Below are 72,089 nucleotides of genomic sequence, written 5' to 3'. Positions count from 1 at the left end.
GCCACTCTTCTTTTTCTTCTCTACTCACCTGCTGGTGGGCTTCTTTGAGCCGTGTAATTAAGTCAAATTCTGATACTGCACTAATAGTGTGGTCAGTTGTCAGAGGTTTTACTGCAGCTCGCTTAGCAGCTTTGTCGGCTCGGTCATTACCCCTAGCTATCTCGGTGTCGAGTCTTACATGTGCAGGTACTTTTATTACTGCTACTTGTTTGGTTGAGGCAGCTGATTCTAGGATTTGTCTAATCATTTGTCCATGTTTTACTGGTTGACCTGAAGCTGTCATATAACCTCTAGCTCTCCATATACATCCAAAATCATGTACAATACCATATGCATATCAGTAAAAATATTAGCGGTTTTTTCTTTTGCTAACTGTAATGCTCGTATTAGAGCTAATAGTTCAGCTTCCTGGGCTGAACAGCTGGCCTGCATTGGCTCAGCTTCAATAACATCATGATCTGATACAATGGCATAACCTGTGTGAAAGTTACCAGTTTCATCTGCATACCTGCTACCATCTATATACATATGTAGGTCTGGATTGTCAAGAGGGGTGTCCTGTACATTAGGTAGCCCTTGTGTTTCTTGTTCTATACACTGTAAGCAATCATGTATTATATTGTCTTGTTCGTGGTATTGTAAAAAATTTTCATCTTTGTCTTCCTGACCTCCTTCCACTCCCCCCTTTGTCTCTAGTGGTAACAGAGTGGCTAAATTTAGAGACAATATGCGGCGAAAAGTGAGGTTTGGTGGCATTAGTAAGGAGCATTGTAATCTAAGATGTCTAGCCATTGAAATGTGTTTTGGCAATACCTGATTCAGTATGCCATGTACATCATGTGTAGTTTGTACTATTAAGGGCATGGTCTAGTACTATTTCTGAGGCTTTTTCTACCAAAAGAGAGACAGCTGCTACTACTCTGACACATGATGGTGCAGCTTTGGTAACATTATCTAATTGAGCAGAATAGTATGCGACAGGTCTTTGTTTATTTTCATGTTTCTGTGTTAGTACTCCTGTAGCATGATTAGACATTTCCGCAGCCATTAATTGGAATGGTTTGGCGTAGTCTGGGATTCCCAAGGCCGGGGCTGACATGAGACCTTTCTTGAGGTCTTGAAAGGCTATGAGTGCTGATTCAGTTAACTGGAAAGGTTCGATTTTTAAACAATCATATAGAGGTTGCATAAGCTGACTAGCATGTATAACCCATTGTCTGCAGTGTGATACTATTCCCAAAAATGCTCTTAATGTTTTGTAGTTCTTGGGAGGAACAAGATCTCTAATGATTTTTAGTCTGTCGGCGGTGAGGTGCCGAATACCTTGTGAAATGCAGTGTCCTAGAAATACTACCGTAGTCATACAAAGTTGTACTTTTTTCTTGTTAACTTTACAGCCCATGTCTGCTAGAAATATTAACAACCTTATTGTGTTGCTGTTTGCGGACTCTTGAGCAGGGGCACATAACAATAGGTCATCAACATATTGGAGAATTACAACCTCATCCGTAGGTTTGAAATTTTGAAGAACTGATCTCATAGCTTCTGAGTACAAGGTAGGTGAATGTATCATACCCTGTGGTAATCTTGTCCATGCTAATTGTCTATTCTTAAATGTAAATGCAAACAGTTTGTAACAGTCTGGGTGTAATGGTACTGAAAAAAATGCATTTGATAAGTCTATGACAGAAAATACTCTTGCTGTTGCTGGGATCTGTGATAGCAACGTGTGTGGATTTGGCACAACAGGAGTAATAGGTTCCAAAATTTTATTTATCTCTCTTAGATCATGTACCATCCGGTACCTAGCAGCTGACCCCTCAGTAGATTTCTTTTTTACGGGGTACAACGGTGTATTGGCTGGTGACTTTACTTCTATCAGTACTCCAGTTTTTAGATAATCTTTTATCTGTTCTCCTATGGCGTGTTCTTGTTGGGCACTAATAGGATACTGTCTCAATTGGGGTAGTGTCACACCTGGAACAGGAGTGACTTTTACAGGAGCTATTGGCATTAGTCCTACATCGGTGTCATGTTGTGCCCATAATTTTTCTGGTACCTCAGAAAGATCTAAAATAATTTGGGTAGGGGCAGGATCTTTCTCATCCTCTAAGGCTTGGACTTTTACAATGTTTTCTAGAGACTCTTGGTCATCAGGCACCAAAATTTGGACTCTACCATCCTTTGTCTCTTATCACTCCTGCTTTTCTAACCCGAATGTCCTCCCATAGTTTCCTGTTAAACCTGTCATGCCTTGCTACCTGAAAAGTTTTGCAAACTTTCCCTAATTTCTTAGTTGCTTCTACACCACACCTTTCTTTCACGATTGTATAGACATCTTGTTCATCATTTGTGGTCTTAGTCTGTTTGTTGCCCATTTTTCCTGACTATTCTTACCTTAGGAGGCTTTTTGGGTTAGATAAAATATATTCTATATTTTACCTTTCCTCGTTACCTATTCTGTCCTAAGGAGCCAGTATCTTGTTGCCCATTTTTCCTGACTATTCCTACCTTAGGAGGCTTTTTGGGTTAGATAAAATATATTCTATATTCTACCTTTCCTCGTTACCTATTCTGTCCTAAGGAGCCAGTATCTGAAACGGTTTCTCTGGACCGTTTTGTCTGAAGTGTAGAGTAATTCTAACACACATATATATGGCAACAAGGGCAAGACCAACAATACATAAAATGAACCATACAGTCTCCATTATATATCGTGTCCCTGGAGTATTATCATTACTTCCATGGGCTCATTCTGTCAATCTCTTATCCGTCAAAAAGGAGGACAAAGGTTCGGGAGTTAAGCGTGAGCGAAGGTTTCCCCGAAAGGACACAACCTTATGACTCAGTTAGGCAATCTCCGTAATACTTATGTCATCTACCTTAGTGCGGCTTATGAGGCTATTCCCGACATCCACATCTCTTTCATACCATCCGTTTCATAACCTTCTCTGACCTCTCCTTCGGCAGATCCTACAGTATATACATGAATGACCCGAGCTATAGGTATCCTTCTCTACTAGTTCCTCAATCCCAACACAAGATATGCATGAAATTTACGGACTATCGCAGAGCAGATGTAAGAGAACTAACAGTGTCTCTTACCTGGCCAGGTTTGTCATCTGCTGTTCCGATGTCCCAATCTCAGCGGTTACTCGTGCCGGTCGATGAACTTGAAGGAATACGCAGACCTCGGGTCCCTGTTTCGGGCGCCAGGAAATGTTAGGATCATTCAGCCATGGAGGGTCCTTGTTGGAGTCGGGGTATCCCCGTAACAAGAAATACACAGACACGTTGTGTATAATCAAGTACTGGGAAGCCCCTGAGCGCGCCTGCCTCTATTGGAGCTGTCCCTTTTATTTATACTAATAATCTTAGTTTGTTGTCATACATGCGCAGTAAAATGCCTTTGTTCTACAAGCAGCGAAATAATGATTCATTACAGTGGAATGTTAATAAGAAAGTTTCATAAAAAGTGTTAATTCATAGCAGTAGAAGGTTACTGAGACAGCTAAAAACAGGTTACAATCTAGTTTCCGGGCGTCAGTCCAAATGTCCAGATAAGGAAAGAATTACTTCATCTGTGTCTTACATCGTAATCTTGCGTGAAGCATCACTCCCATCATCCTCTCAATAGCAATCAATAATGTTCATCTAATTATTATCAAAATATTAAAATAAATTATGTTTGGAATAATAAAACAATAATAGATAGTAATTCATTATTAATCAAGTTCTTCATGTGATAGAACATTTTTATGTCATAGGTGTAATTACCTTTTCCAACCCATAGGTGTCAGTGTGTTTTGAAACAAGTGTTTATTAGTGATGAGCGAGCACTAAAAGGCTCGGGTGCTCGAAGCTCGGGTTGAGCAAATTGGAATACTCGGGTGCTCGACCCGAGCAACGAGCCCAATGTAAGTCTATGGGAAACTCGAGCATTTTTCTGGCGGTCCCCCCGGCGGTCTGCAGAAGGTCAAAAATTGCCCAAATCGATGGGAACAGTGCTCAATTAAACGTCAGGCTGGCAGAATATATAGGCAGACAGGCAGGCAAGGTATATAGGAGGGTGCGTGAAAAACATAGCAGGGCAATTGGAACACACTAGTGCCCTCCGATTTTCATGCACCTGTCTCTTTAAAAAAGCCGGCTGGCAATTCATCAGCGGCATACACCGGTACCTGACAATTTAGAACAGAAAGAAAAGAGCATCACACATAGATTAGATAGATAGAAACATGACAGTCACATATATAATAAGTACAGTGATAGTGTTGGTTACTGTACTTGTCATTTAGTGTTAAAATAAAGGATTTATTAAAAAAAAATAATAGTGTTTTTGTCTCTTTAAAAAAGCCGGCCGGCAATTCATCACCAGCAGCATACACCGGTACCAGACAATTTAGAACAGAAAGAATAGAGCATCACACATAGATTAGATAGATAGAAACATGTCAGTCACATATATAATAAGTACAGTGATAGTGTTGATTACTGTACTTGTCATTTAGTGTTAAAAGAAAGGATTTATTTAAAAAAATTGGCGTGGGGTTCCCCGTAATTTTAGTCTCTAGCGGAGGTTAAGCAGACGGCTAGGGCAGATGTTTGAAGCCTGGGAAGGGGGTAATACCCACAGAGCTTCCCAGGCTACTAATATCAGCCTCCAGCTGAATACCTAGCCTTTGCTAGCTATTAAAATGGGGGACCCCAAGTCATTTTTTTTGGGGTCCCCCATTTTAATAGCTAGTAAAGGCTAGGTATTCAGCTGGGGGCTGAATACCTAGCTAGTAAAGGCTTAAAATGGGGGACCCCCCCAAAAAATGACGTGGGGTCCCCCCTATTTTAATAGCTAGCAAAGGCTAGGCAGACAGCTGGGGGCTGATATTAAAAGCCCAGGAAGGGTGCCATGAATATTGGCCCCCTCCCACGCTAGAAACACCAGCCGTCAGCCACCCCATAGGATGCGCCAATTCTGGCACTTAGCCTCGCTCTTCCCACTGCCCTGTAGCGGTGGCAGTGGGGTAATAGGGCTGGGGTTGATGTCAGCTTATAATGCCAGCTGACATCAAGCCCAGGTTAGTAATGGAGAGGCGTTTATAAGACACCCCCATTACTAACCCCATAGTCAAAGTTAAAAAAAAACACAAACACCCAGAATAGAGTCCTTTAATTGAAATAAACGCACAATTCTTTAATGTTCTAAATTAAACCATACTTACCATCACGCCCATTCCAGCTAAAGCCAACGATCTCCTGCAATAAAAATAAAATAGTGAACCAACCTCATCCTTACCTTTCCATGGTTCCCAGGCCGGCTCCAGCTCTGCTACATTCACATGACAGGCTGGATCGCAGCCGAAAGCTGCCATCCAGCTTGCCATGCCGCAGACACTGAGAAGCGCAGGTATGCTTGCGCTCCTCAGTGTCTGGCTGTGACGGCATCCAGATGAGCCGAGTTAATGTCCAATGAACTCAGCTCACCTCATGCACGTCACTGACAGCGTGGGAAAATTCTCCTGCGCATGCGGTGAGCGTGAGAGAATTCTCCTGCGCTCACCGCAAGCGTGGGAAAATTCTCCTGCGCTTGCGGTGAGCGCAGGAGAAACATGTCAGTCACATATATAATAAGTACAGTGATAGTGTTGATTACTGTACTTGTCATTTAGTGTTAAAAGAAAGGATTTATTTAAAAAAATTGGCGTGGGGTTCCCCGTAATTTTAGTCTCTAGCGGAGGTTAAGCAGACGGCTAGGGCAGATGTTTGAAGCCTGGGAAGGGGGTAATACCCACAGAGCTTCCCAGGCTACTAATATCAGCCTCCAGCTGAATACCTAGCCTTTGCTAGCTATTAAAATGGGGGACCCCACATCATTTTTTTGGGGGTCCCCCATTTTAATAGCTAGTAAAGGCTAGGTATTCAGCTGGGGGCTGAATACCTAGCTAGTAAAGGCTTAAAATGGGGGACCCCCCCAAAAAATGACGTGGGGTCCCCCCTATTTTAATAGCTAGCAAAGGCTAGGCAGACAGCTGGGGGCTGATATTAAAAGCCCAGGAAGGGTGCCATGAATATTGGCCCCCTCCCACGCTAGAAACACCAGCCGTCAGCCACCCCATAGGATGCGCCAATTCTGGCACTTAGCCTCGCTCTTCCCACTGCCTGTAGCGGTGGCAGTGGGGTAATAGGGCTGGGGTTGATGTCAGCTTATAATGCCAGCTGACATCAAGCCAGGTTAGTAATGGAGAGGCGTTTATAAGACACCCCCATTACTAACCCCATAGTCAAAGTTAAAAAAAAACACAAACACCCAGAATAGAGTCCTTTAATTGAAATAAACGCACAATTCTTTAATGTTCTAAATTAAACCATACTTACCTTCACGCCCATTCCAGCTAAAGCCAACGATCTCCTGCAATAAAAATAAAATAGTAAACCAACCTCATCCTTACCTTTCCATGGTTCCCAGGCCGGCTCCAGCTCTGCTACATTCACATGACAGGCTGGATCGCAGCCGAAAGCTGCCATCCAGCTTGCCATGCCGCAGACACTGAGAAGCGCAGGTATGCTTGCGCTCCTCAGTGTCTGGCTGTGACGGCATCCAGATGAGCCGAGTTAATGTCCAATGAACTCAGCTCACCTCATGCACGTCACTGACAGCGTGGGAAAATTCTCCTGCGCATGCGGTGAGCGTGAGAGAATTCTCCTGCGCTCACCGCAAGCGTGGGAAAATTCTCCTGCGCTTGCGCTGAGCGCAGGAGAATTCTCTCACGCTCACCGCATGCGCAGGAGAATTTTCCCACGCTGTCAGTGACGTGCATGAGGTGAGCTGAGTTCATTGGACATGAACTCAGCTCATCTGGATGCCGTCACAGCCATACACTGATGAGCGCAAGCATGCCTGCGCTTCTCAGAGTCTGCGGCATGGCAAGCGGGATGGCAGCTTTCGGCAGCGATCCAGCCTGTCATGTGAATGTAGCAGAGCTGAAGCCGTCCTGGGAACCATGGAAAGGCAAGGATGAGGTTGCTTTATTATTTTACTTTTATTGCAGAAGACATAGGCTTCAGCTGGAATGGGCGTGATGGTAAGTATGGTTTAATTTAAAACATTAAAGAATTGTGCGTTTATTTAAATTAAAGGACTTTATTCTGGGTGTTGTGTTTTTTTTAAATACTTTACTAGAAATTCATGGCGGTCATGTCTAATATTGGCGTGACCCCATGAATTTCGGGCTTAGGGCCAGCTGATAATACCAAGCTGACCCTAACCCCTTTATTACCCAGTGAGCCACCGCACCAGGGCCCTAGATGAGTTGGGTACAGCACCAGAAGATGGCGCTTCTATGAACGCGCCATTTTCTGGGGTGGCTGCGGACTGCAATTTACAGCGGGGGGGGGGGGCAGAAAGCTTGGGCCTCCATGCGCTGCGGATTCCAGCCCCCAGCTGCCTAGTTGTACCTGGCTGGACACAAAAATAGGGCGAAGCCCCATGTATTTTTTTTTTTTATTATTTCATGAAATTCATGAAATAATAAAGAAAAAAAAGGGCTTCCCTATATTGTTGTGTCCGGCCAGGTACAAATTGGCAGCTGGTGGTTGGGGGCAGCCCGCTCCTGCCTGCTGTACCTGGCTGGACACAAAAATAGGGCGAAGCCCCACGTCAATTTTTTTTTTATTATTTCATGAAATTCAGCTTTCGGCTGCGATCCAGCCTGTCATGTGAATGTAGCAGAGCTGGAGCCGTCCTGGGAACCATGGAAATGTAAGGATGAGGTTGGTTTATTATTTTACTTTTATTGCAGAAGACATTGGCTTCAGCTGGAATGGGCGTGATGGTAAGTATGGTTTAATTTAGAACATTAAAGAATTGTGCGTTTATTTCAATTAAAGGACTTTATTCTGGGTGTTTGTGTTTTTTTTTAACTTTGACTATGGGGTTAGTAATGGGGGTGTCTTATAGACGCCTCTCCATTACTAACCTGGGCTTGATCTCAGCTGGCATTATAAGCTGACATCAACGCCCGCCCTATTACCCCACTGCCACCGCTACAGGGCAGTGGGAAGAGCGAGGATAAGTGCCAGAATTGGCGCATCCATAGGGCGGCTGACGGCTGGTGTTTCTAGCCTGGGAGGGGGCCAATATTCATGCCACCCTTCCTGGGCTATTAATATCAGCCCCCAGCTGTCTGCCTAGCCTTTGCTAGCTATTAAAATAGGGGGGACCCCTCGTCACTTTTTTGGGGGGGTCCCCCATTTTAATAGCTGGTAAAGGCTAGGTATTCAGCTGGGGGCTGATATTAGTGGCCTGGGAAGCTCCGTGGGTATTACCCCCTTCCCAGGTTTCAGACATCTGCCCCAGCCGTCTGCTTAACCTCCGCTAGAGACTAAAATTACAGGGAACCCTATGCCAATTTTTTTTTTAATAAATCCTTTATTTTAACACTAAATGACAAGTACAGTAACCAACACTGTCACTGTACTTATTATATATGTGACTGACATGTTTCTATCTATCTAATCTATGTGTGATGCTCTATTTCTGTTCTAAATTGTCGGGTACCGATGTATGCCGCTGAAGAATTGCCGGCCGGCTTTTTTAAAGAGACGGGTGCATGAAAACACTATTATTTTTTTTTTAAATAAATCCTTTATTTTAACACTAAATAACAAGTACAGTAACCAACAGTGTCACTGTACTTATTATATATGTGACTGACATGTTTCTATCTATCTAATCTATGTGTGATGCTCTATTCTTTCTGTTCTAAATTGTCGGTACCGGTGTATGCCGCTGCTGAATTGCCGGCTTTTCATGTTTCTCTGTGAGCACTGTTCCCATCGATTTGGGCAATCACTGTAATGCCACAACCACCATGGCTGTGGCATTACAGTGAGTGGCAGACAATCCCTGCATGATTGGTGCTCTAAATAGCGCCAAACATGCAGGACGGGGACCCGAGCTCCCGCTCGAGCATCTCGAAAGTACTCGGCGAGCTCCGAGCATCTCGAGTACTGAGATGCTCGGGTGAGTACCGAGCAGTGGCGAGCAAGCTCGCTAATCACTAGTGTTTACCAATAATACCAAAGAAAGTATACTCATGAACCAAAATGAATAAATATATGAATGAATGAATGCAAGAATGACTTGTGTTTACTCAAAAAATTGAAATATTTTTTTTCTTATATTGGAACCATATCATTATATTTAATGAAGCAATATTCTTGTACTAGACATTACTTTATTAAATATGAATGTGTTTTCTCAATTGAGATATTGAACTGAAATAATAAAATAAAAAAATTAGAATTAAAAATGAAAAATGAAAAAATAAGAAGAAAGTAAGAATAAAATTGAAAAAAGAAAAATTAAATTAAGACTAAAAATAATAATAATAATAATAATAATAATAAAAATAAGGCCTTTATATGTTAATGACAAATGCAGAGTAATTGTATTCTCCATAAAAATACCCTTATATTTCCATTATCTGGATGATTTCATATTTGTCATAACCTTGTATTACCAAAAATGATTAAATTATGTAACTTTGCATGTAATACCCTTCTTAATCATACCATTGTAGCTTATTAATATTTCTTCTTCATTAAAATGTGTGAAAAATAAGTATTGATCAAAAGTGATTATGTAATCAGGATCAAAAGCACATTTTCCCCCTTAATGGCAAAAAATATTATTTTAGAAAATAATTTATATATCAGAACCAAATTAAAAATAATTATTCTTCTATAAATATTTTGCATAAATGTCATAGCATATATTTGTCTGAAGAGGTGTGTACCTATTTATGTAACCATTAAAAATAATAATATCCTTGAATACTATAAAATTATCATTGTGAAAAATTATTCTAAATGTAAATTTGCTTTATAAACCATTTTAATGTGTGGTTACCCTTATCCACTATTAGCTAAATCAAGAAGTAATAATTACTAAAGAAATATAGAAATATATATATTATATAGATAATACTTAATTATGTATCATCATTTTCTCAGACTTAAATGTAATTTTGTACCTTCACATAAAGAAACAAACATACATGAGGCCTCTGTCACACAAATCTCACTTAGCAGCTGCACATATATTCAGCAAATTTCACTCTGTTACAGATTCGTTCAGCTCAAACATTCCACTATATATACAGTACAGACCAAAAGTTTGGACACACCTTCTCATTTAAAGATTTTTCTGTATTTTCATAACTATGAAAATTGTACATTCACACTGAAGGCATCAAAACTATGAATTAACACATGTGGAATTATATACTTAACAAAAAAGTGTGAAACAACTGAAAATATGTCTTATATTCTAGGTTCTTCAAAGTAGCCACCTTTTGCTTTGATGACTGCTTTGCACACTCTTGGCATTCTCTTGATGAGCTTCAAGAGGTAGTCACCGGAAATGGTTTTCACTTCACAGGTGTGCCCTGTCAGGTTTAATAAGTGGGATTTCTTGCCTTATAAATGGGGTTGGGACCATCAGTTGTGTTGTGCAGAAGTCAGGTGGATACACAGCTGATAGTCCTACTGAATAGACTGTTAGAATTTGTATTATGGCAAGAAAAAAGCAGCTAAGTAAAGAAAAACGAGTGGCCATCATTACTTTAAGAAATGAAGGTCAGTCAGTGCGAAAAATTGGGAAAACTTTGAAAGTGTTCCCAAGTGCAGTTGCAAAAACCATCAAGCGCTACAAAGAAACTGGCTCACATGAGGACCGCCCCAGGAAAGGAAGACCAAGAGTCACCTCTGCTTCTTGTTACGGATCCGGGTGGTGGAACCTCTGTGCTGCGGAGCAAGGAGGGACCAGAGGGGCGTAACTAGGTATCAACTCGGACTGACCAGGGTAGCACGGCGGCTCAATCGACTCTGTGAACCAGGGAAGGACCGAGCAGAAGGACCAGGTGCTACTCTGGGCCTGTCTTTGTATGAGAGCAGGGGACTCCCACGGGTAACTGGCAGGAGCCTCCGGGTAGGCACGGCAGGTAACTGATAAGAGCCTCCAGGTAGGCTGACTGATAGGCACGGCAGGTAACTGGTACGTTCTCCGGGTAGGCAGGCAAGCCAGGCCCATAGACACACTGGCGGGTTTGGATCGTAGGCAGACCGTCGGGCTGGCGGAGACAGGTAGTCAGGCTGGCGGACAGGACTGGTAGTCAGGCTGACGGACTGGGCTGGTAGTCAGGCTGGCGGACAGGACTGGCGGACAGGGCTGGTAGTTAGACTGGCGGACTGGACTGGTAGTCAGGCTGGCAGACTGAGCTGGTAGTCAGGCTGGCGGACTGGACTGGTAGTCAGGCTGGCGGACTGGACTGGTAGTCAGACTAGCAGCGGGACCTGAGGGCTGAAGCAGAGTTTAGGACACAAAGCTACAACCTTGCACGGGCACCTCCATTTTGGAGGGGGTGCCTTCTATATGAGAGGTTCTCCGGCCATTGGCTGAGGACTCCTTAGGACGGCGCGCGCGGCCCCTTTAAGAGGGGGGGAGAGCGCGCCCTAAGCACAGTGCCCGGGAAGCTGCGCGCGCCGGCAGCAGCAGCAGGAAAGCCGGAAGACGCCGGGCCGGGAGCGTGGCGGTAAGAGGGACGGCGTCTCTGCCTGTCAGGGAGCAGAGACGCCGATACTACAGTACCCCCCCTTTACGCCCCCTCTTTTTTAGGCCAGAAAGAAATTTTTTAAGGAGAAGAAAGGCGTGGATGTTCTCCCTGGGTTCCCAAGTTCTCTCCTCTGGGCCAAACCCCTTCCAATCCACCAGAAAAAAGGTTTTTCCTCTTACCCTCTTGGTGGCCAGAATGTTCTCTACCTCATAGACGTCCTCAGCGGAGACCGGAGCTGGGGGGGTACCTGGATTGTCAGAAAAAGAATTAAGCACAACTGGTTTGAGGAGAGATACGTGGAAGGAGTTGGGAATCCGTAAGGTGGCCCGGAGTTTTAACTTGTAGGCTACTGGGTTGATTTGCTTGAGGACATCAAAAGGACCGATGAACCGTGGACCCAACTTATAGGAGGGTATTTTGAGACGAACATGTTTGGAGGAGAGCCAAACCTTGTCTCCCAGATGGAATTGAGGTGGGTCCTGGCGTCTCTTATCAGCATGTTTCTTCATCCGCTCGGAGGAATAAAGAAGTGCGGACCTAGTGTCCTCCCAAATGGTGGAAAATTCGCTGACCAGAGACTCCGGGGCAGGGTTGTCCACTGAAGCGGAGACGGGAAACGGAATCCGGGGATGTTGACCGTAGACTACAAAGAACGGGGACTTGGAAGAAGATTCGCTCTCATGGTTGTTATAGGAGAATTCGGCCCATGGTAGGAGCTCTACCCAATCGGTATGGTGAGCGTTGACGAAGTGCCGGAGGAAGCTGGTAAGGGTCTGGTTGATACGTTCCACTTGGCCATTTGACTGCGGATGGTAAGCAGAGGAAAAATCCAGGGTGACATCCAGCAGCTTACACGTAGCTCTCCAGAAACGCAAAGTAAACTGGACCCCGCGATCAGACACAACGTGGAGGGGTGGGCCATGGAGACGAAAATGTGATGGATGAAGTCCTTAGCCAGCACAGATGCAGACGGGAGACCAGGCAGAGGGATGAAGTGGGCCATTTTAGAAAAGCGGTCAGCGACCACCCAAATGACAGTACAACCGGCAGAAACAGGGAGATCGGTAATAAAGTCCATAGCAATGTGTTGCCATGGGGCAGCAGGTACGGGAAGAGGCAGGAGACGGCCGGCTGGAAGATGTCTGGGAACCTTGTTGCGGGCACAGGACGAACAGGCCGTCACGAAGTCTACTACATCCTTGCGCAGGGTAGGCCACCAGTAATGCCGGGTAATGAGCAAGAAGGTCTTCTTCTGGCCAGCATGGCTGGCTAGTTTAGATGAATGACCCCAGTGAAGAACCTTCTTACGATCTGGAACCGCTACAAATGTCTTACTGGGTGGGAGACGAGACAGGTCCAAGGGGGCCACATTCATCACTTTGGAGGGATCGATGATATGCATAGGCTCCTCCTCTTGATCGGAAGACAGGAAGGATCGGTACAAGGCGTTGGCTTTAACGTTCTTGTCCGCAGGGCGGTAATGTAGGGTAAAGTTGAAGCGGGCGAAGAACAAAGGCCACCGGGCCTGACGTGGATTGAGTCTTTGGGCATTCTGTAGATATGCCAGGTTTTTGAGGTCAGTGTAGATGACCACCGGGTGCAGAACCCCCTCAAGCAGGTAACGTCACTCCTCCAGCGCCAATTTGATGGCTAGCAGTTCTCGGTCTCCTATGGAGTAGTTGCGCTCGGATGAGAAGAGCTTGGAGAAGAAGCCGCAGGTTACCATTCTCCCGGACGGAGATTTCTGGGTGAGCACCGCTCTGGAAGAGGAAGCATCAACCTCCAGAAAATTTGTTGCAATCCGGACGGTGCAGCACTGGGGCAGAAGAAAAGGCTAGCTTTAAGGAGAGGAAGGCCTCCTCTGCTTCGGACGGCCATTCCTTAGGATTTGCTCCCTTACGGGTGAGCGCAGAGATGGGAGCAGTCCGGGAAGAGAAATGTGGGATGAAGAGACGGTAATAATTCGCGAAGCCCAGGAATCACTGAATCGCCTTCAGCCCCTCCGGACGGGGCCACTTTAAGAAGGCAGAAACCTTCTCGGGGTCCATCCGTAGACCTGTCTTAGAGATAATATAGCCCAGGAACGGAAGAGAGGTCTGCTCGAAGAGGCATTTTTCAAATTTTGCGTATAGGTGATTCTGCCTGAGCCTAAGCAGGACCTGACGAACATTCCTCCGGTGTGTGGGAAGATCCGGAGAGAAGACCAAGATGTCGTCCAGGTACACCACCACGCAAAAATATAAGAGGTCACGGAAGATGTCATTAACTAATTCTTGGAAGACGGCAGGAGCATTACAGAGGCCGAAGGGCATCACACGGTATTCATAGTGGCCGTCCCGGGTATTGAATGCCGTCTTCCACTCGTCTTCTTGGCGGATCTGGACCAAGTTATATGCCCCACGAAGATCGAGCTTGGTAAAGATCTTCGCACCTTTAAGGCGGTTGAACAGCTCAGAGATGAGTGGCAGGGGATATTTGTTTATGATAGTAATCTGGTTGAGTCCTCTATGTAACGGGTCAGGGAGGTGGAACCTCTGAGCAACTATACAAGGGGGTAGTCTTTGTAAGGAAGCGGGTGGCTCCCAGGGAAGGCGGGCAGGTAATCACGGCTAGTGACGGGGACAGTCTCTGGGTAGAAGGGCAGGAGGACATGGCAGGTGACGGGGACAGTCTCTGGGTTGAAGGGCAGGAGGTCACGGCAAGTGACGGGGACAGTCTCTGGGTAGAAGGGCAGGAGGTCACGGCAAGTGACGGAGACAGTCTCTTGACAGGTGGGTGGTCACGGCAAGTGACGGCAGAGCCTCCAGGTAGGCTAGCAGGCAGGTAGCAGGTGGACGCTCCCAGGTGAGCGGGCAAGAGTCTCTGGACTGGCCGGTGGTCACAGCAAGTGACGGCTCCAGGTAGGCTAGCAGGCAGGTAGCAGAGAAGCGCTCCCAGGTGAGCGGGCAAGAGTGTCTGGACAGGCGGGAGGTCACGGCACATGGCAGCAGAGCCTCCAGGTAGGCTAGCAGGCAGGTAGCAGGTGAGCGCTCCCAGGTGAGCGGGCAAGAGTCTCTGGACAGGCAGGTGGTCACAGCACGTGACGGCGGAGCCTCCAGGTAGGCTAACAGGCAGGTAGCAGGTGAGCGCTCCCAGGTGAGCGGGCAAGAGTCTCTGGACAGGCAGGTGGTCCCAGCACGTGACGGCGGAGCCTCCAGGTAGGCTAGCAGGCAGGTAGCAGGTGAGCGCTCCCAGGTGAGCGGGCAGACTGATCCATAGACAGACTGGCAGGGCTGGTAGGCAGACTGTCGGACCGCAGATAGATAAGTAACAGGCAGGAATCTGGCAGGTGACTGGCAGGTAACTGGTAACGGGACCTGAGGGCTGAAGCAGAGTTGAAAGGCTTTGCAACAACATTGCTCGGGCACCTCCATTTTGGAGGAGGTGCCTTATATATGGTGAGGTCCTCCGGCCATTGGCTGGGGACTCCTTAGGACGGCGCGCGCGGCCCCTTTAAGAGAGGGGGAGCGCGCGCGCGCCCTAAGCACAGAGGCCGGGAAGCAGCGTGCGCTGCCAGCAGAGCGGGAGGAAGCCACCGGGCACGGAGCGGAGAGGTGAGGGGAACGGCGTCCCTGCCTAGCAGGAGGCAGGGACGCCGACGCTACAGTACCCCCCCCTTTAGGCCCCCCCTTTTTTTGTCCAGAGAGAAATTTAGCAAGGATGAGAGGGGCATGGATGTTCTCCCAGGGCTCCCATGTTCTCTCCTCAGGACCAAACCCCTTCCAATCTACCAAAAAAAAGGTCTTTCCTCTTACCCTCTTAGTGGCCAGAATACTCTCTACCTCAAAGACGTCTTCAGCGGAAACCGGAGCAGGAGGAGTACCTGGATTGTTGGAAAAAGAGTTAAAGACAACGGGTTTGAGGAGAGATACGTGGAAGGAGTTGGGAATCCATAAGGTGGCCGGGAGTTTTAATTTGTAGGCCACTGGATTAATTTGCCTGAGGATTTCGAAAGGACCGATGAAGCGAGGACCTAACTTGTAGGAGGGTATCTTGAGCCGTACATGTTTGGAAGAGAGCCAAACCTTGTCTCCCGGACGGAATTGAGGCGGATCCAGACGTCTCTTATCAGCATATCGCTTCATCCGCTCGGAGGACTGAAGAAGTGCAGACCTAGTACTCTCCCAAATGGTAGAAAACTCTCTGACAAGAGACTGCGCGGCAGGGTTGTCCACAGAGGCGGAGACGGGAAACGGAATCCGGGGGTGCTGGCCATAGACAATAAAGAACGGGGACTTGGAAGAGGATTCGCTCTCGTGGTTATTATAAGAGAACTCGGCCCAAGGAAGGAGGTCCACCCAATCAGAATGGTGGGCATTAACAAAGTGCCGGAGATAGCTGGTAAGGATCTGATTGATCCGCTCCACTTGACCATTGCACTGAGGGTGGTAAGCGGAGGAGAAGTCCAGGGTGACGTCCAGCAGTTTACATGTGGCTCTCCAGAAGCGTGAGGTAAACTGAACCCCCTCGATCCGACACGATGTGGAGGGGTAGGCCATGGAGACGGAAGATATGGCAGATAAAGTCCTTAGCCAGCTCAGGTGCAGACGGAAGACCAGGCAGGGGAATGAAGTGGGCCATTTTAGAGAAGCGGTCCGCGACCACCCAAATGACAGTACACCCGGCAGAGACAGGAAGATCGTAATGAAGTCCATAGCGATGTGTTGCCACGGGGCAACAGGTATGGGAAGCGGCAGGAGATGACCAGCTGGTAAGTGTCTGGGAACTTTGTTGCAGCCACAAGATGAACAGGCAGAGACGAAGTCTACCACATCCTTACGCAGGGTAGACCACCAGTAATGCCGGGAAATGAGTAGGAAGGTCTTTTTTTGGCCAGCATGACCAGCTAGTTTAGAAGAATGACCCCAGCGAAGAACCCTCTCACGGTCTGGAGGCGCCACGAACGTCTTGCCGGGTGGAAGACGAGTCAAATCCAAGGGGGCCACATTCATCACCTTGGAGGGGTCGATAATGTGCATAGGTTCCTCCTCTTGGTCGGAGGACAGGAAAGATCGGAACAAGGCATCAGCTTTGACATTTTTGTCCGCCGGGCGGAAATGAAGGATGAAATCGAAGCGGGCAAAAAACAAAGACCACCGGGCCTGACGTGGATTAAGTCTCTGAGCATTTTGGAGATATGCCAGGTTCTTGTGATCCGTGTAGATGATCACCGGGTATAGAGCACCTTCAAGCAGGTAGCGCCACTCCTCCAGCGCCAATTTAACGGCTAGCAGTTCTCGGTCTCCTATGGAGTAATTGGGCTCAGAGGAGGAGAAGATTTTAGAGAAAAGGCCGCAGGTTACCATTCTCCCGGAGGAAGACTTTTGGGTGAGCACTTCTACGGCTCCAGAGGAGGAGGCATCAACCTCCAGGTAGAACTGTTTGTTGCAGTCCGGACGGTGCAGCACAGGGGCAGAGGAGAAGGCTTGTTTCAGGGAAAGGTAGGCCTCCTCAGCTTCGGATGACCATACCTTGGGATTTGCTCCCTTACGGGTGAGCGCAGATATGGGCGCAGTCCGTGACGAGAAGTGAGGAATGAAGAGACGATAGTAATTAGCGAAGCCCAGGAATCGCTGTATCGCCTTCAAGCCCTCCGGACGGGGCCACTTTAGGACAGCAGAGAGCTTCTCGGGATCCATTCGCAAGCCTGTCCGGGAGATAACATAGCCCAGGAAAGGAAGAGAGGTCTGCTCAAAAAGGCACTTCTCGTATTTAGCATAGAGGTGGTTCTGCCTGAGCCTAAGCAGGACCTGACGAACATCCCTCCGGTGTGTGGGAAGATCCGGAGAGAAGACCAAGATGTCGTCCAGGTATACCACCACGCAGGAGTAAAGAAGGTCACGGAAGATGTCGTTGACCAGTTCTTGGAAGACGGCGGGAGCATTGCAGAGACCGAAGGGCATCACACGGTACTCATAGTGTCCGTCCCGGGTATTAAATGCTGTTTTCCACTCGTCTCCCTGACGGATACGGACCAGGTTATATGCTCCACGTAGATCCAGCTTGGAAAAGATCCTGGCGCCTTTAAGGCAATCAAATAACTCAGAGATGAGCGGAAGGGGGTATTTATTTTTAACCGTGATCTGATTGAGTCCTCTATAGTCAATACAGGGGCGAAGCGAGCCATCTTTTTTTTTGACAACGAAGAATCCGGCACCAGCCGGGGAAGTAGACTTCCGGATAAATCCCCTGGCCAGATTCTCCTCTATGTACTCAGACATGGCCCGGGTTTCTGCCGCAGACAACGGATAAATACGCCCACGGGGTGGAGTGGCGCCGGGTACCAGGTCGATCGGGCAATCATATGGCCTATGAGGTGGCAATGTCTCTGCTTCCTTCTTACCGAAGACGTCAGCATAGGGCCAGTAAGGAGCCGGAAGACCGGGTAAATTAGCTGGGATAGGTGGAGGACGAACCGGACGAACCGGAACCAGGCAGGTCTTATGGCAGGCCGGCCCCCACCGGAGTACTTCACCGGAATGCCAGTTCAACACGGGTTCATGTGTCTGGAGCCAAGGTAGACCTAGCAATAGGGAGTGGGAGAGTCCGGACAACACATGGAAGGAGATTACCTCAGAGTGCAGCATTCCCACCTGCAGGGTTATGGGTTCCGTGACGAGCAGGATGGTCACCGGAAGGAGTCTTCCATCCACGGAGGCGACTGACAAAGGTTCAGCCAGAGACTTGGTGGGAATATGGTATTTCTCAACCAGGGACTGAGAGATGAGGTTTCCAGCGGATCCAGAGTCCAGGTGGGCGAGTTCAAAGTGACGGTTCTCTCCCCAGGAGATAGATACAGACAAAGTCAGGGTTGGAGAGGACTTATTTTTGTCTAGGGCGACCTCTCCGAGCGGTCCTAGACACTGGAGTTTCCCGGCCTCTCCGGGCAGGAACGAATCAGGTGCTCCTTACTGCCACAATAGAAGCAAATGCCCTCGGCTCGGCGTGACTCTTGGCGAGATTTGACCAACTTGGTCTGGTCGATCTGCATGGACTCGGGTGAGTGCGCCCGGGGAGTGACAGAAGAGGAGACAGGTTTCTGGAAAGTAGGAGCTAGGCGGGGAAACCTTCTCTCACGGGTGGTCTCTTTGGTACGTTCTTGAAACCGGATGTCAATCCGGGTAGCCAGAGACACCAGGTCATCCAGGGTGGTAGGAATGTCCCGACCGGCGAGCTCATCTTTAATCCGACCGGAAAGGCCCTCCCAGAAGACGGACACCAGGGCCTCATTATCCCAGGCAAGCTCAGAAGCGAGGGTGCGGAATCGTATGGCATATTGGCCCACGGTGAGACTCCCTTGGTGGAGACGTAGCAAAGAGGAGGCAGATGAGGTCTTTCGTCCCGGTTCATCGAAGACCCTTCGGAAAGCAGTGAGGAAAGACGACAGGTCGGACACCAGGGGATCCCCTCTCTCCCACAGAGGGTTAAGCCATGCCAGTGCCTCCCCAGTGAGATGGGACATGATGAATGCCACTTTGGCTCGGTCGGAGATAAACTGGTGGGCCAGGAGTTCAAAGTGCAGGGTGCACTGGTTTATGAAGCCCCGAGCTTGAGCGGGGTCGCCTCCGAAGCGAGGAGGTGCAGAAAGCCGGGGACCGGGGCAGGATGCCATGGTATTGGTGGGCAGCGGCGCTGCCGGGTTGCGAGTCATGACACTAGCGGTGGTTGCTGGTGGAGCAGTCAGAGTGTCCAGGCGAGAGTTGACATTCCGCAGGTGGCTCAGGATGGACTACTGTTGGGACCTCTGACGGGACAGTTCATGGCATAGGTCCGAGAGCGAGGGAGTTTGGGTGCCACCGGGTTCCATGGCCCGAGCAAACTGTAACGGGTCTGGGAGGTGGAACCTCTGAACAACTATACAAGGGGGCAGTCCTTGTAAGGAAGCGGGTGGCTCCCAGGGAAGGCGGGCAGGTAATCACGGCTAGTGACGGGGACAGTCTCTGGGTAGAAGGGCAGGAGGACATGGCAGGTGACGGGGACAGTCTCTGGGTTGAAGGGCAGGAGGTCACGGCAAGTGACGGGGACAGTCTCTGGGTAGAAGGGCAGGAGGTCACGGCAAGTGACGGGGACAGTCTCTTGACAGGCGGGTGGTCACGGCAAGTGACGGCAGAGCCTCCAGGTAGGCTAGCAGGCAGGTAGCAGGTGGACGCTCCCAGGTGAGCGGGCAAGAGTCTCTGGACTGGCCGGTGGTCACAGCAAGTGACGGCTCCAGGTAGGCTAGCAGGCAGGTAGCAGAGAAGCGCTCCCAGGTGAGCGGGCAAGAGTCTCTGGACAGGCAGGAGGTCACAACACGCGACGGCAGAGCCTCCAGGTAGGCTAGCAGGCAGGTAGCAGGTGAGCGCTCCCAGGTGAGCGGGCAAGAGTCTCTGGATAGGCAGGTGGTCACAGCACGTGACGGCGGAGCCTCCAGGTAGGCTAACAGACAGGTAGCAGGTGAGCGCTCCCAGGTGAGCGGGCAGACTGATCCATAGACAGACTGGCAGGGCTGGTAGGCAGACTGTCGGACCGCAGATAGATAAGTAACAGGCAGGAATCTGGCAGGTGACTGGCAGGTGACTGGCAGGTAACTGGCAGGTAACTGGTAACAGGACCTGAGGGCTGAAGCAGAGTTGAAAGGCTTTGCAACAACATTGCTCAGGCACCTCCATTTTGGAGGAGGTGCCTTATATATGGTGAGGTCCTCCGGCCATTGGCCGGGGACTCCTTAGGACGGCGCGCGTGGCCCCTTTAAGAGAGGGGGAGCGCGCGCGCGCGCGCCCTAAGCACAGAGGCCGGGAAGCAGCACGCGCTGCCAGCAGAGCGGGAGGAAGCCGCCGGGCACGGAGCGGAGAGGTGAGGGGAACGGCGTCCCTGCCTAGCAGGAGGCAGGGACGCCGACGCTACACTCTATAATCGATACAGGGGCATAGTGAACCTTCTTTCTTTTTTACGAAGAAGAATCTGGCTCCAGCCGGGGAGGTAGATTTCTGGATGAATCCCCTAGCCAGATTTTCTTCGATGTACTCCGAAAGGCCCGGGTTTCGGCCAACGACAACGGGTAAATACGCCCACGGGGTGGAGTGGCACCGGGTGCCAGGTCGATAGGGCAATCATATGGCCTATGAGGTGGCAGTGTCTCTGCTTCCTTCTTGTCGAAGACATCTGCATAGGACCAGTAAGGTGCCGGTAGACCAGGTAAATTAGCCGGAGTAGCCGGAGGTCGAGCCGGGGGAACCGGGACCAGGCAGGTCTCATGGCAATCCTGCCCCCAACGGAGCACCTCACCGGATTGTCAATTCAGAACGGGTTCATGTCTCTGTAGCCAGGGTAGACCTAGCAAAAGGGAGTGAGAGAGTCTGGAAAGCACATGGAAGGAGATCCTCTCTGAGTGCAGCATTCCCACCTGAAGGGTTACGGGCTCAGTGACGAGCAAGATGGTCACCGGAAGGAGTCTTCCATCCACGGAAGCGACTGCCAATAGTTCAGCCAGAGGTTTGGTAGGAATCTGATACTTCTCTACAAGGGACTGGGAAATGAGATTCCCAGCGGCTCTGGAATCCAGATGGGCGGTTTCAAAGAAGCGGTTCTCTCCACAGGAAATAGAGACGGTTAAAGTCAAGAACCGAGAGGATTTACTCTTGCCTAGGACGACCTCTCCGAGCGGTCCTAGACACTGGAGTTTCCCGGCTTCACCGGACAGGAACGGATCAGGTGCTCCTTACTACCACAGTAGAAACAGCTCCCTTCGGGTCGGCGTGTTTCTTGTCGAGACTTGACCATCTTGGTCTGGTCAATCTGCATAGGTTCGGGCGAGCGTGCCCGGGGAGTTGCTGGTTGGGAAGCAGGTTTCTGGAAAACCGGAGCAAGATGAGGAAATCTTCTCTCCCGGGTAGTCTCCTTAGCACGTTCTAGGAAACGGATGTCAATCTGGGTAGCCAGTGACACCAGGTCATCAAGGGTGGTAGGAATGTCCCGGCCGGCTAGCTCGTCCTTAATCCGACCGGAAAGACCCTCCCGGAAGGTGGACACCAGGGCCTTGTTGTCCCAGGCAAGCTCAGAAGCGAGGGTACGGAACTGTATGGCATACTGGCCCACGGTGAAATTCCTTTGGCGGAGACGAAGCAATGAGGAGGCAGTAGAAATCCTTCGTCCGGGCTCATCGAAGACCCTCCAGAAGGCAGTGAGGAAAGCCGGAAGATCGGACACCAGGGAATCCCCTCTCTCCCATAGAGTGTTTTAGCCATGCCAATGCTTCCCCGGTGAGGTGAGACATGATGAACGCCACCTTGGCCCGGTCGGAGGGAGACTGATGTGCCAGAAGTTCAAAGTGCAGTGTGCACTGGTTCAGAAAACCCCGACATAATACGGGGTCACCCCCAAAACGAGGAGGCGCAGAAAGCCGGGGTCCTAGGCTGGATGCCGTGGTATTGGTAGGCAGCGGCGTCGCCGGAGCGGGTGTCGCTCGGCTCGAGGCGGGCACAGGTGGGACAGACAGCGTGTCCAGGCAAGAGTTGACAGACCGCAGGTAGGTCAGGATGGTTTCCTGTTGGGATCTCTGACGAGAAACCTCCTGGTACAGGTCAGCAAGCGAAGGAGCCTGGGGGCCACCGGGTTTCATGGCCCATGCAAACTGTTACGGATCCGGGTGGTGGAACCTCTGTGCTGCGGAGCAAAGTGGGACCAGAGGGGGGTAACTAGGTATCAACTCGGACTGACCAAGGTCACACGGCGGCTCAGTCGACTCCGTGAACCAGGGAAGGACCGAGCAGAGGGACCAGGTGCTACTCTGGGCCTGTCCTTGTATGAGAGCAGGTGACTCCTAAGGGTAACTGGCAGGAGCCTCCGGGTAAGCACGGCAGGTAACTAGAAGGTAGGCTGACTGATAGGCACAGCAGGTAACTGGTAGGAGCCTCCAGGTAGGCTGGCTGATAGGCATGGCAGGTAACTGGTACGATCTCCGGGTAGGCAGGCAAGCCAGGCCCATAGACAGACTGGCGGGTTTGGATCGTAGGCAGACCGTCGGGCTGGAGAGTACACTTGGCTGGCGGAGACAGGTAGTCAGGCTGGCAGACAGGACTGGTAGTCAGGCTCGCGGACTGGACTGGTAGTCAGGCTGGCGGACAGGACTGGTAGTCAGACTGGCGGACTGGACTGGTAGTCAGGCTGGCGGACTGGACTGGTAGTCAGGCTGGCGGACTGGACTTGTAGTCAGACTAGCAGAGGGACCTGAGGGCTGAAGCAGAGTTTAGGACACAAAGCTACAACTGTTAGAACACTCCTGTTAGTATTTTCTATCTTGTGTTTTGCGGTCACGTGACCATCTGCCTATATATTCCAGCTCCGCCCTTCTGGCTTTGCTGGACTTCAGTGTTGTTTGACTGTTTTGCTAGCCTGGTGCTTTGGTGCCTATCTCTGTCAGTTTGCTTGGTCCTCTTGGACCTCTAGTACTTTTTGTCAGTTTGTCTTTTGTGTTCTACAACAATTTCTTTTTAGGAGGTGTCCCATTTTTGTCCCAGTCCTTAGTTCTTTTAGGGACCCCTCCCTTAATTCTATAGGTCTTCGTTCAGACTAGCCGAGGACGAAGGCGGGTCTGTTCACTAGGAACAGGCAGCCTGCTACATCGTAGGGATTCAGCTTAGTCTTACTGTAGGGATAGCTTTCCCCTATCCTTCCTTAGTTCTTGTTGCAGATCATAACAGTAAGTCCAGCCCAAAAAAGACTAAAAGGAAAGAAATTCGGGGATCAGTATGGTTTCCATCCAGGACTTGGCTCAACGCCTGCAGGGATTGTCTCTGGAGGTGGTTGAGCTTCAGCAACATGTGAGTAGCTGTCCTGGAGCGCATTTTGTCGAACCCAAGGTAGGACTGCCTCATGTTTTTTTATGGTAAACAGCAAGATTTTTTTTTCTTTAAAAATGCTTGTTTGTTATATTTTTGTTTGAGACCAAGATCCTCTGGGAATGAATCACAGCGCATTGGTTTTATTATGTCACTTTTGCGCAACGAACCACAGGGGTGGGCCTTTTCTCTCCAGCCTAATGATCCGTATTTAAGTTCTGTTGAAGAATTTTTTTCTGCTATGGGGCTATTATATGACGATCCTGATTGAATCTCATCTGCTGAATCAGAACCTAGGCGTTTGAATCAGGGGTCAGATGATGTTGAAAATTATTGCACACACTTCAGGAGATGGGCCTCAGAAGTTAAATGGAATGATTCTGCGCTGAGATGTTTATTTCTTGCTGGTCTGAGTGAAAGGGTTAAGGATTTGCTAATTGCATTCCCTGCACCTGAGACTCTGCAGGAAGCTATGCAGTTAGCTGTTCGTGTGGACAGGAGACTGAGGTCTAGGGTGAATGATGTAAAAACTCCTGTAACGTCAGGTCCTAGTTCCCAGAAAATCTGCTCTGACAGCGGAGAACCAGTGGAGGTGGGGGCGATGTCACTCCGCTCTCAGGAAAAAGACCGGAGATTCGCCGAGGGATTGTGTCTTTATTGTGGTAAAGGTGACCATTTGATTAAGTATTGTGAGCGTAGTTTAAGTAAAGAAAAAAAAAGGTCAGTTACGCCTGTATAGCTTGTTTACGCTCTGCAGGAGTATTTCTTTCTGGGAGTACTACTCTGCAGGGAGATTTTATAGAATTTTAGGTATTTGTGGATTGTGGTTCAACACTTAATGTGATTGATAAAGGGTTTTTGGAAAACATTAAATTGAAATCCAAACCTTTGTCATCACCTATTTCTGTGGTTGCAATTGATAACTCTCCTTTGAAATGTATTACTCACAAGACTGCTGCATTTCCTCTCACTATCAATGGAGTTCACCAAGAAATTTTGGATTTGGTTGTTTTGGATAATTTACCCTCTCCTGTTGTTCTAGGATTGCCTTGGTTAAAACTGCACAATCCTTTATTGGACTGGTCTACTAATGTGATTAAGTCTTGGAGTCCGAAGTGCTATGATAAATGTTGTAATAGTCGCATTGCGGCTGTGGAAAAAGTGGAATTACCTGTACCTATTCAAGATTTTTGGAGGGTTTTTTTGGAGGAGGAGTCACAAGTTTTACCTCCTCATAGGGATTATGATTGCGCCATTGAGTTTGTTCCAGGAGCTACTCTTCCCAAGAGTCGCTTGTTTAATCTGACTATCCCTGAAAGAAAGGCCTTGGAGGAGTACATACAGACTAGCCTGGCTGCTGGTCACATTAGACCTTCTAAGTCACCTGTGGCAGTTGGATTCTTCTTTGTTAAAAAAAAGGACGGCGGTTTACGTCCATGTCTGGATTTTCGTGAAATTAATAAGATTACCGTAAGCAATTCCTACCCGTTACCGTTAATTCCTGACTTGTTTAACCAGTTAGTGGGAGCCAAGTGGTTCTCCAAAATTGATCTCTGGGGGGCATACAATTTGTTACATGTGAAGGAGGGTGATGAATGGAAAACTGCTTTTAACACTCCGGTAGGTCATTTTGAGAATTTGGTGATGCCTTTTGGTCTTACCAATGCACCTGCATTTTTTCAGAACCTTATTAATGACATCCTGAGACCTCTGACTGGTAAGAATGTGGTTATGTATTTGGATGACATTTTGATTTATTCACCAGATCTGGAGTCCCATTGGCAGAGTGTACGTGAAGTTTTGCAGTTATTGGGTGATAATTCACTCTTTGCTAAGCTGGAGAAATGTGAGTTCGCTGTGCAGAAAATTAGTTTTTTGGGCTACATTGTCTCCAGCGAGGGCTTTGAGATGGACCCTGTGAAGTTTCAGGCTGTGCAGGAATGGCCTAGGCCTATTGGTTTGAAATCTATACAGAGATTTTTGGGTTTTGCCAATTATTACAGGAAATTCATTAAGAATTTTTCTGTAATTGTTAAACCTCTAACCGATCTCACCAGGAAAGGTGCGAATACGGCCCAGTGGACTACTGAGGTCATTGAAGTGTTTGAGTATCTCAAAGAGAGGTTCAGTTCTGCCCCTTATGCAGCCTGATGAGACCAAGCCTTTTTTGGTCGAGGTCGATGCTTCATCGGTGGGGGTCGGAGCAGTTTTGTCTCAGGAGAGACATCCTTGTGACTTCTTTTCGAAAAAAATTTCGGAAACCGAACTGAATTATGATGTTGGAAATCGGGAGTTGTTGGCTATTAAACTCGCGTTTGAACATTGGCGTCATTTTTTGGAAGGCGCTAGATTTCCTATTCAGGTTTTCACAGATCATAAGAATTTGATCTATCTGGAGGCTGCCAAGCGCTTGAATGCCCGTCAAGCTAGGTGGGCACTTTTTTTTTCTCGGTTTCATTTTTCTGTTACCTATATCCCTGGCACTAAGAATGTTAAAGCCGATGCTTTATCTCGCAGCTTCTCTCCTACGGTCGGTGCCGAGGAGGAGGAGAGCATTTTACAGAAAGGAGTTGTGGTGGCGGCTTTGGACTCCGTTTTGGAGAATGGGATTCTGAAAGCTCAAGATGATGCTCCATCTAACACTCCCCATGGGAGGTTGTTCGTGCCTAGAGCCTTTAGGAGAGATTTGTTTGTGGAGTGTCATGAGTCTCTGTTGGCAGGCCATCCAGGAATTTCGAAGACTAAGAGATTGATCAGTCGCAGTTTTTGCTGGCCTGGTGGCAGAAGGAAGTCATCAAGTGGGTGTGTCAGTGTACTTTGTGCGCTAGGTCAAAGGCTTCACATACTCCTGCTGCGGGGTTGCTTTGCCCTCTGGAGGTTCCTAGTGCGCCTTGGACGCATCTCACTATGGATTTTATTACTGATCTTCCTGTGTCCGAGGGTTTTACTGTCATCTGGGTGGTCGTGGACCGTTTTAGTAAGATGTGTCATTTGGTTCCATTCATTAAGTTGCCCTGCGCCAAGACACTCGCTAAGGCGTTTGTTAAGGAGATTGTCAAGCTCCATGGCGTTCCCACGGATATTGTTTCTGATAGAGGACCTCAGTTTGTGGCTCGCTTTTGGCGTGCTTTTTGTGACAGGTTGGGAGTCCATTTGTCATTTTCGTCTGGTTATCATCCTGAGTCTAATGGACAGACTGAAAGAAAGAACCAGGATGTTGAGCAGTTTTTGCATTGTTTTGTGGCGGACAATCAAGAGGTGTGGTCGGAGTTTCTGCCTCTCGCAGAATTTGCTCTTAACTATTATACATCCTCCTCTGCTGGGTGTTCTCCTTTTTTTTGCTGTACTGGGAGACATCCATCTTTTGGTTCGTTCTCCAAATTGGGGTCGGCGGTGCAGGAGGAGGAGAATTTTTCCGGTGATTTGGAGAAAGTTTGGACTAATGTACGTTGTAACCTTCAAGAGGCTAACAAAAAGTCCAAGAAGTATTTTGACAGGAAACGTAAAGAGGTTTTGTTTACTGTGGGTGACATGGTTCGGTTGTCCTCGAAGAACCTGCGGTTGAGGTTTCCTTCTAAAAAACTGGGTCCTAAGTTTGTGGGTCCATTTAAAGTGCTTCAGGTTGTTAACCAGTCTGCTGTTAGGTTGGATGTCCCTACTTCCTGGAAGATTAATCCTGTGTTTCATGTTTCCTTGTTGAAAAAGGCTGACGTATCTGATATGGTCGTCACTGTCACAGTTCCTCCTGTGGTGGAAGACGGCGAATATGAAATTTCTCGTATCTTGAATTCTAGATGGCATAGAGGGAGATTACAGTATCTTGTCTCCTGGAAGGGTTTCGGTCCCGAAGACAACTCCTGGGTAAGAACGCATGATGTCTCTGCTCCTAGGCTTGTTAAAGCTTTCCACAGTAGGTTTCCGGATAGGCCTGGGCCTGGAGAATCCGGAGGATCCTCATAAAAGAGGGGGTACTGTTAGAACCATCTGCCTATATATTCCAGCTCCACCCTTCTGGCTTTGCTGGACTTCAGTGTTGTTTGACTGTTTTGCTAGCCTGGTGCTTCGGTGCCTATCTCTGTCAGTTTGCTTGGTCCTCTTGGACCTCTCATACTTTTTGTCAGTTTGTCTTTTGTGTTCTACAACAATTTCTGTTTAGGGGGTGTCCCATTTTTGTCCCAGTCCTTAGTTCTTTTAGGGACCCCTCCCTTAATTCTATAGGTCTTCGTTCAGACTAGCCGAGGACGAAGGCGGGTCTGTTCACTAGGAACAGGCAGCCCGCTACATCGTAGGGATTCAGCTTAGTCTTACTGTAGGGACAGCTTTCCCCTATCTTTCCTTAGTTCTTGTTGCAGATCATAACAACAACCTTGCACGGGCACCTCCATTTTGGAGGTGCCATTTATATGAGAGGTCCTCCGGCTATCGGCCGGGGACTACTTAGGACGGCGCGCGCGCGCTCCCCCACTCTTAAAGGGGCCATGCGCGCCATCCTAAAGAGTCCCCGGCCTAAGCACAGTGCCCGGGAAGCTGAGCGCGCCGGCAGCAGCAGCAGGAGAGCCGGAAGACGCCGGGCCGGGAGCGCGGCGGTAAGAGGGACGGCGTCTCTGCCTCTCAGGGGGCATAGACGCCGATACTACACTTCTGAGGATAAGTTTATCCGAGTCACCAGCCTCGGAAATCGCAGGTTATCAGCAGCTCAGATTAGAGACCAGGTCAATGCCACACAGAGTTCTAGCAGCAGACACATCTCTACAACAACTGTTAAGAGGAGACTTTGTGCAGCAGGCCTTCATGGTAAAATAGCTGCTAGGAAACCACTGCTAAGGACAGGCAACAAGCAGAAGAGACTTGTTTGGGCTAAAGAACACAAGGAATGGACATTAGACCAGTGGAAATCTGTGCTTTGGTCTGATGAGTCCAAATTTGAGATCTTTGGTTCCAACCACCGTGTCTTTGTGCGACGCAGAAAAGTTGAACGGATGGACTCTACATGCCTGGTTCCCACCGTGAAGCATGGAGGAGGAGGTGTGATGGTGTGGGGGTGCTTTGCTGTGTTATGCACACGCCCGGACTGACTGGCGTGAGCATGATTAGTGATCCCATTGGACCATGAAACGAGGAGTGCCTGGAGGGGTGTAACTAAGTATCAACTCGGACCGACCAAGGTCACATGGCGGCTCAGTCGACTCCGTGAACCAGGGAGGAACCGAGCAGAGGGACCAGGTGCTACTCCAGGTCAGACCCTGGTCACAGCTGTTGACCCACACCGGGGAATGCAGGAACAGGCAGGTTAGGCTGGCATACAGACAGGTGGGTACTGGCAGGCACGGCTGGTATGCAGACAGGTGGGTATTGGCAGGCACGGCTGGTATGCAGACAGGTGGGCACTGGCAGGCACGGCTGGCATGCAGACAGGTGGGCACTGGCAGGCACGGCTGGCATGCAGACAGGCGGGTACTGGCAGGTAGGAACGCAGGCAGGATAGGGACCAATACAGACTGGGACACAGGAACGGAGCCACAGGTGCGGTAGACAAGCAGAGCAGAGCAAAACCTGCAGATGCGGTAGACAAGCAAAGCAGAGCAAAACCTGCAGATGCGGTAGACAAGCAGAGCAGAGCAAAACCACAGGTGCGGTGGACAAGCAGATCAGAGCGAAACTGCAGGTGCGGTGAACAAGCAGGGCAGAGCAAAACCGCAGGTGCGGTGAACAAGCAGAACTAGATACACACAAGGTACTTACAATGAAGTAGCGAGTGTACACAAAACTCACAAACAGAAGTTCAGAGACAACGAGTTGGAGTTAGGTGCAGGTTCAGACACTGCAGGAAAAGGGAAGGTTCGGACATAGAGAGAAACAGGTAACGGGCTATGACACAGTTCAGACAGGAGCTGAACCAGTAATAAGATATATTAACGAGCCTGGGAACTCAGCCCTCATGGTGGCGGAGACAGACTAGAAGTCACAGATACAGGTAACAGGCCTGGGTATACAGCCCCCAGGGGCGGAAACAGACAAGATACAGGACAGGACCTGGCAACTCAGTTGCACAGAACACACTGAATCAAAGTGTTGCTCAGGCACCCCCTACTGTCTGGAGGAGGTTTAAGTATCCAGTGACTCACAGCAATAGGCTGGGGAGGCATTAGGAGTGCGCACACAGTAACTATAAGAATCAGGCAGTAGCCGGGCCGCCGCCCTAAGCAATCAGACAAGAGACACAGTCAGTACTGGAGCAAAGTGGGCAGCCTGGATTGATAGGTAAGATGGCGGTCTTGCAAGGTGAGATGTGGTAAGGCATGCCAGCATGCCGCCAGGGATGTTACAGTACCCCCCCCTTGAGGTTGGGAAGAGATGTATTCTATGGAGCATTGTCATCCTGTGTGGATTCTGTGTGGGCAGAAGCCTCTTCTGGCTGGGAAACTGGTGGGCTACCTACACGCATCACCAATGGGGACTGCTCCAGGATATTGGGAAGGGAAGCTTTAGCAGAAGCTTCAGGGTTAGGGTCATCGAAGAGCATTAGAAAGGCCACCAGGAAGGCCTGCAGGTCGGAGGCAATAGGATCCCATGCTTCCCATAGGGGGGGGGTGATCCACTTCAAGGCATCACCCGCTAAGTAGGACATCATGAATGCTACTTTAACCCGATCAGTGGGAAAATAGTGAGCATAGAATTTGAAATGCAGCATACATTGCTCCACAAACGAACGGCTTTGTTTTGGATCCCCATAGTACCGTGGTGGATCCGCAGGAACGAGTGCTGATTGCTCCATTTGGGCTGGTGCGTAAATCGCCTGGACCTCAGCTTGAGAAAAAATTTTTTCCTTGGTGCACGTATTCGCCAGACAAGAATTCAAATGTCTCCGAGAGCGAAGGATCGTGGGGTTCAACGGGGACCATGGCCTGAGCAAACTGTTACGCACACGCCCGGACTGACTGGCGTGAGCATGATTAGTGATCCCACTGGACCATGAACTGAGGAGTGTCTGGAGGGGCGTAACTAAGTATCAACTCGGTCCGACCAAGGTCACACGGCGGCTCAGTCGACTCCGTGAACCAGGGAGGAACTGAGCAGAGGGACCAGGTGCTACTCCAGGTCAGACCCCGGTCACAGCTGTTGACCCACACTGGGGAATGCAGGAACAGACAGGTTAGGCTGGCATACAGACAGGTAGGTACTGGCAGGCACGGCTGGTATGCAGATAGGTGGGTATTGGCAGGCACGGCTGGTATGCAGACAGATGGGCACTGGTCGGCACGGCTGGCCTGCAGACAGGTGGGCACTGGCAGGCACGGCTGGCATGCAGACAGGCGGGTACTGGCAGGTAAGAACACAGGCAGGATAGGGACCATGACAGACTAGGACACAGGAAAGGAGCCCCAGGTGCAGTAGACAAGCAGAGCAGAGCAAAACCCGCAGATGCAGTAGACAAGCAGAGCAGAGCAAAACCCGCAGATGCGGTAGACAAGTAGAGCAGAGCAAAACCCGCAGGTGCGGTTGACAAGCAGGGCAGAGCAAAACCCGCAGGTGCGGTAGACAAGCAGAGCAGGGAAAAACCCGCAGGTGCGGTAGACAAGCAGAGCAGAGCAAAACCCGCAGGTGCGGTAGACAAGCAGAGCAGAGTAAAACCCGCAGATGCGATAGACAAGCAGGGCAGAGCAAAACCCGCAGATGCGGTAGACAAGTAGAGCAGAGCAAAACCCGCAGATGCGGTAGACAAGTAGAGCAGAGCAAAACCCGCAGGTGCGGTAGACAAGCAGAGCAGAGCAAAGCCCGCAGGTGCGGTAAACAAGCAGAGCAGAGCAAAACCCGCACGTGCGATAGACAAGCAGAGCAGAGCAAAGCCTGCGGGTGTGGTAAACAAGCAGAGTAGAGCAAAACCCGCAGGTGTGGTAGAGAAGCAGAGCAGAGCAAAACCCGCAGGTGCGGTAAACCAACAGAGCAGAGCAAAACCCGCAGGTGCGGTGAACAAGCTGAGCAGAGCGAAACCGCAGGTGCGATGAACAAGCTGAGCAGAGCGAAACCGCCGGTGCGGTGAACATGCAGGGCGGAGCAGAGCGAAACCGCCGGTGCAGTGGACAAGCAGAGCGGAGCGAAACCGCAGGTGTGGTGGACAAGCAGAGCAGAGCAAAACCGCAGGTGCGGTGAACAAGCAGAGCAGAGCAAAACCGCAGGTGCGGTGGACAAGCAGAGCAGAGCGAAACCGCAGGTGCGGTGAACAAGCAGGGCAGAGCAAAACCGCAGGTGCGGTGAACAAGCAGAACTAGATACACACATGGTACTTACAATGAAGTAGCGAGTGTACACAAAACTCACAAACAGAAGTTCAGAGACAACAAGTTGGAGTTAGGTGCAGGTTCAGACACTGCAGGAAAAGGGAAGGTTCGGACATAGAGAGAAACAGGTAACGGGCTAGGACACAGTTCAGACAGGAGCTGAACCAGTAATAAGATACAATAACGAGCCTGGGAACTCAGCCCTCATGGTGGCGGAGACAGACTAGAAGTCACAGATACAGGTAACAGGCCTGGGTATACAGCCCCCAGGGGCGGAAACAGACAAGATACAGGACAGGACCTGGCAACTCAGTTGCACAGAACACACTGAATCAAAGTGTTGCTCAGGCACCCCCTACTGGGTGGAGGAGGTTTAAGTATCCAGTGACTCACAGCAATAGGCTGGGGAGGCATTAGGAGTGCGCACACAGTAACTATAAGAATCAGGCAGTAGCCGCGCCGCCGCCCTAAACAATCAGACAAGAGACACAGCCGGTACTGGAGCTAAGTGTGCACCTTCTCATTTAAAGATTTTTCTGTATTTTCATGACTATGAAAATTGTACATTCACACTGAAGGCATCAAAACTATGAATTAACACATGTGGAATTATATACTTAACAAAAAAGTGTGAAACAACTGAAAATATGTCTTATATTCTAGGTTCTTCAAAGTAGCCACCTTTTGCTTTGATGACTGCTTTGCACACTCTTGGCATTCTCTTGATGAGCTTCAAGAGGTAGTCACCGGGAATGGTTTTCACTTCACAGGTGTGCCCTGTCAGGTTTAATACATGGGATTTCTTGCCTTATAAATGGGGTTGGGACCATCAGTTGTGTTGTGCATAAGTCAGGTGGATACACAGCTGATAGTCCTATTGAATAGACTGTTAGAATTTGTATTATGGCAAGAAAAAAGCAGCTAAGTAAAGAAAAACGAGTGGCCATCATTACTTTAAGAAATGAAGGTCAGTCAGTCCGAAAAATTGGGCAAACTTTGAAAGTGTCCCCAAGTGCAGTTGCAAAAACCATCAAGCGCTACAAAGAAACTGGCTCACATGAGGACTGCCCCAGGAAAGGAAGACCAAGAGTCACCTCTGCTTCTGAGGATAAGCTTATCCGAGTCACCAGCCTCAGAAATCGCAGGTTAACAGCAGCTCAGATTAGAGACCAGGCCACTGCCACACAGAGTTCTAGCAGCGGACACATCTCTTCAACAACTGTTAAGAGGAGACTTTGAGCAGCAGGCCTTCATGGTAAAATAGCTGCTAGGAAACCACTGCTAAGGACAGGCAACAAGCAGAAGACTCTTGTATGGGCTAAAGAACACACGTCTTTGTGCGACGCAGAAGAGGTGAACGGATGGACTCTGCATGCATGGTTCCCACCGTGAAGCATGGAGGAGGAGGTGTGATGGTGTGGGGGTGCTTTGCTGGTGACACTGTTGGGGATTTATTCAAAATTGAAGGCATACTGAACCAGCATGGCTACCACAGCATCTTGCAGCGCCATGCTATTCCATCCGGTTTGTGTTTAGTTGGACCATCATTTATTTTTCAACAGGACAATGACCCCAAACACACCTCCAGGCTTTGTGAGGGCTTTTTGACCAATAAGGAGAGAGATGGGGTGCTACGCCAGATGACCTGGCCTCCACAGTAACAAGACCTGAACCCAATCGAGATGGTTTGGGGTGAGCTGGACCGCAGATTGAAGGCAAAAGGGCCAACAAGTGCTAAGCATCTCTGGGAACTCCTTCAAGATTGTTGGAAGACCATTTCCGGTGACTACCTCTTGAAGCTCATCAAGAGAATGCCAAGAGTGTGCAAAGCAGTCATCAAAGCAAAAGGTGGCTACTTTGAAGAACCAAGAATATAAGACATATTTTCAGTTGTTTTACACTTTTTTGTTAAGTATATAATTCCACATGTGTTAATTCATAGTTTTGATGCCTTCAGTGTGAATGTACAATTTTCAAAGTCATGAAAATACAGAAAAATCTTTAAATGAGAAGGTGTGTCCAAACTTTTGGTCTGTACTGTATATTCACATATATGCTTGAAGGACAAACGTTGTCAGATGATTTACAATGAGGAAAAAGGGTACAATTTATATTAAAGAGTGTAGGTAACATGCAATATATTCATCATAAGGCTTCTAATGGGAATATCAATGTAAGCTCATGGAGTCACTGATCCCATATGGTGTCATGGTCCGTCATAGAGTTAGTTACAAGAGGAGTAGCAGCAAAGAAACTCTATTACAGGTAAGTAGGAACAATTAGACACAGAACAAACGGTTCAAATAGCAAAAATGGCGTAGGGAACACTGAAGGATTACATACCTGGCGTGAAGGGAATAGTGCATGGACTAGGAACCGCGAAAAAGCGCCGTGTGGTGGAAAGAAGGAAGGACTATATAAAGGACTATATATATAGGACTATATATATATTATATAGGACTAGTGCGTTGGTGGAAGCGGTGAAAGAACGCCGGTGTATATCCGGTCATGCGCAGTATGGCCATACTGACTTCCGGTGCGCGTGCTGGAACGCAAAGGGAGACAGTGGAACGCAAGTCACTTCCGGACATGCGCAGTATATACGCTACACTGGAAGTAAGTGGATAGACTTTACTTAAGGTGTAAATCAGTGGAAAGAGGTTATACTCAATCAAGAGCAGAATAACGCAGGGTGAGCCAACCTTAGGAGGAGCTATAGGAGATGAATACTTGAAAAACAGATTATATTATATTAAATTGCAAAATAAGGAGGGGGATCCTGAAGAGTCAAAGAAAAAAATGCATGGGATTCGTTACGGAGGTCCCTGGGAACCTTAATTAGCAACCTACAAGACAAAGAAAAATAATCAGTAACATGAAATATATTCAATTATTATAAAATGGCAAACAATCTAGTCATCCATACTGAAAGCCCAGTGAATGACCCACAACTTAAAACTTTAATCAGTAGCATAGAATTATCCGCTAAACCCTGGTTTATTATCCTATCCAATAGACACTGGACAGAGTGAGTTTTATGTCATATAGGTAGAGGGATTTTTGGGGGCGATATAGGAATTTTTTATTCATCTTGTGCGTCATTCTCCCTATTAAGTCCTTTCGGAGTGAGGATCTGTAGCGTATGTATCCAGTATAGCTCACGTTTTTTGAGGTTTTGAATCCGGTTGCTCCCCTGTCTATTTGGCGGAATGTGATCAATTACTTGATACCTTAGTTGTGAAATGTTGTGGGACATAGCTAGAAAATGTGCTGGTATAGGTAACATCGTGCGTCCACAACGAATTGTCGATTTGTGTTGTGAAATACGGTCTCGGATATGTTGGGTGGTCTCACCAACATATGCGAGACCGCATGGACACTTAATTAGATACACCACATACGTGGAATCACAAGAGAAATATTCTTTAATAGAATAACGTTTGCCAAAATGAGGATGTGTAAAAGTAACATAGTTTTTAAGGTTGAAGGAAGACTAAGTCCATCTAGTTCAACCCATAGCCTAACATGTTGATCCAGAGGAAGGCAAAAAAAAAACATGTGGTAAACACTAAGCTCCACATTGGGGAAAAAAAATCCTTCCTGACTCCATACGACAATCAGACTAGTTCCCTGGATCAACGCCCTATCAAGGAATCTAGTATTTATAACCTGTAATATTATACTTTTCAAGAAAGGCATCCATGCCCTTCTTAAATTTTAACAGTGAATCACTCATTACAACATCATGCGGCAGAGAGTTCCATAGTCTCACTGCTCTTACAGTAAAGAATCCCCGTCTGTGATTATGATTAAACCTTCTTTCCTCTAGACGTAGAAGATGCCCCCTTGTCCCCGTCTCAGGCCTCAGAGTAAAAAGATCAGTAGAAAGCTCTTTGTACTGTCCCCTCATATACTTGTACATAGTAATAAGATCACCCCTAAGCCTTCTTTTTTCCACAGTAAATAACCCCAAGTGTAATAACCTGTCTTGGTATTGCAGACCCCCAGTCCTCTAATAACCTTGGTCGCTCTTCTCTGCCCCCGCTCTAGTTCAGCTATGTCTTTCTTATACACCGGAGACCAGAACTGTACACAGTATTCTAAGTGTGGTCGCACTAATGACTTGTATAGAGGTAAAATTATGTTCTCCTCATGAGCATCTATGCCTCTTTTAATGCATCCCATTATTTTATTTGCCTTTGCAGAAGCAGCCTGACACTGGCCACTACACTGAGCTTGTCGTCCACCAATACACCCAGGTCTTTTTCAGTAACAGTTTTGCCATGTGTTTTACAATTAAGCTTATAATTATACATTTTATTTCCTCTGCCCAAGTGCATTACCTTACATTTATCCCCATTAAAGCTCATTTGCCATTTATCAGCCCAAACTTCTAGTTTACATAGATCCTCCTGTAATATAAAATTGTCCTCCTCTGTATTGATTACCCTGCAGAGTTTAGTGTCATTAATAAATATGTTAAAAAGAAGTGGGCCCAATACTGACCCCTGTGGTACCCCACTGTTAACTGAGACCCGGTTTGAGTGTTTTCCATTAATAGCCACCCTTTGTTTCCTATCACTGAGCCAATTCTTAACCCACATACATATATTTTCCCCTATCCCCATTGTTCTCATTTTGTGTATCAACCTTTTGTGTGGAACCGTATCAAAAGCTTTTGAAAAGTCCATATACACAACATCCACTGCATTTCCTTGGTCCAGTCCGGAACTTGCCTCCTCATAAAAACTGATCAGATTAGTTTGACAGGAACGGTCCCTCGTAAACCCATGTTGATATTGGGTCATGAGGTTATTCTTCTTCAGATACTCTATTATAGCATCTCTTAGGAAACCCTCCAGGATTTTACCCACAGTAGAGGTTAAGCTTACCGGCCTATAATTTCCAAGTTCAGTTTTTGTCCCCTTTTTGAATATTGGCACCACATTTGCTATACGCCAGTCCTGTGGTACAGACCCTGTTATTATGGAATCTTTAAAGATTAAAAATAATGGTCTATCTATGACGTTACTTAATTCCTGCAGTACTCGCGGGTGTATCCCATCCGGGCCCGGTGATTTGTCAACTTTAGTGATTTTTAGATGCCGCCATACTTCCTGCTGGGTTAAGCAAGTGACATTTACTGGAGAATTTTTGTTATCACTAATCATGTTTTCTGTCATGCGATTTTCTTGTGTAAATACGGTTGAAAAAAAATCATTTAGCATATTGGCTTTTTTCTCATCCTCATCCACCATTTCACCCAGACTATTTTTAAGGGGGCCAACACTATCATTTTTTAGTTTTTTACTATTTATATAGTTAAAGAATATTTTGGGGTTATTTTTACTTTCTCTGGCAATAATTCTCTCTGCCTAAATCTTTGCTGCCTTGATTTGTTTTTTACATAATTTATTTAATTTTCTATATTTATTTAATGCCTCATCACTACCTACTTGCTTTAGTTCTCTAAATGCTTTCTTTTTGTCACTTATTGCGCCCCTTACAGCTCTATTTAGCCATAGTGGTTTCCTCCTATTTCTAGCATGTTTATTCCCAAGGGGTATATATTGTGCACAGGTCCTATTCAGGATGTTAATAAATGTCTCCCATTTGCTTTGTGTAGCTTTATGTCTCAGGATATCGTCCCAGTTTATTGCACTAAGATGATCTCTTAACCGTTGGAAATTTGCCTTCCTGAAGTTTAGTGTCCTTGTAACCCCGCTACTACACATCTTATTAAAGGTTACATGAAAACGTATTATTTTGTGATCACTATTACCCAAGTGACCCCCAACTAATATATTTGATATGCGGTCTGGCCTATTGGTTAATATTAGGTCTAGCAGTGCCCCCCTTCTTGTTGGGTCCTGAACCAGTTGTGAAAGGTAATTGTCTCTCATAGTAGTCAAAAACCTATTTCCTTTGCTTGAACTACATGTTTCTGTCCCCCAATGTATTTCAGGGTAGTTGAAGTCTCCCATAATAATGACTTCTCCTTGAGTCGCTGCTTCATCTATCTGCTTTACGAGGATATTCTCCGCTACTTCCATTATTTTTGGAGACTTATAACAAACCCCTATCAGTAATTTATTATTTTTTCCCCCTCCCCTTATCTCCACCCACAGGGACTCTACATTTTCATTAGATTCACATATATCCTCCCGCAAGACAGGTTTTAAGGATGATTTTACATATAAACACACACCCCCCCTCGCTTGTTTGTACGGTCATTTCTGAACAGACTATAGCCCTGTAAATTAACTGCCCAGTCATGGCTCTCGTCCAGCCATGTCGCAGATATCCCTACCATGTCATAATTATTTTCCAACAAAATTAATTCTAATTCCTCCATTTTGTTGGTGAGGCTTCTGGCATTAGTGTACATGCATTTTATGTATCTCTCTGTACCTCTATTCCATCTTACTTTATTGACTGTTCTAACCCCACCCCCAATTTCTTTATTTGTGCCCAGGTCACTATCTGCACTATCTTCCCCACCTATAAAATGAATACCCTCCCCCCCAATCCCTAGTTTAAACACTCCTCCAACCTTCTAGCCATTTTCTCCCCCAGCACAGCTGCATCCTCCCCATTAAGGTGCAGCCGGTCCCTAGCGTAGAGTCTGTAGCCAACTGAGAAGTCGGCCCAGTTCTCCAGGAACCCAAATCCCTCTTTCCTACACCAGTTCTTGAGCCACTTATTTATCTCCCAAATCTCCCGTTGCCTCTCTGGCGTGGCACGTGGTACCGGTAGTATTTCAGAGAATACCACCTTGGAGGTCCTTGCTTTCAGCTTGCAGCCTAATTCCCTAAAATCATCTTTAAGGACCTTCCACCTACCTCTAACTTTGTCATTTGTGCCAATGTGCAGCATGACCGCTGGGTCCTCACCAGCCCCTCCCAGTAATCTGTCAACCCGATCAGCGATGTGCCGGACTCGAGCGCCAGGTAGGCAGCACACTGTTCGACGATCCCTGTCTTTGTGACAGATTGCCCTATCTTTTCCTCTAATAATTGAGTCCCCCACTACCAGCACCTGCCTAGCCTGCCCTACTCTCCTATTTCCCTCTTTACTGGAGCTGACACTCGTCCCCTGAAAGCCGGAGATGCCTTGCTGCAGTAGTGCTACCCCTGTACCATCACTCCCCTCATCTGCCAACTTTGCAAACTTATTGGGGTGTGCCAGATCAGGACTAGCCTCCCTGGCACTCTTCCCTCTACCACCCCTTCTAACTGTCACCCAACTAGCGACCTCACTGTCCTGCAGCTCCCGACTACCACCCTCCCCCACATCTACCCCAGTAAGCTGCTGCTCAGTGAGCAGCAGACTCCTTTCCATGTTGTCAATGGATCTCAGTGTTGCCAGCTGCTCATTTAGATCCAGTATCTGGGCTTCCAAACGCACAACGTGCACACATCTCGCGCAGCAGTAAGCAACCTCGACCTGCTGTTCAAGGAATACATACATGTGGCAAGATGTACACTGGATAGCATTGTCAATAATGGAGCTCATTTCCTAATGGGGATTGCAATATACAGAATGTTAAGTAAAAAGTAAAGTAAAGAATTAATGAAATACAGTCAGCAATTCAGTCCAAAGTCCTCCCTTCCAAACTCCCTGAATACAAAGTCACTGAAAAACAAGTCACACACTTACTTTCGTTCGCACTTACGCTCCGGACTCACGCAGCTCGTTCACACTCGCAAACTAAGATATTTAAAGAGTTTTTTTTTTTTTCCCTTTTCCAGCAATGCACCCTTCACCTCAATGCACTTCCAGTGTCACCCTTAGTAATATTTGAACACTGTAAACATCCTAGACACGGGAAAGTTCCCCTCCGGGGGGTGGCCAAGGTGCGTTGGATTGGTCCCTTATTTGTAGATCCCACGTCGGCTCTAACCAAATGGTCGCGAATGTTTCGGGATCTTTTATGACATAGTAGGGGGACATCGGTAAATTTCTCTATATCCGGATAAGATTGCCGTAACAGGGACCAATATTTTTAATGCACTTGAATATCTGTCCCCCAAAGGGGTGATAGGTGTTCACGAAAGTCAGTCGTGAGTTATTATTCCGTCGTGAAGTAGGTTGGGTGACCTGGTTCAAGATATGTGATGGGTAACCCCTCTGTCGAAATTTGTCGTTCATCTCCTCATGTCTAATTTTTTTAGAATCTGCAGTAGACACTATTCGATCCACCCTATTATGTTGTGATTTTGGTAATGACCTTTTAATATGGCCCGGGTGAGAACTGGAATACAACAATAGACTGTTTTTATCTGTTGGTTTTGTGTATAAGTCACTGACTAGATATCCTGTGTCAACGAGTGTAATCCGTGTGTCCAAAAAACGTATGGAATGTGGGTCTTGGTGTATGGTAAATGTCAGATTAGTAACTTTGCTGTTAAGGTCATCAAAAAAAGTTTTTAAGTTTTGTCTTGTGCCAGTCCAAATAAAGAAAATATCGTCAATAAAACGTCTCCAGCATAGCACATGCTTTTCAAACAGAGGGTGAGTATATACATGATCTATCTCAAAATTCCCCATGAAGATATTGGCATAGGGGGGTGCCACATTGGAGCCCATCGCCGTACCCCTCTTTTGAAAGAAAAAACGATCTTCAAACATGAAAAAATTTTTGGTGAGGATCAAAGTTAATAAATCACTGCAAAAGTCAATCTGATCGGCTGAGAATGTAGTATGGGCTCTTACAAATTTTATTGTGGCACAAATGCCCTACTGGTGATTGATACTAGTATAGAGACTGTTGACATCCATTGTTGTTAGGATGCTGTTAGTAGGGATTGGTCCTAATTCTCTTATGCATGTCAAAAAATGGGTAGTGTCCTTAAGGTATGAGGTAATCTTCTGAATATGGGGTGTTAAAATTTTTTCTAATGTAATAGCCAAGGGTGACAAAATAGAATCTGTAGAGGCTACAATAGGTCTCCCGGGTGGTGCCCATAGATTCTTGTGTATTTTGGGTAAGGTATAAAATACCGGCATTATTGGGTTTGGATTGACCAAAAATTCTGACAGTTTGGAATCGATTGTGCCTCTCTGAGAATGATGTGAGACTAAATTTTTAATTAAATTAGCTACCTCTGTGGTGGGGTTACGTGTTATAGGTAGATACGTTTCAGTATCATTCAATTGAGTGTATATCTCTGATATATAATAAGACCGGTCCATAATAACAATTGCTCCCCCCTTATCAGCTGGTTTTACAATAAGTTCTTTCCTTTTTTTCAATGAGGAGAGGGCCATACTTTCCTCAGGGTTGAGGTTATTTTTGTTATGCAGATCGCCTCTCTTTATGGCTTGTAGGACTTCATTAATGTCTTTCTGGACCAAGTCAATATATGTCTCTACATGATAATATGTACAAGGCGGTTGGAAATGGCTAGGAATACGCAGTTTCAAGCCATGTAAAGAGAACATTCCATCATTCTGGCTGCTCTGAGAGGCACCTGGAGGATCAGTAGTAAGCCCCCTACCAGAGGAAAAATGGACTTTCAATCTTAAGGTTCTATAAAAGCGTTGTAGTTCTTGCTCCAGTTGGAATGTATCAAAGGCAGGTGTAGGGCTAAATGAAAGACCTTTTTGCAATAGGTCTAATTCGGCCGGTGCTAAGGATTGTGAGAAGATGTTATACACGATGTTAGTCCTACCCGAGAACGAGTTGTCATCCGAGCGTTGTCTGTCTGTCGATCGCCTCCCCCGCCTCGTCTTATTCTTGGTGGACGGTTTCTGCGTTGATCCAAAAAATAATTTGGTTGATAGGTACCTCGTTTGCTGTCTGTAGAGGAGTGTCGGCCTGGAGAAGAGTTGTATCCTCGCCTGTATGATCTGCTGCTTCTGCCTTGATCTGAAGAGCGCCATCTATACACTTGATTATTGAGGTAGTTTTCAGCGTCACATAGAAATTTAGATTTTTTCTGGATCTGGAGTTCGTTGCGATATTCAGAATCAGAAATGGTTTTGTCCACTTTGTTTTTCAGTGTTGTAAATTCTTCAGATGAAATCGTATTACTCAATTGTTGCTCAGTAGAGGCAATCCTAGTATGTAGATTGGTTATTTCCTTCTGGAGAAAATCAATTGTCAACACAATAATGTCCATTGAGCATTTGTTGAGGATCCCCTCGAACTTACTGCAATAATCAGAGTTATCAATAAATAGAGTAGGACGTAGGTTGACTCTTCATCCTCGTGGAATTCGTTGTGTTTTGTGATATTCTGCGAGAGTAACGCAGTGTAGATCCAAAGCGGTATACCTCCTTTGTTCCTTCTTTAGGTCCCTTATGCGTACTTCCTCAGTGGGGGTGTGGAGAAATGTAACGGGAGTTGTGACATGTGCAAGTATTCCACTTGCTTCTTCCTGATTAAAGGCAAAGGTTGTGAACGACATTGAAGCCACAGGAGCGTAATCCCAAGAAACAGTCAATTGAAAAAAAGAAGGATCGCTTCACTGTATCAAACTTTTAGGGTGCTCTGAAGAAATAGGTAGTATAGATATCAAAAAAGAACTTCGGCACTCCAATATGGATGCAAAAAATTGGTTTTTATTAGCAGAATTCCCCATAAATGAAAAGCAGTCCGTTTCCACCTAACATGGTCTTTACCCATCACATATCTTGAACCAGGTCACCCAACCTACTTCACGACGGAATAATAACTCACAACTGACTTTCGTGAACACCTATCACCCCTTTGGGGGACAGATATTCAAGTGCATTAAAAAATATTGGTCCCTGTTAGAGCAATCTTATCCGGATATAGAGGAATTTACTGATGTCCCCCTACTATGTCATAAAAGATCCCGAAACATTCGCGACCATTTGGTTAGAGCTGACATGGGATCCACAAATAAGGGACCAATCCAACGCACCTTGGCCACCCCCCGGAGGGGAACTTTCCCGTGTCTAGGATGTTTACAGTGTTCAAATATTACTAAGGATGACACTTTTACACATCCTCATTCTGGCAAACGTTATTCTATTAAAGAATATTTCTCTTGTGATTCCACGTATGTGGTGTATCTAATTAAGTGTCCATGCGGTCTCGCGTATGTTGGTGAGACCACCCAACATATCCGAGACCGCATTTCACAACACAAATCAACAATTCGTTGTGGACGCATGATGTTACCTATACCAGCACATTTTCTAGCTATGTCCCACAACATTTCACAACTAAGGTATCAAGTAATTGATCACATTCCGCCAAATAGACGGGGGGGGGGCAACCGGATTCAAAACCTCAAAAAACGTGAGCTATACTGGATACATACGCTACAGATCCTCACTCCGAAAGGACTTAATAGGGAGTATGAAGCACAATATGAATAAAAAATTCCTATATCCCCCCCCAAAAATCCCTCTACCTATATTACATAAAACTCACTCTGTCCAGTGTCTATTGGATAGGATAATAAACCAGGGTTTAGCGGATAATTCTATGCTACTGATTAAAGTTTTAAGTTGTGGGTCATTCACTGGGCTTTCAGTATGGGTGACTAGATTGTTTGTCATTTTATAATAATTGAATATATTTCATGTTACTGATTATTTAGGACTATTCAGTAGGACTATGAGCTGTGTATCCACCTGACTTCTGCACAACACAACTGATGGTCCCAACCCCATTTATAAGGCAAGAAATCCCACTTATTAAACCTGACAGGGCACACCTGTGAAGTGAAAACCATTTCCGGTGACTACCTCTTGAAGCTCATCAATAGAATGCCAAGAGTGTGCAAAGCAGTCATCAAAGCAAAAGGTGGCTACTTTGAAGAACCTAGAATATAAGACATATTTTCAGTTGTTTCATACTTTTTTGTTAAGTATATAATTCCACATGTGTTAATTCATAGTTTTGATGCCTTCAGTGTGAATGTACAATTTTCATAGTCATGAAAATACAGAACAATCTTTAAATGAGAAGGTGTGTCCAAACTTTTGGTCTGTACTGTATATATATATATATATATATATATATATATATATATATATACTTTATATTCTTGTGGCAGCATGAGGTCTCCTACTATATCATTATTCTTGAATTTATATACATATATAAACATTTTTTAAAAAAAACGCACGCTATTTGCATATTCTACTGTACCTTACAAATTTATTTCACAATCTTTTGTGGGTTATTCCACATCATTTATAAGTAGATGTATGTGTATATTTTGTTTTTCCTTATTTTCTGTTTATATACAAATGTTGATGGGATATATTCTTTTGATGTTTAGCATAGGCCCTGAGAAAGACCATGTTAGGTCGAAACGTTGGCCTGCTTTTCATTTAAGGGGAATTCTGCTAATAAAAACCAATTTTTTGCATCCATATTGGAGTGCCGAAGTTCTTTTTTGATATCTATACTACCTATTTCTTCAGAGCACCCTAAAAGTTTGGTACAGTGAAGCGATCCTTCTTTTTTTCAACAAGCTTCCATTGCTGATAGACCCAGAGGCTGTTGTTAGGTCTCAGCTTGCCATGATAACCATCGATACACCGTGATTGTAACATGGGGGTAATAATGAAGGTACAGAGGGGGCCCCTTCCTTCTGTCCACCATATTGATGCGGTGGTCGCTATTGACCGCATCATCTAAAGGGTTAAACTGTCGGGATAGGTGCTAACACCAAAGTCGGCAGTTGCAGCCAACTCTCCTTGAAGTGCGGGCTCAGCTGCTAAGCCTGCACAGCACGACTACCATGAAAATAGCACAGTTCATGTTTAATCCCATGTGCCCATGATGTAATAGTATGTCATAGGGCAGTAAGGTGTTAGACTTTTGATTGGTTGTTTCTATATTTTCCATTTACCATAATGGAGGACTGATCACATACGTGAGCTCAGGACATGGAATGCAATGTGTGGACCTGGGGAGGAATCATTGACCAGACCTGAGGCTCCTATGATTTGTTGGGTTGACCCCCAGTTGCCTCTATTAAGCACTGTGAAGACCCATACAGTGGCTCAGATATGTTATCATACACTGACTATTAGCTTCATTCAAGGAGTCAAATATAAGAATTTTCAATAATAGTTGAAATAATATTTAATTATTTATTTATCAATTTCCTATCAGTATGTCTTTGGAGTGTGGGAGGAAACCGGAGAACCCGGAGGAAACCCACGCGAACACGGGGAGAGCATACAAACTCCATGCAGTTGTTCTCTTTGGTTGGGTTTGGACCCGAACGCTGCAAAGCAACAGTGCTAACCACTGAGCCACCGTGTTGCCCAATAGTCTTCAATGTGGCACTAATCATGATAGGACGAGAACAGAGACCGAGCCCGGAATCTGTCTCCTTATGCAGCAGGAAGCTCACTTTATTCCGTGAGTTCATCTGACTGCGGAAAGTCCAGTAAATGTCGTATGCGAGAACAGAGACCGAGCCCGGAATCTGTCTCTTTTTTCTGACTTGTTTTCGCCTTGTGGAAGAGTCGTCACATCCGGCTGGATTCTTTGTTCATTGACGGATCACAATCAGGCCTCTCTCCGGAATAGTGATCTGTAGAAATAATAAATATGACTGAAGATGAAACAACTGGATATCATATATAAGCGGCAGGCAATGTACTCCTGGTTACTGATTTCTAGCCTTGTGAGAAAAGATTTAAGATAAGTGATATTGGCTTATTCTTAGTTTAGGACTGTACCCCCCATTCATATAGAGGGGGCTGACAATCACTATGTGAGATCTGAGACCACCCACTGGATTCCTAAACCCAGAATGTTTCATATTGGCCGGCACTAAGCATTTCATGGATATCTAAGAAGTACATGAGTGCAATTTTTTAAATCTATAAATTTAAATTAAAAAATAAATTATTGATTATGTAGCGTTAATAAAGCTAGATCTAAATAGAACTATTTTTACTGTAAAGGATCTTCTCCCCACTATTTTAGCTTTAGTAAAAGATCAAGTATTTCTAAAACATTAAAAGACATCCAGGAACTTAAAGATGTCAGACAAACCCCTGCAGATCCCCAATGAATCTAGGACCTCCAGCAAGTTGTCATAGCCGGAACGGACATTGAATGTACAACGTGATGATTCGTGCCGCAAAGCTGGAGCCACTGTCTCCAACAAAAGAAGCAAAACGTAGTTTAACAAGTGTACAGTTTTATACGATGATTTATATGGTTGTATAACTAATATATTTCCCATCTGGTATTATCACTCATCCCCTTAAAAAAATAAAATTGGTACTTAATATTTTATCTCCTCTTGTAAAAGGATTGAATAGTTCTAAGAAGAGATACCTGGCCTGGAAAGAAACTAAAAATTCTAACTCTGAAATAATAGGATCTGAAAACCCACTCAAATTATATTCTCAAATTATATATTCTCATTACCAAAAATTAAAAAAGTTAAAGTTGACTATTCCCATCTTATCTTACCTTTCATTTTTCCTCAGGTCCAGCTTTAAAAAGTTCTAATTTATGGAGCTGTAGATATTACCTCCTTCAGGACAAAGTCTATAAAGATGAAATAAAATTAAATTATTTGATATAAAATGATACAGAAGGATTATCTACATGTACAGTAAAGCATTAAACCTGACATATTGTGCCACTACGTGTTTCCAAGAGACGCACTATAACATTATGCTGCGGTGCTCCTTTACTCCAATGAGACCCCGCAGAGCATTTCCTTCCCAACCTCCTCTATGCTGGAGAGGTTGTGCTAAACCGGGAGACATTTTACACATATTTTGGAGTTGTCCATAAAGGAATTATGGAAAGAAACTTTGAACTTACTCCTATGAATTTCTAAACCCAATATTCCACTTACACCACAATTAATATTATTATCACAAGGTCTAGAAGAAATCCCACCCAAATTTCAACATATCTCTTGTCATATCTTTTTGGTGATTAAACATTTAATCGCAACAAAATGGAAGCAAATAATTCCTCCATCAATATTAGAAGTAATGGAAAGGCATCAACGCACAATATTAAAGTTCAACTTTGCGATTAGTGAAAAAATGTTGTAGCTGATATTTAGTTAGATGAATGCCATAGTGGAAGAGTTTTTTTTTACTCAGGCTAAACCCAAAACTTAAAAACTAAAATAGTTGTATAAACAAACAATACCGGATATATACCAAACTAATTGTTTACACATATTATGGTCAAAGTTATAATAGTTGTTTATTACTAATAATAATGACTAGCCTTGCCTTTACTTTCTCTCCTGTAACTTCCCATTGTTACCCCATTACTCCTTTTTCCCCTCCCCAATTTATATTCCTTCTTAATGTTATTTTTTTTGTAAATGTTAAGTAAAAACAATTGAACGAGATGATCCGACATTTACCATTTTTTACCCGTTGTAAATCCTGTTGTTCTCCTGAATCTGGCATTGTTCATCCTTTGTTCCTCAAGATTCTAATTTCCTGAGAAATTGCCCCCTTTTCCCTTTATGTAAATCTAGTATTTGTATTTATTTTTGCCAAGTGGGCGTGACCCTCAAAAACTTCTCTTTTTGAGAAACATCTTGATGACAACGGCCAGTTGGCTAAAATAGTGGATAAATGTATAGGGAGCAGGGAGACCTATCAGGAACAAGGAGATTTGAGAACAAGAGACAAACAATGCCGTATTCAGGAGAATAGCAGCATTTATACCGGGTTAAAATAAATGTATATTTATGGCGAGTGACAGGTTCTCTTAAAAGTAGATTCCACCAAAAAGACATAGCAGATTTTTTCAAATACAATTTATGTCATATAATCAGCCCCATATCAGTAGGGTAGGGTCACACTTAGGCTGTGTGCCCACGATGCGTTTTTTAAGCGTTTCCGCAGCGGCAAGAACGCTGCAGAAACGCTTAAAAAACGCATGGTAGAAGGTCTGCCATGTTCCCCAATGATAATCCGTATGTGCTGTGCACATGCTGCAGAAATTTCCGCTGCGGATTATCATTGCGTAAAAAAAGCAGCACTACCAATTATTTTGCGGAAGCGCTGAGTTTTCTCCGCCATTGACTTGCATTAGACCGCATGGACTCCGCATCACTGTATATGTAGATGTATGCGTTCCATTGTGGGGATGGTACCCGGGTGTGGAGGAGAGGAGACATCCACACCCAGGTGCCATAGTACCTGTAAAAAAAAGAATAAAATAAAAAATATATGTTATACTTACCTTCCGGCGGGCCGCGGTGCGCTCGTCCTCCCATGCCGGCAGATCGCGGTGGACTGAAGGACCTGCGCTGACGTCATAGCCATGTGACGGGTCACGCGATGCTGACGTTGGCAGGTCCTTCAGTGTACCGCGATCTGCCGGCAGCCAGGACGGAGTGAAGCAAGACTGCCGGGGCCATCGGAAGGTAAGTATATATTTATTTTTTTATTTTTAACCATTCTTTGGGGTCACACTATATAAATCCATGCCGTTTGCATGGATTTATATAGTGTGACCAAGTTGTCAAGCACTTTCCAAGTGATGCTAAAATCGCTTGGAAAGCGCTTATCAACCCGCATGCGGAAATGCATGTGAAGAACGCTTCACATCCGCATGTCCCTGGCAGAAAAACGCATGTACAATCCGCATGTACAATCCGCATGTACAATCCGCATGCGTTTTTTCTGCCAGGGGAGATGCAGAAACGCTCAGGAAAAATCCTGAGCATTTCTGCATCGTGGGCACATAGCCTTAGGATAAAACTATTTATGTCATAATAATAAGTTAATTGCAGCTTTGTTAATGTTATGTTATGCAGCTTTGTTAATGTTATGTTATGGAGCTTTGTTATGGGGATGGATGTATTATACAGATGCTGGGTATTACATTTACTAATTATGGAGCTAATGCTAATCCAATTCTGTAAGAGATATGATCGGATAATTAACTTATTTCTGCACGTACCTTCAGACTCTGTCTCTGCCTTCTTACGATCATTTTCAACAAAGAGGGCGCATGCAAAAAAGAATCCTCCTCCGAAAACCAGCACAAAGGGGCAAACCATGAGGGCGTACTGCAGACTGCGGAAGTTCGAAAGAGCCGAGTCTGGATTGTAACTTTTGATGCGGTCGGATATCTGAAGATGAGACGAGATAAATAATTATGTATGGTTAATGAAAGTAAAAAAACATAATTGACTGGACACGTTTATGCTGACAGCAGTCAATGGATACCAATGAAATCTGGTGATCATAGAAAGAGAAGGTGCCTCACTGCAGATAGCGGCTCCTCCAAACTATGAACAGCAATGCTTCCAGTATCCGCAGCTCCAGTACTACACATTGTCTGGGAACAGGACACTTGTGACATCCTTCTTCAGCAGATAATCTGTGACGTAACTCCAGGACATCTTGTCTTTGGAGTTCTGCCACCCCGTCAACAGAGCGGAAGAGAAGATGCTGCTCTGTCAACGTGATATCAGGGGAGGCCACTGAATCGCGGGTGTTGGCAGAGATCGGTCCCGGGCACTACAGGCAGGTATTTAGCAACGACTTGCCTGTTAGCCCATAGTAAAAAAAATCAAATAGTCCCGGTGAACCCTTTTAAGTATGTTATGAATAGGCTACAGCGAGTTTTAAAAACTCCACTGTGACAGAGCATGTCCTATTCTCATCCGTTCTGCGGATCAGACTTGGCCAGTAAAGAGTAACTGTCGTTATAAAATCAATACAGTACACGTGAAAATAAGCAACTTTGTGGTAGATCTTATCAGATAAATCTGCTTATTTTTCCTCCATTAATTTATAACATTCTTAATTCACAGATAAAATCTGTAATCAGTGAAGACAGATTTTTACATTACTGAGATAGGAGATGACAATTGCTGTTGATCAGATTCTATGTACATGGGGGGAGCCTGCCTCTAGCTCCTCCCTCTTTCCTCTCCATAGAATGTTATAAGCACCAACTGTCATCTCCTATCCCAGTAATGCTTCACTGAATACAGTGAGAACTTTGAGAATAAACGATCAGTTCGAGAGGAGAAAGAAGCAGATTTCTCTGAAAAGATATATTCCAACGTTTCTTATTTTCATGTGTACTGTACTATTGATTTATGAAATAAAAATTAAAACTGGGGTTACTATTTCTAGTCTATAGGAATCTGTTAAAAATGGATGGAGAAAGGATGATATACTTTGTACTTCAGTTTTCCATCTGTGTTTCATCCATTTTTCATTGATCCATTATTAAGAGTCAATGGATAAATAAAGTTTGGACAGTCTACCACCTTCACTTTTTAAAAAAACAGATGACACAAGAGAAAAATGGTCTGTTTTGCGACAATGTACAAATGGAAACAGATGTGTGAATGTAGCCCTAAAGTGATGTGAGAATATGTAACAGCTACTTACTAGCCCGATGAAATAGGAGCTTCCAGCTTCCCCCAGTAGGTGGGACCCCGCCATCGATAACGCCTGTGCTGTTGATCGCCTTGTGGGAGAAACCACATACTGAAACAAGAGAATATTCTGAATGAGCAGAAGGAGTCACTGAACCCAACGAGACAAGAGAACATGGACAAAGTGAACATACTTGAAGCCTAAGTTAAAGAAGTTGTCCACTATGGATAGGGCATCAATGTATGATCGGCCGGGGTCCCGCATGCGGCATCCCTTCCGATCAGCAGTTATCGGTGCCGGCGGCGGCTGCCACCAGCCGGAAGTCCTTACCTATTCAAGTCAATTGAATAGGAGGTGGATGTGCAGTACACCGCGGTGACCACTATAACTTGACGGCCAAACACCGCAGGTAAGCCCCTCCGGCCGGTGGCAGCCGCTGCAGATACCAATAACTGCTGATCGCCGGGGGTGCCGCGTGCGGGACCCCGGCCATCCTACATTGATGCCATATCCTACGGGTAGGGCATCAATGTGAAAGTAGTGGACAACCCCTTTAAATGCACAATCAGCCAGGATAGATAAGAAGCCCAGACATGTTGTGGACTGAGATTTTACTAAAGAAGTTTTTAATCATCTTGCGCCAGGTTTATTTTTAGTTGGGAATTACCCAACAGACGCTTGGGCACAGCCAGGATTATGGGGCATTTGATGGGTAAAAACAGAACATAGAGACTGACTACATACATATAATTATAGCTATGATAAGTTTAGCGCTTTTCTCCACTCACCAGGCGGATATCAGTTGAAACTGAAAAGTTCAGGCTCAGAAATATGGTCCCGATGAATATAAACACCTGCAGAGAGTAAAGAACAATACATATAAACATTTGTGTCTTGCACGCTTTCCTATCCCCCATAGGTTTTGTCTTTATAATCCATTCATCCACCCCAGTCTCCGTACATTCATAGACAGCCCCCGCCATAGTCTATGATTTCTACTGCTCGGTCCTATAGCCGAGACCCAGTAAGGGGATGAAAGCAATCTGTACTCCAGGTACTTACATAAGTGGCCACAAGGCTGATGTCTGCAAGAATAATAGCCAACAGCAGGAAAATGGCGGAGCCCAGCAATCCAACCGCACAAACTATAGGGTCAGCACGAGGGTTGTACTTCCTGCATCTCTTGGCTATCTCCGCCCCTGTTCCAACTCCAAGGATGCCAGAGATGACCGTAAGTCCTCCGAAAATCAGACTGCAAAGAAAAGCGGTAAAGAGATTAGTAAAGTAGCTTGAAGAAATGAAATATAAATAATTTGATATAATAATAATTTGAAATATAAATATATTTTTTTAGAGAGAAAACGGTCATAGGGGGAATTAAATTCCCACCAGTGAATGTCAAATTAAAGTTTGCTAAACTTGTACCTGTCATCATAGTTGGATAGTTGAGTCTGATATGGCGCCTTCTGTAGCATGAGAGCCCGGGCACGCTTCAGGAAAGTAACAGCCCAGAAGCCGAATGCAGCTGCCACAAATTTTACCATAATAGTCCCAAGAGTAGAAAACAGAAGACTTCGGCTGCAGAGAGAGAAAAGGGTAAAAAACTTGTAAATGACGCAGAAGTCACGGGGGAGATCAGTGACATAAATCAATGCACAGAAGACACCTACTTTTTACGCAGTTGGTTGGCATCCATAAGCCATCCTTTGAAGCTCAGTGGTTTGTTCTTTTCCTCTGCAGCTCCTCTGGACGGTTCTTTTACAAATGCAGCCATGAGCAGGACTCCTACCAGGCCCAGAGCAGAGATGATCTGTGTAGATGAAGAAGGAGACATCACATATCACATATACAGAGGTTTCATCACAAAAAGGACATGAGCACAGACTGTTGTGGAACTGGTTCCATTAAAGGGGATCTGCGACGAGGTGTTTGCTGCGCATCTGAGAGCAGCATAATGCAGGGACAGAGACCCCGATTCCAGCGATGTGTCACTTGCTGGTGTGCTTGGTGAAGTATTGATAAAATCCCAGTTTTCTCGCTGCAGATCTAGCAGTACTCTGAATGCTGAGCTCTGTATACCCTGCCTACACCACTGATTGGTAGATTTTTCTGTGCACACTGTACATAGGCAGAAAGCCACCAATCAGTGGTGGGGTCGGGGTTACACAGAACAGGAGGACTACATGGCACGAGACAACTAGTCCCCTCGTCATAATCTCCTGCTAATAAAACAGTGATTTTTTTTTTAAAGCATCTACAAGGAGCAGTAAGTGACACATCGCTGGAATCAGGTGCTCTGCCCCTACAGGGCCCCTGCTCTCAGATCAAATGGAAAAACATACTGCCAGATTCCCTTTAATACGATTCAGGAATTATAATTAAGATTCACAGTTTGTCCACAAGATCCCTCAGACCTATTACTTACCCGGAAGGCCCATTGCCAGGCGCCACCAAATGCACTTGTCACTTTAGACCCAATGATGTAACCAAGGCCACTGTAAAAAACAAAAACAAAGTTGTCATAATTTCTGCACACATATATACATATACATTTTTGAGTGCCTTTTTCCGGCTCCTCCTTCCTACTCCACCCCCTCCATAGACTTCTATGAGCAGCAACTGTTACCCCATGCCGCATAAAGCTACAATCTGTCTTGTCACTGAAGATGGATTTTTATCAGTGAATTAATGAAGGGAAATAAGTATATTTCCTGATAAGATATATTACAACATTTCCTATGTCCATTTAAATGATTTATAAAAAAACAATAAAAAGTGTAAGATCATTCTGAGTCTTCACATTCTTTGAGGAGCTCTTGTCATAAGTGCTAAAAGTCAAACTGTCTAGCAGAAAACTTTTTTGCCCATAGCAATCAGTGCAGTTTTCTGTTAGGGAAAGTCTTGACATTGCTGAAAAAATATTTCCATTTAGAGTCTTGAATCAATTTCCTAGAAATCTGCAGCAATTCCAGAAATGTTTGCTGGTTCACTGCTGATCCTCCCCCTACGTGTTGCGACACCATGATCATTACTTGCGGAGGGGTTTTTGAAACGCCATCCATATGTATTGTACATGCATCTGTAGAGCAAAATCCGTACCGAAAAAAGTCCACAGCAAATCCGCCTTGTCGGACTTACTCTTAGACAGTTTGGCTATGATTCCCTCCTTAAAACAATAAATAGATGTACACTCACCAGCCAAAGGGTGCTGCTAAGTAATACAAGTTAAGCGCGCGGCTGCGCCGATCTCCCACGAAGACGTCGGCAATGATGGAGGGGGCAGTTATTTTAAAACTTGCCTCTGCAGCTCCAGACAGTCCATTAATTAGGAGAAAAACTGTAAAATACTGTGAAAACACAAAAAAATATTCAGTGACCATTTATGAAAGTTTTCTAAGACACCTAAAGAAATACGGTAATGGAAAAATTATAAACTTTTCCTAATTTTGGACCCGCTCTCACTTTTGTCTTGCAAATACTAATGCAAAATACTGATCTACATACAAACAAGTGAGAGGCTTTAGGGCTCATGCAGACGTCGGTGGATCCCGGTCCGATCTCTGACAGCGTGATAGCGATGCTCGGGTCGGAAGAACCGCGGCCAGTCCGTGCATTATTGTCCATGATGGCACCGAGATCCACAGACGTCTGCATGAGCCTTAAGTCTTTATGCTTCTACCAATTAGATCAGTTACCTCATTGGGAACGTAGGACTTGCAGAGAATGATGGCCGACCAGAAGGACATCCCTGCACACATGATGTATTTTCTGTTCCAGCGGTCACCCAGGTATCCATAGATTTGACCAAACAGGACACTGCTGATCGTGAATACTAGAAGGGGAAAAACAAGAGGTCACAGTTAATAGAAATGATTTCTTTAACATATATTTATTTATATTTGAGGATTATTTAAACTGTTGCACTGAAAACACTTCTCCCGTCCTCATCACTGTTTGCATTTTTGGTAACTATAAAGGCGGCCATCATGTGAACGTTACAAAATTGGAACCTTATGATGTCACGAGATTCCAGCCGTCCTCACAAGTGACCTATAGAATAGGATTTTATGTTAAAAGTTTACCTAAGCTTATAAGGCCGGATTTGCTGTCGTCCATTTTAAATGCGCTTTGTAGGTAAGAAATCGCTCCTGCCAGAACAAAAAGAAGAACACGAATGATTATTGTAATTAGAGAAGTGCAGGAATAGACATCACAGCAGCTAACGAGCCTTCTCGTTGGCCATGAAGATTTTCTTCTTTTTTTCCAGTTTTGGGCCTTATACACCTTGCCCCCGACATAAGCCGGTTTACGCCTACTTACCTACGAAAGTGAAGGCAGCTATGAAGGTGACCAGATTGATGAAGGTTAGAACGCCTACAATAATGAAAGAGCGGACTATGGAGACTCCAGTCCGGGCGTGCAGGTCCTGTTCTTCGCAGTTTTCATCCTCATCTTGCTGGTCTTTTCCTTTTTCCACATCTTCTAATAGAAGTGGCATTTTTGGGGTGGAATTGAAGAGAGATGCCATGTTCAACAGAGCCCTGCAAACACTGGAGAAAAACACAAGACGGTAAAAATATTGCATTAGTCTCAGTCAATTCCGTGGTAGTGCAGTATATAGTGTAATAAGCAATCGAACAACAATAAGTTTAAGTCCCCTAGAGGGACTAAAAATGAGGTCAAATTCAGCAAAAAAAGTTTTTCTTTAATATAAAAAAAATAATAAAATATAAAGATTTCAAAAATAAAGAGAAAAAAAACAAGCATATATATATATATATATATATATATGTATTTTTCAGATTATAAGACTCACTTTTTGTTCTCCCAAATTTGGGGGGAAAATGGGGGTGCGATTTATAATCCAATTGTAGCTTACCGGGCTGGGGGGGTATCTGCGGTGGAGCAGGGTCCCAGGAGTCAGGGTCACTGCTGCAGGAAGTTGAAGGTGGTGGGGCGATGCTGTGGGCCCCAGACTGGGAGGTGGGGGTGGTCAGCGATGCGAGGCTGCTTCGGGCACCAGGCTTCCAGAAAATGTCAGTGGAGCCCCCGCACTGCCCATCGTTTTCACTGCGGTGGACTTCGGGAAAATGGACGCCTCCAGCGGAGCATGTGTAGATCTCGGCTCCCGAGATCTCGATCTTGGGAGCGGAGATCTCAATCTAAACATGCGCCATTTTCCCAAAGTCCACTGCAGTGAAAACGATGCAAACGATGGGCAGTGTGGGGACTTGTTTGATATTTTCTGAAAGCCCGTGGCCCGGAGCAGTCTCGCACTGTGCTGAGCATCCCCACCTTCCAGCCCGGGCCCTGCAGCATCGCCCCACTCCTGCCACCGTTGAAAGCTTTCTGCAGCAGCGACCCTGCCTCCTGGGATCCCGCTTCACCGCAGCCCTCTCGACCACCCCCGGGTAAGCTATCGTAAAAGGGGATTATAAGACGCACTATTTTATTAATTTCATTTTTTTCCCATTTTCCTCCCCAAAATTTGGGGTGCATCTTCTAATCTGCAAAATACAGTCTCTGGCATCAATATATCCATAAAAGTAAGAGAAACAATCAAAACGCCAGAATGGCCTTTTTTTCCCTTGTTTTTTTTTTTATTACGGCACCTTCCCCGAAAAATGCAATAAAAAGTCACCCAAACTGTGTATGTTCCCCAAAATGGTGTCAATAAAAACATCAACTTGCCATAAAATGGTGAAACAAATCAATTTTTTTTTTAAATTCTAAAACTATTGTTGTAACCACTTACGGTAAGTAATAACAATAATAATAATAATAAAACAATATGAACCCTGAATCATCTTTCCAGATCAATCGTACCACAAAATGAACGTGGTAAAAAGCACAAAAAACAGTTTTGTTTTTCTGTTTTTTTTTCACCATTTCACCATAGTTATTATTTTTTTCCCCATTTTTCAGTATAATATAAGGTAAAATGAATGCTGTTCTTCTAAGCAACAACTCGTCTCACAAAAAAAAAAACAAGCTTTCACCTGACTATGTGATCAGAAAAATAAAAAAGTGGAGGAAATATTGGCCGTGCTTTGAAAGGGTTAATGACAATTTACAAAAAACGTGTCTATACTGTTATTGGGGATAATTCTATAGGGAAATCTATATATGTCCCCCTATAATCATCTACAGGTTGTCTCCCCCTGGGAAAGACTCCCATTACTCATTAGATGAAGTTCAGACTTACCTTTCTCTCTTTCCACCGGAGGGCGCTGATAATAACAAATAAATATCACTTTCTATAGCAAATTTTGCAACACAGAAATCGTGAGTACAACACACAATAGTGAGTGGCTGGGATCCGGCCGGCGCCCATAGTTATACGCAGGGGCCGATTGTGACATCATCAGCCGGTCACTGGGGGTTCTAAGCCATTGTGATGTCATCGATCTATCTAATCATCCGTCCATCCATGGATTCTGTAGTACTACAACACCCAGTATGTACGTCTGGAAAAGTATAGAACTAGCATGCTCCACCCTCACGTTTTTCATTGTGCTGTGGTCTATATTGAAATTCATGTCCCTCTGGATGGATGGATGGACATGCTGAGTTTTGTAGTACTACTGAATCCATCCATCCATCCATCCATCAAGAGGAACATCAATTTCATTATAGACCAAAGCACAATGAAAGACTTGAGGATGGATCTTGCTAGTTCTATACTTTTCCAGATGTATATACTGGGTGTTGTAGTACTACAGAATGATAAGGACTCTGATGACAGGGCATGCTGACACCTGTAGTCCTATACTTTTCTAGAAGTGCATGCTGAGAATTGTGGTACTACAGCACAATAAGAACATAAATTTCAATATATACCACAATACTGTGCTATTGCTGTATATAGTATAAACAATCAAACAATCATAGGTTCAAGTCTACCAGGGGGAGTAAAAAAATAAAAATAAATATCAACAAAAATTTAAAAAAATATATATAAAATATAAAAAGTTCAATTAACTCCTGTTCCTAATTAAAAACTAAAGAGATAAAAATATACATATTGTGCATCAATGTATCCATAAAAGTAAGAAAAACCATCAAAACGCCAGAATTGCCTTTTTTTTTCTATCGCAGCATCTTCCCCCCAAAAAATGCAATAAAATGTCATCAAATCTTTGTATGTTCCCAAAAATGGTGTCAATAATAATGACAACTCGCCATGGAAAAAAAACAAGAGCAGAGGCTCATAAAATGGTGAAAAAAACTTTTTTTTTTACAAAGTTCTGAAATTGTTGCAACCACTGTAATAATAATACTAATGATAATAATGATAATAAAAAAGCAATATGTTTGATATTGCTGTAATCACGCTGACCCTGAATCATATTTCCAGATCAATCTTACCAAAAAATGAATGCGGTGAAAAGGAAGCACAAAAAACTGTTGCAAAATTTCTTTTGCTTTTCACCATTTCACCGCACTCGTAATTGTTTCCCCATTTTTCAGCAACAACTCGTCTCACAAAAAGAAAAAAACAAGCTTTCACCTGACTAAGTGATTGGAAAAATGAAGAATAAGAAGAGGAGGAAATATTGGCCATGTTCTAAAAGGGTTAATGACAGTTTACAAAACCGTGTCTATACTGTTATTGGGGATAATTTTATAGGGAAATCTATATATGTCCCCCCTATAATCATCTACAGGTTGTGTCTCCCCCTGGGACAGACTCCCATTACTCATTAGATGAAGTTCAGACTTACCTTTCTCTCTTCCCACCGGAGGGCGCTGATAATAACAAATAAATATCACTTTCTATAGCAAATTTTGCAACACACAATAGTGAGTGACTGGGATCCGGCCGGCGCCCATACTTATACGCAGGGGCCGATTGTGACATCATCAGCCGGTCGCTGGAGGTTCTAAGCCATTGTGATGTCATCGTGCGGTGCATGCATATACACTCAGTGTACTTTGATACAAAGAGTCACCTAATGAATCTTTTCATTTGAAAATGTTGAACCCTGATAAGATAAAAACAACCTATAGGCTATGTGCCCACGATGCAGAAATGCTCAGGATTTTTTCCTGAGCGTTTCTGCATCTCCCTGGCAGAAAAAAACGCATACGGATTGTACATGCGGATTGTACATGCGGATTGTACATGCGTTTTTCCTGCCAGGGACATGCGGATGTGAAGCGTTCTTCACTTGCATTTCCGCATGCGGGTTGTGATTTTAGCATCACTTGGAAAATGCTTGACAACTTGGTCACACTATATAAATCCATGCAACCGGCATGAATTTATATAGTGTGACCGAGAGAATGTCAAAAAATAAAAAAATAAATATACGAGGGGCGATCCAAAAGTAATGATAATCGGTTATTTCTATTGCACACAGAAATTAAAATAAAATGTTTTCTTCTCTCTTAGGTACCCACTAGTCCAGGAAAAAAAAATCACTTAAATAGGCCACGATTCACGGGAGCTACATTCATTTGAGTAGGAACTGCCGAGGAGTGAACATCAAAATGGAAAAAAACGAGCTCAGAGCTGTCATCAAATACCTCTGCTTGAAAAAAATTACTACCAAAGACATACACAGCGACTTGGTGGAAACGTTGGGGTCTTTTCTCTTCCATATTCCACAGTTGCACGCTGGGCCAAGGAATTTAGGCTGGGAAGAACATCGACGGAAGATGAACATCGTGAAGGACGCCCATCCACGTCCCTCAATGAAGAAAACATGAAAAAAGTTGAAGAAGTTGTATTGGCCGATCGAAGAGTGACTATCAGGCATGTAGCGGAGGTCACAGGGATCTCATATGGCAGTATTCAAAGAATCCTTGCAAAAGAATTGCATATGAGAAAGGTCTCGGCGCGTTGGGTGCCAAAAATGTTAACCGGCGAGCAAAAGAAGAAACGAGTTAACATTTCAAGAGCACGTCTCGAAAAGTTCCAAGCAGACAAGGAGAATTTTTTGTCACGTTTTTTGACCATGGACAAGACCTGGATCCACCACTTTGATCCCGAAACGAAACAACAATCGATGACATGGAAACGAGCCAACGAACTGACACCGAAGAAACTCAAAGTGTCAAGCTCAGCAGGGAAGGTTATGGCGTCCGTTTTTTGGGACGCTGAAGGAATTATTATGGTGGACTATTTGGAGAAGGGAGCCACTATTACGGGCTCCTACTACACAGAACAAATAAGAAGATTGCGGGAGGCTATCAAGGAGAAAAGGCGCGGCAAACGGCAGGCTGGAGTGCTGTTTCACCAAGATAACGCGCCGGCTCACAAAGTTGCAGTTGCCATGGCTACCATACAAGAAGCGGGCTTTGAACTGGTGGAACAACCCCCCCCCCTATTCGCCAGATCTAGCCCCCAGTGACTTCTTTCTCTTTCCTTGGCTCAAGGAACACCTCCGGGGCAAGAAATTTGACGACAATAGCGACGTGATAACAGCTGTTGGGGATTTTTTTGAGGGTCAAGATCAAGAATTTTTTTCGAAGGGAATTCTAAGTTGAGAAAAGAGATGGACTAAATGTATAGACTTGTTAGGAGACTATGTAGAAAAATAAAAAAATTTTTTGACTATATTCATTGTGTTTAGTATTGATTATCATTACTTTTGGATCGCCCTCGTATATTTACGGCCCGCGCTGTCTTGCTTCACCGTCCCGGCTGCCGGCAGCGGTGGATTGAAGGACCTGCCGGCGTCAGCGTCGCGTGACCTGTCACATGACTCTGACGTCAGCGCAGGTCCTTCATTCCATCGCGAAGTGCCGGGAAGTAAGGAGGAGCACAGCGCGGGCCGCCGGAAGGTAAGTATATATTTATTTTTTATTTTATTCTTTTTTTTACAGCTTTTTTTTAATGGTACCTGGGTGTGGATGAGACTCTCTTCTCCTCTACACCCGGGTACCATCCGCACATTAGAACGCGCCAATTATGCAAGTACAGATGCAGTCTTGCGGAATTGGCGTATTCTAATGCAAGTCAATGGCGGCGAAAATGCAGCGCTTCCGCAAAATAATTGATAGTGCTGCGTTTTTTTCCGCAATGATAATCCGCAGCAGAAATGTCCGCAGCATGTGCATAGCACACGCGGATTATCATTGGGGATCATGGCAGGCCTTCTAACATGCGTTTTTAATGCGTTTCTGCAGTGTTTTTGCTGCTGCGGAAACGCTTAAAAAACGCATTGTGGGCACACAGCCTTACTCACCTCCCATGATAAAATAAAATAAACTATATCACCTCCCTTGCTGGCGCCGTTCCCACGCTGTCGACACTCGCGGTCCCGGGGTTCTCGTGCAGTTATTGTGACATGTGACACTCGTGACCAATCAGTGCTGGCGTCACTGTCTCCGCCTTTGGACAAATCGAACATGAAGAGGAGACCCTGAATGCGGCTGATCTCTGCCTTCCTTTTCATGTCCCATTTGTCTGAACGCAGAGACATTGACGCCTGCGCTGATTGTCACCGGTGTCACATGTCACAACAACAAGACAATGTGAGCCCCGGGGACAGCGAATTCTGACACCACGGAAACGGCGCCAGCACTGGAGGGGAGTATAAGTTTCATTATTTTACGGGGGCCAAGCGTGGGGTATAAACAGGAGTTGTCCAAGTAGTGGATAACTTCTTTAATGCATGTAAATAGAGCTAAAAATATTGCTTGAAATTGGATTTCCTTACAAATTTTACACTGTGTGGCTTTTACAGACTCTTTATTACCCTGCACATCTGGCTGCAGAGTGAGTTAGCTGAGAATCTGTCAGTGAGCTTGTTCTAATGTAAACAACTCTTGTGCGTCTCACAAACAAACTTCAGTTGCAATCACATGGACACAATCATACACACACATATACAGTGGCATGTAAAAGTTTGGGCATCCCTGTTGAATATTTCAGCTTTTTCTTTGCCCTCTATAATTATTTTATTATGATCTTTTGAAGGGCCGATACCATCCATTTTTTTCTTTTTGGCATTGATATATTTGTAAAAATTTGGGGGAATTTATTTTAATGTCACTGGCGATTTGTGTTTTGGTAGATAACTTTACTAGTTTGATTACTTTTTTACATTTCTTATTGAGATCTTTATACTCCTGAAACGCTATTTCTGTATTCTCAGCCATCAAGATTTTGCAAGTGTCACGGCCCACCCTCCCTCACATTATTGAGTACATTATTATGACATTTATTATTTTTATCCTTATTAGGGTTGTTACCATATGTACATTACTGTTACATTTTATATGAATCTAGCTTGTGAGCCCCAATGGGGACAGTGATGATAATGTCTGTAAAGCGCTGTGGAATTAATTGGCGCTATATAAGTGAGTAAAATAAAAAAATATGTATTGATATTATGTCTTCTGCTTTCTTTATAATTGTCACAGTTGGAGGATGGATAATCTTGCATGAGAAGATGAGAAGACACTTGGCAGCGACATGGTAAACAGGCAGATCCAGACTTGCCCTCCGCAGGAGCAGTGGCGATGGCTGGTGACTTCTTCATCATCCATTCTAAAATGCAAGATCCTCCTGTATTTTTGTGTGAGCTTTATATCATTTGTTAATAAAGGTCATCGCCTACCCCCAGAATTCAGAAGATTTGTGTCTCTGAATATGGTTTAGCGACATAAGATATTGGGTTCGAATGGAGTGATGAGACCAAGTAGTTCAAGGTATATAACTTGCATTGCATGCCGAGTGTCCATATGGCCGAGCGCTGGTATGGATCATATATAATACATATACAATACTTACATAATAGTGCTATACTGTACCAACATTATACTGCCTTACAGTGAGTACCTACATAATAGTGCCATACAGAAACTATATAATAAACCATATAGAGCCATACAGAATTTTTTTTTATTTCAGACAAGTCACGTTTTGGGCTTCTGTATAATTGTCCTTTGGCAGCTTCAGAAGTGGCACGTGTGACAGCACTATATAGATATAAGGGGCGATATGGTGAAACCGAGTATTTCAGGAACACATGTATGGAACTCTGGGTCCAATATGAAATATAAAGAATGTGTTCAAATCAAACCAGCATGTGCTCTGGTTTGGTTATATACTGACAGATATATAAGGCTCATTCTGTTTTCATTTACTTTGTATTTACTTGAAGTTTAGACACAAGACTATGTTAGGACCTGCTTATTCATTGTCTGAAGCATCTATCACCAATAGTCTTCTGTTTATGGAGGGTTATTGTAAAACATGAAGATTTACATAACCTTTTGTGTTTAATTACTTACCGTATTTTTCGGACCATAAGACGCACCTAGGTTTTAGAGGAGGAAAATAGAAAAAAAATTAAAGCAAAAAACGTGGTCACGATGCCCTGTTAAGGGGGAGGGGGTCTGTTGCTGACACTGCTATAGGGGTAATGTCCCCCGATTCTGATAATATCCCCCATCCTGGTATATATGCCCCCCCCCCTTCCTATTATACCTGGTCCCCATCCCCATCCTGGTATGCACTGCACCCCTCCATCCTGATATGCATGGCACCCCTTCATCCTGATATGCATGGTGTTATGAGTCCGGGAGGTGGAACCTCTGTGCTTCGGTGCAAGGAGGGACCAGAGGGGCGTGACTAAGTGCCTACTCGGCCTGACCAATGTCGCACGGCGGCTCAATCAACTCCGTGAACCAGGGAGGGACCGAGCAGGGGGACCAGGTGCCACTCTAGGACCGACCTTGTGTGAGAGCAGGTGACTCCCACGGGTCAGATGGGTACAGCGGATGAGCACAGCAGGAAGGCTGATGGGTGGTCCGGGTAGATAAGCAGGCTGGTTCGGCAGATAGCCAGACTGTTGCTCCGGGTAGGCGAGCTGGTGGGCACGACAGGTAAGAGGTTGGTGCTCCAGGTAGGCTAGATTTAAGAGGGAGGGAGCGCGCGCGTGCCCTAAGCACGGTGCCCGGGTGGCTGCACGCCACAGCAGCAGGGGAGCCGGAGGACGCCGGACCTGGACTGCGGCGGTGAGGGGAACAGCGTCTCTGTCCGCCAGGAGGCAGAGACGCCGATGCTTCACATGGCACCCCTCCATCCTGATATGCATGGCACTCCTCCATCCTGATATGTATGGCACCCCTCCAATCTGGTGTGCATGGCACCCCTCATCCTTATCCTGGTATGCATGGCACGCCTCATACCCCAATCCTGGTATGTATGGCACCCCTAATCCCTATCTTGGTATGCATGGAACCCCTAATCCCTATCCTGGTATGCATGGCACCCCTCATCCTTATCCTGGTATGCATGGCACCCCTCATCCCTATCCTGGTATTATGGCACCCCTAATCCCTAACCTGGTATGCATGGCACCCCTAATCCCTATCCTGGTATCCATGGCACCCCTAATCCCTATCCTGTTATGCATGGCACCCCTCATCCTTATCCTGGTATGCATGGCACCCCTCATCCCTATCCTGGTATGTATGGCACCCCTAATCCCTATCCTGGTATGCATGGCACCCCGAATCCCTAACCTGGTATGCATGGCACCCTAATCCCTATCCTGGTATGCATGGCACCCCTAATCCCTATCCTGGTATGTATGGCATCCCTCATCCCTATCCTGGTATTTATGACATCCCTCATCCTTGTCCTGGTATGCATGACTTCCCTCATCCTTATCCTGGTATGCATGGCACCCATCATCCTTATCCTGGTATGCATGGCACCCATCATCCTTATCCTGGTATGCATGATTCCCCTCATCCATATACTGGTATGTATGATCCCCCTCATCCTTATCCTGGTATGTATGGCCCCCTCATCCTTATCCTGGTATGTATGGCCCCCTGATCCGTATCCTGGTATGTATGACCCCCTCATCCGTAACCTGGTAAGTATTGCCCCTTCATCCTTATCATGGTATGCATGGCCCCTTCATCCTTATCCTGTTATGTATAGCCCCCTTACCCTGGTATGTATGGCCCCCTCATCCTTATCCTGGCACGCATGGTCCCCCTCATCCTTATCCCTTTATGTATGCCCCCCTCATCCTTATCCTGGTATTCATGGTCCCCCTAATCCCCATCACACTGCACATAAAAAAATAAACACTCCTACTCACCTTTCTTCTCTCTCCTCCAGCGCTGTGTTCTGTCTGCCCGCACTGATCTTGCCATGTGAGCCGCGCATGGGGTCACTGCCATGCGCAGCTCACAGGGAGAGATCAGCTGCCGGAAGTCACTGCTCCTCACGCTGGGACTGTGTACTCCCATGGGTGTGGAGAGGGAGTGAATATCCATGCCCTTTGACAGCGGGCAAAAGCGATCGCCCGGCAGCAGCAGGAGCCGCACTGGGAATACACTGTGTGCCGCTATTAAGGAGCATGAATATTCAGTGCTCCGTAAGCCCATTTTCCTCCAAAATTTTGTAGGAAAAAAGTGCGTCTTATAGTCCGAAAAATACGGTACTTGATCCCTAAGAGCTTTTTGAATTGTGTACCATTGTCTATGTAAGAGCCTGTATCTGATTTATCTTTCTTCCTACAGCCAGCCACTGTCGGGGCAAAGGTGAATTAGACTTAGTAGTATACATTTACTATATAAGGCCAGAGAGAATATTACTGAGCAGAAGCCATAAGTTGTACCTGCACTGGTGTGTAGTGTTGTGATACCTGTCCATGCAGTGTTATGAAGATTTCTAGGAGTTCTCTGTCTTGGTGAAATTGCTTCTCTGATATTCCCGACGGATGATGTTTAAAAGCTCCTTGGTGATGAAGTGAGTATATATATGTACTTAACATTTGTATTATAACATATACAAAAGTGTTCGCAATATCATCATATCATACTATTCCTTTAATTATGTATTTTATCTTTTAAATCAACTATTATAAATAAAATTGCGTAACATCGCAAGTGGTTTCCTTCTTTAAAGCCATATCCGAACCTTAGCGTTAAAAAAAACTTGGCAAAACATTTGGCGTAGTCAGCAGGATACGCAGAAGGTTCAGAAGTTCTTTTTGTTCAAAATTCCAATCATCTAGAATTTATAAGGCCTCTGTGTGATAAGGTGTGATAGAGTGACATTGCGTTAAACATGTGTTACACGCACGCTGCTAGGTTCAGATAGGGCGAGACAGGTTTCATGAATTCTTTGGAATCCTCGGGGAACCGTTACTCAGGGCGACCATAGGCTGCAGCTTCTCTCAGGCACACGATAGATTCAATTGCTGACCAGACACATCTGACAAGAGTCTTTTTCAACAGTTTAACAGTGGAATTTAATCTGAAGCATGGCCAGTGCAATTCAGGGATATTACAGCAACAATCTTCATTACAGTACAGTCTGAGTTTCTTGAGCAACCGGTTCCAGTAACAATACAGTAGTTTCTTCACAAGGCATAGTATTACAGTCTCTTCAGTAGCATAATTCAGCATAGATTAGATCTCTTAGCAGCACACTTCTATGCATACACAACCACAGGCTTTTCCTTCACAAGGACACAATAGTACACAGCATTATTTATCCTGCATGGAAATGGAGGGGGGGAGGATTTGATAAGGGAGATGATCTCTGTGATACAATTCCTTCCAGTTCTTATCTTCCTGCCCGATAATACTTTGCACTGTTAGTTCAAGGAGTTTATCTCACCTGTGTTTAGTTTCTTTCCTGATCTGAATCCTGTTCAGTTGCTTTCTGTCAGATCCAGATAACACACCACCTTTCTCTTCGGCTTCAGCCAGACTACAATAACAAGTTCCCCACAATCCCCCTGGGACTCTGCTGAAACACTCCCTGGCTCCTGTGACTGTGTTAACCCCTCTAATTGCTGGATGCTACCGAAGCACAACACTTCCTGTCTCCTGTGCTTGTGTTATTTGTAACAGTTATAATAATAATAATCTTTTTATTTATATAGCGGCAACATATTCCGCAGCGCTTTACAATTCAGACAATTTACAGACATTATGGGCACTGTCCCCATTGGGGCTCACAATCTAGATTCTGTATCAGTATGTCTTTGGAGTTGCTGGATGCTTTTGAAGCAACCGCACTACTTCTGCATGTCACACTCTCCCTCCTTTTTGAATGTCGTCCTCAACATTCTTCTTAATTGGTCAATCTAACCAATTCTGAGACAGTGGTGAAAGTTGAGTAACTTTATATACAAATTGGCATAACATTTATAAACATTTATAACAATCTATTCTACAACCTTTTTCTTGTAGTACTCCTGTAAGAAATAAACAATTAACACAATTAACACAATCTCTTCAGCTTCAGCTGGAGCTTTTCGTACATCTTCAACAAGCTGTCTCTCTCACTAGGCCTTAACAGTTCTTTATTTCTACAAAGTCTTTTAAGGAAAATCAAAGCATGAAAACAAGTCTTTCCACCAGGCAACATCTTCCATACTGCCTCTCAGTGGTGAATACCACTCCAGTGGGCTTACCTGGTCCGTAGGCAAAGATACCTGTTTCCAGTCGACAGTCCTTGGCACTTGACTCGGTTCACCAAGTGTCTCATACATCAGTATCACGGGCCTCTTCACTTCTCGAGTCGACATCCTCCTGGAGGGTTGTTCCTCAGATACCACGGGTTCTTCGGTCACAGGAGTTTCTTCCGCCGCACTCATTTCCCGTGCTTCCTCAGATGCTCCTGGAACTGCCTCTGTAAGTTCCTGCACTTCTCTGGAATCGCTTGGTTCTACATGGTCTGGTAATTCTGCTTCTCCTGAGTGTCGATCGGTCTCTCCAGTGACCGGTGTTCGATCATCAGATCTGAATTGGACTTCATCTGTACTCCTTGGTACAAACTCTGGAGCCTCTGGACTTAGTTCACTCTCCTGAGGATGGTACATCCCTCTCCTTGCCGGTCCGAGAAATAAAACGGTGTGCTCTTCTTCATTGGAACTTTCAAGGTCACTATCTCCCACCGGAGCTTTAATCTGTGGTGGTCTCTTAGTCGATCTTGGTCGATGTCGCTCTGCTTCTGGGAAGTCTTGTTGTGGTGGGAGATAATGACATGGTAGTAATAAATTCTGATAGACTATTCTGGTTTTATTGTCCCCTCCTTCCAATCGGATTTCATACACTGGACTGTCATCGACTTTCCTCTTTACGACCACATACACCTTGTCTTCTTGACTAGCACCCAGCTTACTGGTACCACTTCTGTTCCATAACATTTTCGATGATAGTACTCCTTACTCTTGCTCTGTCCTTGCATAACCACTTTGGACGCTATGTTGTATGCTTCTGCCATCCGTTCCTTCCATTTCCGAACGTACTCCAGATACGTTCTGTAAGTCTCTGACACAGTAGTATCGAACATGATGTCGATTGGCAGTCTTGGCCATTTAATAGGAAGAAGGTTGAGTAACCTGTTGCATCACTCTTTGCACAGTTATAAGCATGTACCACTTTTGACAGAGAACTCTTCCAGTCTTTCTTCTCGTCAGCTGTTAAAGAAGTGTCACAATTATAGTGGATAACTAAGGAAAGTGTTTGCGTGGAGCAAGACACAACAGTACACAGTTTATAGGTGAAAAGTCTATATTAAAGCACACAGTGTTTTGCACAAAAATGCAGAGAAATCTCAAAGTCTTAAGTTCACAGAATAATGAGTCTTTGCAAGGTTAGTTCACCATTATATATCAGCAAGTCCATACAATGCAGAAGCAATCAAAGAGGCCCGGGTAAAGTCTCGGACAGTGCAGACCAGTCCCATGCTCAGCGACCATCCGAATAAGGAGACTGAGAACTCAGAGCAGCTTACTTGAGAGCCAAAGCAGATGGAGGGCAGAGGTGCAGAGGAACCTGCACAAAACAGCCAGGATCTCAGGCAAAATACTCTAGCACTGGACTAGAGGCTGGGGTGGAGTTATAAGGGCAGGAGGTAAGGGCACATGATACAGAAGATGCCATCTTGAAAAAGGGCAGAAATGTCCCAAAAGAAAATGAAACATTCAGAGTCCTGACATTACTCCCTCCTTACTAGCAGCCTGAGGATGATCCTGGACCCGGTTTCTCAGGGAATCTTTGATGGAAACGAGAAATCTTTTTATGGGGATTGATGTTTTCCACAGGTTCCCAAGAGTCTTCTTCAGGGTGATACCCCTGCCATCTTTTCAAATACTGAAGCCGATTCCTGCGAGTCCTAGAGTTAATCACTTCCTCCACCACAAATTCCTCTTGCCCATCAATCACTACAGGCTGTGGAGGTGGCACAACACGTCCCTGGAAGGTATTAGGAGACACAGGCTTCAGTAAGGAAACATGAAAAACTGGATGTACCTTCATATTCCTAGGCAGCTTCAGACGGCAGGCCACAGAGCTCACAATACCGTTGATCTTGAAAGGACCGATGAACTTCTATCCAAGCTTCTGTGAAGGAAAGTTCAACTTTAGATTTTTAGTGGATAACCACACGGAATCTCCTACCTTAAACATGGGTGCTGGTTTACGGAATCTATCAGCCGATCTTTTGTAACGTTCCTGAGCCGAGGTCAGAGATTCCTTCAGAACCTCCAAATTTTGCCTCATTGCAGTCAGCCTTTCCTCTACAGCTGGAACAGGAGCATTAATCGGAGACCTAGGAAAAATACTCGGATGAAAATCCAAATTGGCAAAGAAAGGTGTTAACTTAGTGGAGGCACTCTGAGAGTTGTTGTAAGAGAATTCAGCTAATGGAAGAAGCTCCAACCAATCATACTGAAGATCGCTGATATAGCATCTTAGATATTGTTCCAAAGTCTGATTGGTACGCTCGGTCTGGCCATTTGTGTGAGGGTGATAAGCGGAAGAAAGACAGACATTAATATTGAGTGCAGAGCAAAACCCCTTCCAAAATCTTGAGGTAAACTGCACTCCATGGTCAGAGATGATCTCATCCAGGACCCCATGCAGCCGAAAAACATTTTGTATAATCAACTTCACTGTATCCTTAGCTGAGGGGAGGCCAGTGCAAGGAACAAAATGGGCAGCCTTGGTCAGACGATCAACTATCACCAGGATCGTATTCATACCACCCGATGAAGTTGTCGCGCCCCCGGGGCCGTGGGGTACTCGGCAGCCGGGCCCTCAGATGTTTGGGGGATATCATGGTGGCTGGCCCGGTTCGTGGCCCAGGGCAGACAACTGAAAAGAGGGGAATGTCTATTGGGATAATAGGTTTGTAAATGTTCGTGACGCCACCTGTGGTGCCTGGTGAGGATCACCAGCGCTGCAGCAGTCCACTGAGGCCGGTGTTGTGGCAGCTTAGATGGTATTGCTCCCCACAGGTGGAGCAGGGCCTCAGGGCAGCGTAGGAGGGAGGGGGATGCAGGACAGAGGGGACCCAGCCGGGTCAGAGCAAGAATAGGAGCACACACGAAAGTCACTTCAGTACCTTTTACTGATGGAAGTTCAGGCACATCCTGGAGCACTGTAGGGTGAAGGGTGCATATCAAGATCCTCCCCAGTGAGCGGGTGTAGAGCCTCCTGTCTCTTGCCTCTCTGTAGTAAGTTTCTGACCTGCCTGGAGCTAGACCTAACCTGGTTTCTGCTCTGCACCTGCTGACTTGGTGATAGGGCCTTCTGTTGGAGATCACTCTCCCTATTCTTTGGGGTCTCCGTGATTCCTGACCCTGGTACGTATCAGCTTTTGGTGATCCTGGGACATGTAGTTCGCCAGGGGTTCCGGTTGTTTTCTACTGGTCATGAAGATCCACGTAGACTCGGACCCGGTGTCCGGTATATGCTTCGGGGTGAGCTGGTTAAGCTTCTCTGCCCCCTATGCCACTCCCTTTCCACTCGCCTTCGGCCCCGCTCAGCCCCTCACTAGGCTACACACACTGCAGCCAGGACGCTGCTCTTCTTCGCCACTCTCAGAGTGTCGGCACACTCCTAGCTCTCTATCCTGAGCTCTGTGAGTTCTAGTCTGGACTCACTCTACAGACTATACTGAACTCTTTCTGCAGGAACTGCTAGGCTCTGGCTCGACTGCACTGACTACTTCTGTGTCTGAGCAGGAACTGCTGAATCACTGAGCTGCCTAGCTCCACCTTCCCTATTTATATCTCTAACGGGCTCCCTCTGGTGGTCTGAGGTGGAAGGTGGAGGTGTGTGTGTGCTGTGGGGGCCTCTTGTGGAGAAATCCTTCTATGCAACCCTCTAGGATCTGTAGTACCAAGCGCAGCTGGGCGCCACATAGGCAGCTCCACGATGAAGTCCATTGAGATAGACCCCCATGGACGAGACGGAACAGGTAATGGTTGAAGAAGACCCGTAGGTGACACACGAGGAGTCTTGTAACGAGCACATACCTCGCAAGAGAGCACATAGTCCTTAGTATCCTTCAGGCAAGTCGGCCACCAGAAAAATCTGTTTAGGAATTCTTGTGTCTTCTGTACCCCCCTGGGACCAGCCAACTTGGAGTCGTGGACCAACTTGAGGATCTGTTGACGGACGGCCTCAGGGACGTAGATACGTCGATCTCTGAACCACATGCCACTCCTAAGAACGAGATTGATATCAGCAGGAGGATTGGCCAGAAATACATCACTGTCATAGGCCTCCTTGAACTCCTTCCATAAGTCTTGATTGTGGATCACTCCGATGAAGTTGGCATCAGATAGAATGGTCTTGGACGGGGCTCCATGTACGGAATCCGCAGCATGGAATCGGGATAAAGCATCAGCCTTCCCATTACGAGAACCTGGGTGGTACGAAATAACAAAGTTAAATTGATTTAAAAATATATTCCAACGAGCCTGCCGAGGAGAAAGACCTCTAGCGGATCTAAGGAACTCTAAATTCCGATGGTCAGTCAATACTACAATCTGTTGTGTGGCTCCTTGCAGATGGTGCCTCCATTCCTTGAAAGCTACAATAATAGCCAGCAATTCCTTGTCTCCCACAAGCACAAGGATGTAGCAGACTCTTCTCTCCAGTTCTTTGGGAGAGAGTAGCCCCCAAAGCATTATCAGAAGCGTCCACCTCCACAATGAAAGGCTGTGCTGGGTCTGGGTGGATCAACAGCGGTACGTAGGTGAAACGGGTCTTAAGCCGATCAAAAGCTTCTTGAGCCTGTGATGACCACTTAGAGGGCTTTTCTTTCTTGGTCAAGGAAGTGATGGGCCGAACAATATCAGAAAAATTTTGAATAAAACGTCTATAGAAATTTGCAAAACCGATAAAACGTTGGACCTCTTTAACGTTCTTAGGTACCGGCCAGTCAAGGATTGCCTGAATCTTACCAGATTCCATGTTCAGCCCCTGAGGAGAGATGATATAACCTAAAAACTGGATCTCAGAACGATGGAACTCAAATTTCTCCGGCTTGATATACAGATGGTTCTCTATCAGACGTTTCAAAACAGATTTGACATGTTCCTCATGTTCCTGCAGAGAGTCAGAAAAAAATAGAATATCATCCAAATAGATCACCACACACTGATCTAATAGATCTCTAAAAATGTCATTAGCAAGATGTTGAAACGTCGCAGGGGCATTACAAAGCCCAAAGGGCATCACGAGGTATTCAAAGTGTCCATACCGACATCTGAATGCTGTCTTCCATTCAACACCGGAACGAATACGCACCAGATTATAAGCCCCACGAAGGTCCAGTTTAGTGAATATCTTGACATGATGAACTCTGTCCAATAATTCGGGAATCAACAGCAAAGGATAGCGATTCCGTATGGTTACCTTATTAAGTTCCCTATAGTCAATACAGGGTCTCAGGGTCCCATCCTTTTTCTTCACAAAAAATATAGGCGCCCCTGCTGGTGAGGAAGAAGGGCGTATGAAGCCTTTAGCCAGATTTTCATCAATATATTCCTTCAGGGCCTGAAGCTCAGGTGCCGCCAAAGGGTATACATTACTGAAAGGAATAGCTGTCCCAGGAAGCAGCTCAATGGGATAGTCATAATGCCTATGTGGAAGAAGATGATCTGCTTTCTTCTGGTCACAAATATCAGAGAAATCTTTATACACAGAAGGTAAAGAAAAAACCTGTGCAGGAGATTCTTTATCTCTGGACTCAGGAACGGCTTCTGTAATCGCTGAGTTGC

At 45.6% G+C, this 72,089-nt stretch overlaps 1 protein-coding gene across 1 annotated transcript; it reads right to left on the bottom strand.

Annotated features, from left to right (window-relative positions):
• Positions 1-39,711: 39,711 nt before the first annotated feature.
• On the bottom strand, positions 39,712-54,610 carry LOC141221654 (protein spinster homolog 1-like). The gene is made up of 15 exons (XM_073666550.1): positions 54,403-54,610; positions 54,165-54,230; positions 53,778-53,914; positions 53,278-53,429; positions 52,508-52,577; positions 51,753-51,892; positions 51,508-51,660; positions 51,145-51,334; positions 50,871-50,936; positions 50,095-50,193; positions 48,647-48,818; positions 46,233-46,249; positions 41,903-41,986; positions 41,638-41,834; positions 39,712-40,000 (listed from the first exon to the last, which is right to left on the bottom strand). Exons 1-15 carry the CDS (start codon positions 54,608-54,610, stop codon positions 39,712-39,714), a joined length of 2,040 nt encoding a protein of 679 aa, XP_073522651.1.
• Between the last annotated feature and the right edge of the window lie 17,479 nt (positions 54,611-72,089).

The sequence above is a fragment of the Phyllobates terribilis genome, unplaced genomic scaffold, assembly GCF_046119375.1.
Source record: "Phyllobates terribilis strain yellow unplaced genomic scaffold, ASM4611937v1 Scaffold_326__1_contigs__length_2130411, whole genome shotgun sequence".
NCBI lineage: Eukaryota > Metazoa > Chordata > Amphibia > Anura > Dendrobatidae > Phyllobates > Phyllobates terribilis.
Note: the sequence above shows the minus strand (reverse complement) of the source record. Positions and strands in the feature narration are given on the sequence as shown.

Coding starts and splice junctions, on each gene's coding strand:
- LOC141221654 (XM_073666550.1), bottom strand. CDS start 54,610: ATGGCATCTCTCTTCAATTCCACCCCAAAAATGCCACTTCTATTAGAA. Junction 53,915..54,164: donor ATCCGGCCTTATAAGCTTAG/GTAAACTTTTAA, acceptor TTCCCCTTCTAG/TATTCACGATCAGCAGTGTC. Junction 53,430..53,777: donor AGTCCTACGTTCCCAATGAG/GTAACTGATCTA, acceptor GTGTTTTCACAG/TATTTTACAGTTTTTCTCCT.